The 71,585-nt window shown below is 48.7% G+C and overlaps 1 long non-coding RNA gene and 1 pseudogene across 3 annotated transcripts; one reads left to right on the top strand and one right to left on the bottom strand.

Moving 5' to 3' along the window:
* Nucleotides 1-3,080: 3,080 nt before the first annotated feature.
* Nucleotides 3,081-27,759, bottom strand: LOC108514680 (uncharacterized). 3 transcript variants are annotated; one of them, XR_001881292.1, is made up of 6 exons: nt 27,666-27,759; nt 22,117-22,199; nt 21,261-21,478; nt 7,778-8,137; nt 6,404-6,545; nt 3,081-3,260 (listed from the first exon to the last, which is right to left on the bottom strand). It is a non-coding gene; the product is annotated as an uncharacterized LOC108514680 (long non-coding RNA). The 3 variants fall into 3 exon arrangements; XR_001881294.1 differs by lacking the exon at nt 6,404-6,545; XR_001881293.1 differs by lacking the exons at nt 3,081-3,260; nt 6,404-6,545 and adding an exon at nt 7,356-7,643.
* A 32,369-nt stretch (nt 27,760-60,128) lies between these two features.
* LOC108514685 (gem-associated protein 8 pseudogene) lies at nt 60,129-60,891 on the top strand (annotated as a pseudogene).
* The last annotated feature ends 10,694 nt before the right edge of the window (nt 60,892-71,585 follow it).

Here is a 71,585-nt window from a genome sequence, read left to right on the forward strand (position 1 = left end):
GCCTTGATGCCTGGGAGACAGGGGTGGCCCACTGTCATTGGGGTGCCCTACTCCTTCACCCAAGTAATGCTAGCACTCCGCCGCTGACCGCAACTAAACCCCCAGAATATACAATGGTGCCTGCTGTATTTCCACACCAGCTTCATAAATAAACATGGACGCCTAGGAGGAATTCCCCAAAGAGAGTTAGGAAATCAGAGTTGTGTTTATATTAAGGAGCAGGGCATGCAAATACAGCAGCTGTTTCCATCCGTAAATAGGAGAGGAGAGGGATTTGGTGGCTGTTTGTGATGATCAAGTGTGGTCTAGACCAAAATAGTCAAGTGTATTTGGGTTGGGAATTAGGTAGAGACTAACATGGGGTGACTCGCTTCATGCAATGTCTTTAGCTGAATACATTGTGGACAAACTGGTCCTCCTAAAGGGCATATTATTTTACATGCACTCAGGCAGGCATCAATTAAAAGACTCCATTGGCTAATCTTTGGTCAAGGTTTGAAAACATCTGTTTCCTTGATTCATCTGGTATAGGTGACTTTTCTAATAGATGTTTTGATTGAAGAGGGAATCTAATGGACTCATTAAGTGGAAATTAATCAGCTTCCTCATGCTGGATGGTAGTAAAATGCCTTTGCACCCTTCCCCTCTTCTGGCCCACATTCTCTCTTGCGTCATCACTTAAACAAATCAACTTTTAGTTTATGTCAACTGCATCAGGAAAGGGACACAGTGTGATCTGGATGCTTGTGATTATTCTAAAGGTGAAGGCGCAACTGCCAGCTGTGTGTGTAGCCCCCACAGAGACAATGCGGTCTCAGAGTTCCTGCAAAAGCTCAACCCCCAGGGTATCTGGTGAGGCTTCAACAAACGGGGGGATAAGACAAGAAACCTGCTGTCAGCTGAAGAGGTCAGATTAGAGAACAGTAACTTCCAGAACAGTTTACAGAAGCCTGAGCTGAGCACACAATAACTTTCATTAGATCCCTGAGGATGTCTGCAACCTCCTCTGCGTCCACCCCCACAGCCTCGAAGGAATGTCTCACTCATACTGGACAAACCTTGTGATTCCCCAAAAGTGTCAAATCTTCTCCTGTGTCTTATGGGATTTCCCCCATCTGGAATGCCCCTCCTTCATTTATCTAGGGGTTCTCAATGACAGGTGATTGTGTTCTTCAAGGGACATTTGGTAATGTCTGGAGATGTTTATGGTTGTCACGACTGGTGGGGGGCGGAAGGATGGTGGTGCTGCTGGCATCCAGAGGGCAGAGGCCAGAGATGCTGCTAAACATAATACAATGTGCAGGGCAGCCCTCACAGCAAAGGATTATTCAGCCCCAAATGTCTCTAGTGCCCAGGATGAAAATCTCCGGCTAACATGCTACTTGTCCTCCAAGACTCAGCAAGAAGCAGCACTTGCTCAAGAAAGCCTTTCTGCATTCCCCCTGGGCTCCCTGGCCTAGTAGGGAGTTGGGCCCCAGGGTAAATGTTTGAGAATGGCCATAGGAATGAACATAGACTTCCAGGAGGTCTTGACTTTCTTTTCTGGACTTCCTTTCACCTGCCCAAGTCAGTTCCCGGCTAGTCAGTTCCCGGGCATGTAGAGCTCTTTGCAAAGAAGCCTCTGGCCAGTCCCTTCCAGCCTCAGTTTCCCCTCCTGTAAAAAAGGAGCACAGACCCTTACAGGGCTGACCTGATTCTGCCCCATGCTCCCTCCCCTCCAAGGTGACAGCTGCTCACTTCATAATCGCCTCAGCATCAACAGCTGAAGTGCAGAGAGAAACCGAGATTAATTCCACTCCAGCAAAACCGTGGGAGACGGAGAACCGTGTTAGAGAGATGACATGAAAGCCTCTGTTTAATTAATCCCCAGAGCAGAGCCTTCTCTGGGCTGCTGATTTGTACCCTCCAGCTGCCTCTTGTTTCTGGTCACCTCACATCCTCCTGTACCCCGCAACTGGCCTAATTGACCCAGACAGCTCCACTTCAGGAAGCAGGAGCCAGGGAGGGGTTGACTCGGGCACCAGGCTGCCATGTGACCTTGGACAAGTCTCTTTACCTTCATGGGCCTCAGTTTATCTATCTGTCCAATGGGGATAATAATGCTTAGGCTGAGTGTTATCATCTATCATGAGAAAGAGGATGCAGCTAATATTTCTGGGACCCTATTAAATGTCAGGCCTTTTATCTACATTCTCACATTATTCCTCATGCTGATTCTCCATCCTACAGAGGAGGAGACTGGGCCTTGGAGGTGTTGATGAATGCATGTGTTCCCATGGTGGTGGAACTGGGATGTGAGCAGTTTGCCCAACTCCAAGGACCATGCTCTCTCACATGACGCTGGCCTTGTGATCTATACTGTCTGTGGAAGACCTCTGGGAACTGGAGCTGCTATCCACACACAAGCCTTTCTCAGAATCATCATCACACTGCACACTGTCATCCTTCATTAACAGCTAAAGCAGATGGGGGTGATGATATCCTGGAGGAGAGGAAGGTGAAAGAGCTGTGAGCTGGAGGTGTGACTTGAGCTGGGCCTTGGACGGTGGGCCAGAGAGGAGCAAGGAGAGTGTTCCAGGCGGGGGGAAGGACAAGCCCAAAGGCACAGCAGCTGGAGTGGGTGTGGAGGATGCAGGTGCTCGTGAGATGGGCACCCCAACCAAGGTACGGACCAAATGGGAAATGATGGCCAAGGGGGTGCAGAAATGGGCTTGTTGGGGGAATAGGCTGTCCTCTCCATCCTCTGTCCATGAAATGCAGCTCTCAGATCCCTCATTCACACTCTGGGTCAATGATAAACTAGCAAAAAAAAAAAAAAAAAAAAAAAAAAAAAATTAAAAAGTAGAACCCTTGGAGATAATTAGCATTTTAATTGGGATCAGTGCTTCAGGCTAAAGGGAAGATGCTTTAATGGTAGAATTTCAGGCAGCAGCTGACAGGTCCGGTAGGATCTGGGACGCTATTACACCAAGCAGGGATCCGCCAGCCCACCCTTTTCCTTTTTCCCCACCTTTCCATTCAATTAATCTCACTGGGTACCTTCTCTACACCAGGCCTTGTGGTAGGGGTTTTACCTATAGGATCTCATTTAATTCTCAGAACTAACTCCAAGTGTTTTCCATCCCCTTCTCCTCTCAGGCTGGCCAGGGTTTGTTGAAGTAACTTGCCCCGTGTCCCACAGCTCTTACTGACAGGGCTGACATTAGTCTTCAGATCCACTCAATCTCCTGTCTGGTGCTCTTCCAATGACAACTCTTGACCTGATGGAAAGAACAAAGGGAGACTCTATCCCTACTCTCCTGGCCCCAGTTGTGTGTCTCTGTTGGTAAGAGTAGATGTGAGGCCGGGTGTGGTGGCTCAAGCCTGTAATCCCAGCATTTTGGGAGGCAGAGGTGGGCAGATCACTTAAGGTCAGGAGTTTAAGACCAGCCTGGCCAACATGGTGAAACCCCATCTTTACTAAAAATACAAAAATTAGCCCAGCGTGGTCACACTTGCCTATAATCCCAGCTACTTAGGAGGCTGAGGCAGCAGAATCACTTGAACCTGAGCGGTACAGGTTGCAGTGAGCCCAGATCATGCCACTGTACTCCAGCCTGGGCAAGAAGAGTGAAAATCCATCTAAAAAAAAAAAAAAAAAGAGTGAATGCCTGCTGGCCTGGAGATCCAAGAGGGGCTCCAAAAGTTTATTTCCAGCAAATTTAAGGTTCTCAATTTAAGGACTATATATTATTAAAAGTATTAACCATTTCATATGAAAATCATTCTAAAACGTTGCGCTTTCCTGTTCTAACAAGCAGCAATTAGGGAGTCCTGGGTGCCATTTATTTTTTCTTTAAAATATTTTTTTTTAAAAACAGAAATGAGGTCTCACTCTGTCACCCAGGCTTGAGTGCAGTGGCGCAATCACGGCTCACTGCAGCCTCAAACTCCAGGGCTCAAGCGATCTTCCTCCCTGAGCCTCTGAGAGCTGAGACCACGGGTGTGAGCACCTACACACCAGCTAACTGGGTGCTATTCTACAGTAAGGGAATCCTCTGGGTACCTAGAGTTGAAGACTACTTGGTCTTTATAGTTTTTCTATTTTGGCCTACTTGGGTGCATAAAATCCCATCGCCCACCTGCCTGATTTGTTCCACTTTTCCAGGGGAAAGAGAAGGTGAAAAAGACTTGGAGAGGGGTAAAGTAGTGAAAAACTGGGTGTGTGGGGTTACATGGAAGCAGGCTTTTAACCGTCCCCAAAACAACAGTGGGGGAAATCACACATTTGCTCATAAAACCATAAAGGAGGAGGTACTTATGCTTTTTTCCATTTGGAGCCCATCTCAAGACACCAACTACCCAGCAAGAGGCTAAGCCCTCAGCAAGAGGCCCTGCCTGAGTCCTGCCCATGCTGATCTCCTCGCTGCCCAGAGAATGCCCTTCTTGCCCAGTGCCCCCAGGCTGTCCGTCTGGTGCAGGCTCAGAGGGGCTCTTGAGAGAGGTGTTGCTTACCCCAGCTAGGGGCAGGCCTAGGCCCCAGGCTGAGCCCAGCTCCCATCCCTCCCAGGGCTTTGCCACTGGAGCCCAGTGAGAAGTAGGAGTGTAGGGGCAGGTCCAAGAACATCCCTCTCCATAGCTCCCCCGGCCTGGAGCTCCAGGACCAGCCTAGCTTGGCTCTCATTCTGTTTCTCAGACTGGTTCTGCAGCCATGGGCCCTCCCATGAGTTTCCTGCCATCTCTCCAGCAAGGACCCTGCCTCATCCAGTCCCAAGCTGTTCTGTGGTGTGGTTTGCAACTCAAGGACTGCTCCTGGGCAGTATGCTGTGTCCTTCATTGCTGCTCTGGCTGCTTTCGTTCCCTGACACCTGCATGGTGGCCTTCAGAGACTCTCCTCTCCTCATCTGCACTTCTAATGGACTTGGGGTGGCCAACCCCTTGGGATAAGCTCCTGGGGGGCAGGGGCCTAGTAAGTCTGCCTAAGCATCTCCACAGGCAGCAGAGGCTTCCCTCGGTCAGTATCGACCACCCTGGCTCGGGGAGCTCCTCACTAAGAGAACTGAGGTTTGAAATAGCAGTCCCAGCGGGGTCCTTTGATCCAGAGCCTAAGTGCAATTTATGGGAAATGTTAAATGGCCTTTTATCTTTACAACAGGAAGCTGGGTTGTGGCTGAGGGTCCCACATGTGAGGATGCCAGGCTGGTTTGGAACATAAGCCCTGCCTAGAAGATGAGACACATGGTGGGCTGAGGATCAGCAATGCTGGGAGCCAGCCTCGGCCTCAGCCTCACGTTTGCATTTGTTTATTTCTCTGTTTAGTAGGCATTTTTTTGAACTCCCCTTATGTGCAGGTCAAATGCTAAGCATATTTAGATGTGTCTAGATATAGAGACACATTTAGAATGAACGTATCTTCACAACTGCAGGCTCTGGAAGGTGAGGGCTGGGGTCTCAGCCACGATCTGAGTGAAACTGCAGAGTGGCTGCCCCTGCCTGGTGTGTCACTCGACTTCCCCCACAAGATGCTCTGAAATTCCGTGGCCCGTTGGCTCTGTTACACTCCCCAACACTGGCCACCCAAGCCACTCCTGAAACGCTCAACTCATAGTTAGGGTGGATGCTAAGCAAAAAAAAAAAAAAAAAAAAACCAAACAACACGTTTTCTCCTTTGTCCTTAAACCTCCCATCTGCCCCGGTTCCATCCTCAATGCCAGAAATGGGCCTGGTGTATTGTCCCACTCCCTGCATGGGAGAAGAGGGATGGGGAGGACAGCAGGAGAGAGCTGCATTTGAAAAGAGAAATTTTGTAAGGCCAATGCTCAATCCAAAGGGATGACCGGCCAATATTAAGCTGCTGGGCTCCACAGTTCATTTTCAGATTGAATGATGTGGAAGGAATGGTGTCCTTCCCTGCGCTCAAGTCTGCACCACCCTGAGACCTGGGCAACAGGAGCCAGGGCCACCTCTGGCCATACCGCACCTTGGCGGTAAGGGGTCCACAGGATCCATGGGTAAAGGGGGAGCCAGGGGCACCTCTGGCCACTCTGCACCCTGGGGGGAAGGAGTCCACAGGATATACAGATAAAGGGGAAGCCAGGATCATCATTGCACTGCACAGAAGTGCACTGGGGAAGGGGACCACGAATTCATGGGTAAAGGGGCCCTGCTCACTACGAGCTGATGGCTTTTCCTTCTAGATCACAAGCTGGAGTCTAGGACCCCCAAATCATGCTTCCTGGGCCTGAGTGAGTCTTCTTCTGTATCTGTCTCCCTGAGGTCTGACCACACCACCAATGACTGCAGGCCCTGGGCCCAAGGGGTAACTCGAGGGGTGGTTGTTTGTGGGGGGATGTGGATTATAGATGGGAATATCCACAGGCATGAAAGTGGGGCGGAGCCAGCATGGGCTGGGATGTCCATTTACCTTCTTGCTCCTGGCCCTGTAAATGTTAGAGGGCTCCAGTCCTGATGCAAAGTACAGGGGCATGACGAAAAGTGCCATCGTGTCTGTGCTGTCATCAATGCATATTGTGGTTATCAATTCACTGAAACAGACTCTCTCCAGCCTAAAATTAAATTTTTTGAATAAGAGTAGCTTTTTGAGATGGGGGACTTCCTCAAATATGTACTGAGGGCTGGTCCTGTGTGGGTGCCGGCCTCATGGAGCTTGCTGCTGCTCAGGAAAGATGGGTGTGAGTGAGAAACACCATTTAAAGGGAGGTGCAGGATTCTTATCAGGGGACCTTAACCAGTGTGGGTGATCAGGAAGGCTTTCCTGAGGAGGGGATGTAAGGTTAAAGATGGGGAAACTGAGGCTCAAAGGTGCTAAGTACATTAAGCTGAGTGGCTGTGGTGATTAGATGTCAACCTTACCAACTCTGGGAACGATGCCTTTTCAAGTATGAGCGGGGACACCACACACAGGCTTGTCTGTACGTAACTGTCAACAATGTATACCCATCATTAGATTTTGGCATGTCCTCTGCACATATGCACAAACACACACACACACACACACACACACACACACACACACACACACACTTGCTTCCAGTCTGAGTTTGGTGACAAGTCTGAACGGCAAAGAGACACTGGGCCCTGCCCTCAAGCCATTTGGAAGAAAACTGGAACCACCAGCCAGTTACAATGCGTACTCTGCACGGAGCTTTGAAATCTGAGGCTGGTCTCAGCCAGCCTTTTCCTGCCTTCTGGTTTTTCTCCCCTGGGTCTCCCTGGGGAACCAGGCCCTGCTGTGAGGCTGGATTTGATCAAAGTACCCACAAACCTGAGCTGAAGCCACAACTCTCCGCATTATTAAAGTGTTTAATAACTTTCCAGGACTCCTCCCTCCCAAAGACCCTGAAAGGCCTCTTGTTCCTATTCACTCTCTGCCTTTTAATGGGAGGAGAAGAGGGGCGGTGGATGGATTTGATTTCCCTCACCGAGTTCACAATCATAATCGCCATGTTGGTAATTTCCATGTTCTGGAAACCTCCTTACAGTATAACAAATGCCCTCATTACCGTGTTTGCCACCCTTAATGCAGTTTTAAACACGCTGCTCCATTTCAGTCAACCTGCTACGTGGCAAATCAGTTGCTGTTGGAGCTTCCTGTGTGCAAAACAGGTCTCCAGCCTGCTGGGATCCAGAGATTTCAATCTTATCTGGCAAGCAGAGTAATTTGAAATTTAATCATTTTTCCCCAAGTGAGAATGACTTATTATTACTTTTTAGAGAAAAGAAGAGATCTGAAAATCACTCTCCAAAATTTGGGGGTGGAGGTGGAGAGAGACTGTACCTTAGGCTATGGACTCATGGCCACATCATCAGGGATTGCTGAGTCTTCTCATCCAGGCATGGGGCAAGTTCTTGGGAGAATCCCTGTGACCCTTTCGACAGCAGGGCTGGAGCAGGCAGAGCTGCTCAGGGCAGAGTCAGTGGGGATAGGCAGGCCAGGGGGCAAAGCCTGTCCCTCTGCAGACTTTCCCCTCAGCCAGTCTTCGTTGTGCTCAGAATTCCACAGGGAAGAATTTTTTTTCTCCCTTGTTGAAGGCAATCATCTTGAAAAGATACTGCAGCATGCCAGGGTTAGTCACCAGGGTCTCGGGGATGTCATCCACTTCCCCGACTCATCAAGGAAGTCTACTTTCGCTGCAGCCTGCAACCGAGTGAGAGAAGCAAGAAGAATGCAGAAAGTTTTCGATAAAACCAAATTTTGTTTGTGGATCAGAAAGATCAGGAAGAGTTTTCCTTAGACGGGCTCCCTGCTCATTACATTCAAACCTGGTAGGGGAGAAACAAGGTTTGAATGTAATGAGCAGGAAGTTTGTCTAAGGAAAATTCTTCCTGTCATCAGCTGTGTATACTTCTAAGTGGGGGATCTGGTTCTCATCGCTGTCTGACCAAAACAGAAGTTCTTTCCTATCTGGAATGCACTCCATAATCCTTTGCATACAATTATGGATGCACTGACAGCTCATATAGGAAGAAAATTTGATAGAGCGTTTCCCAAATTTGGCACCAGTCTTAAAATTTACATTGCCTAAGAGCAATGAGTTATGAAGCTGAAAGAAAAGTTCTCCAAATGATCAATAATGTAAAACAAAATGCCATGGCCAATACCAGAAGGAAGACAGAACTGGCCTTCTGTTCTCTCTTTAAAGAAACACAAAATTATTGACATAAGAAGAGAAGAATCAAAAACTATGCAGTCAAAAATACAAGAAAAAAGTGTCTTAAAAGCGTATCAGTGAACACAATGAAATATTGTGAGGGTTTTTTTTTTTTTCCTGGATTTTGTCATGTTTGTGTTTTCACCAGCTTTTTAAAATGTGATTTGTGATGTGTTGTGATTTCTTACTGTACTACTCAGTCTCATATCTAATTTTCTCTTTGGCATTTGGCATTCTTTTTCTTAAAGAGCATCCCAACCAAACCTGGACGCAGTCTGGGCAGAGCAGCTGGGACCTGCTGAGAGGCTGGATGTGGGTGGGAGAGAAGGGTCGTCAAGGACAACTCCAAGGTTATGTCTTTCCAATATTCAGATAGTAAAAAAAGAATCCCCTTATTTATAGAACAATGGGAATAATGAGGTTTTGAAAATGAGCTTACTTGGCAAAGGAAACGGTTGGCCCCTTACGCTGGTGTCCCATTATATTGCATTTTGAATGTCACTGATCTGTGAAATCCCAGGTCAGAGCCAGGCAATGCAGTGACTGAGCAGGATTCCTGGGCAATGAGTCCTAGGAAGTGTCATTGGGCGGGAGGGCTGAGGAACAGAGTTAGGCTCTAAGAAGGGACACAGACTTGGCTGAGTCAGCTGAGCCTTGGAGGGGCCCAGGACGCAGAGCTGGGAGAGAGTAAGGACTGTTTCCCAAGGGCTGGCCCTGCCTGCATCTGGTCTCTTTTAGAATCGCCAGACTGGCTTTGTCCTAGCAGCCTGACTCACATACAGACGCTACCTGCTCACACCTTAGTCCCCCTGCCACACCTGCTCCCCTCCAGGCTCCAAACTGGTTGTGGTTCACTCGAAGGGTTTTAATTCTCAGATTGTGTCTCCATTTTGCCTGAATGCCACCTCTCTGGACTTCTCGGCATCTTTGCACACAGGCAGGGTGGTCCCTCGCTCGCCTCCAGTGCTCTTCATCATCCTAAGTCTCACCCTGGCTGGTGCTGATTCAGGTCACCACCTGGCCCAGGTCACTTGCCCCTTCTGAGCTCTAACAGATGACAGCATATGGGAAAGGCATATGAAACCCTCTGCTCCCTCCCCATAGCCTACGTGAGGTCAAGCCACGACCACCTCGGAGGACAAATTCATCCTGTTTTCAGAGGACAAATTCATCCTATTTAAAATCATCCCCAGTTCCACTGAATTCTTTTTGCTCCCCAGGTAGGTGGCAGCTGCCCAAAGATGCTTATTGACCTTCCACCAGTGCCATGCAGTAGATTAATCTGGAACAGTGGCATTGCCAATGTGGTGGTGGGGACACCACAGGTCCCTCAGCACATACCCTTGTTCAACCTCAGCAAAACAAGCCCTCCAGTCCTTGGACCCTTCCTGTACAAGGAGGAAGTAAGCTGAAATTAAACAATTAGAGATTGATAGCAAATACTTCCACGGTGCTATTTATGTACCAGGCTGTTCCAAGCACTGAAAATAAATAAACAGCTTCCTTACCCCTCACATCAACCCTGTGATATCCCATTCTGCAGAGGAACCCCAAGAATTACTCACATATACTGAAAATTTACTTCATTCTGGGCTTGCTAATAAATACTTTCCACCCAGGCTAACAGGAATCTGAGTCCCTAAATGCCGACGTATAAGAAACACACTTCTTTATTTGCATCATCTTAAATCTGAGTCTGTGGTTCATCATTCCAGTGTGGTGAGGAATTTTATCAGTTATTCTTGCTATCCCATCCCTTATCCCCACCCAACTGGGGAACTTTAGGTTCCTGCAGCTCATGTGTGTCCAGAACTGAAGGAGGGGCCTTCGAGGCCAGGCCATCAGGGACTGTTCTGGGTGAACTCCTAAGATCCCCAGGCTCCCAGCCATTCCCCACCTCTAGGCTGCATGAAGGGTATAGGGTCTTCGCTAGGCAGGCAGCTGCCAAGCAAGCGCCAGCCTCCTCGAGTCTTCCCAGGGCTACACCTTCTGGAGTCATGCCATGGTGGGGCTAGGTGAGAACACTCACTACCTGGGGACCCACGCACTGAAATCCCATCCCTGCACAGGCCAACTCCACTCTTTTTCCTCTTGAGGATCTCAAAAGCATGCCCTTCTCATTGTTCCTCACAGGGCACCTAGAGCACCTACTGTAAGGTTGGAAACACAAGTCAAGAGAAACCAGAATTAACACGTGATGATAATGTTGCACAGAGGCTTTCTCGTTCTAACCCTCGCAGCAGCCCTGCAAGGTGGACATGCTTCTTATCCCCACTTCACAGATGAGAAAACCGAGGCTTAGTGCTGCTAAATCACAGACCCCAAAGTCTTACAACTCGTTACGTGTACAGCAGGAAGTGAATCCAGGTCCGTCTTAATCACACCTCAACGACTCTTCCAGTTTCTATCTTTTGAAAACTACTGAGTCTAACACTGAAAAAAACCCCAGGAGCAGGCGTCCCCTCCCTTGCTCTGACTGGGTCATCCAACAGTGCTCCCCTCTGGGGTCTGCACTAGGCCTGCTTGGGCCATTTTCTGTCCCATTCAGCATCACAGCTTCCCCTCCCTTCCTCCTCCCAGAAAGAATTGCATCAAAGACTCAAATCCTCTGATTCCATCCAAGAAGAGGATTAGCTGGGCCCTGTCCCAAAACTCTTATGAGAAGACCCCCTCCCACATGGGGGATGACCACTCCACTAGGGAACCAAGACGTGGGGTGGGACCATGCGGGTGCTCAGGGGAAGGCAACCAGTGAGTGAGGATGGGGGTCCTTGAACAGGGAGCTAAGCCAGGGAGGCGGCAGGCAGCCCCCAGGAGCTCCCAGGCTGTGAGTGGCCCTCCCTTTTAATATTCCTTTTGTGATTGCAAAGCAGAGTTTCCATGAGTCTGGCAGCTGGAGGGGCTGGGTTTGGCAATGGAGATCCCACCACCTAATTAAATGGAAGGTGCAGGGAACAGGATAAAGAGATGGGTCCCCCCGCCATGGAGGTGGCTGCCTCCCTTCCCGTGTTACAGCTGGACTCTGCCAGGATGTTTTCAGGAGCTCAGACACCTGTTTTAATTCAGGGGCAAGCCAAGGGGATGCAGCGATGGTGAAGGAGGCTGGCCAAGATGAGGGGCTGCTCTGAGCTCAGGTTAGCAATGAGGACTTTTTCAGGGCTGGAATTGTAGGCTGAAATTTTACATTATCTGGATAAAAATGTATTTTACCAGAAGAAAAACGGAGAAACAAGCCTGCAGAAGGGAAGTGTCTCTCCCAGGTTACAGGGCACTTTCATGGCAGAGTTGGGACCCCAAGATCAGGGTCCTGTCTGTATCCCGACAGTCCTCAGTCAGTGGGGGGCAGTGGAGAGGGGATAAACTGAACGAATGTGGGTGCTGCTGGAGAAACCGAGGGGTGAGGAGAGGATGGGAGAAGGGGCTTTGAATTCAAGAGGACAAAGGGATGGCAGAGAGGCCAGGAAACCAAAGACAGGGTCGTTCCCACCACAGAGGCCTGTCATGCTTGACTTTGTGCCCTGAGGAGGGAGGTTTGAGGCAGGAGAAACCCTGGGGAGACTGTGAGGAGGCCAGTGGCTTAAAGGGATGGTCCTCAATGAGTCAGGCCGAATGCTGGTGGGCTCTGAGAACTAAGAAGCCCAGGCCCATCCCTCCCTTTCACAGGTGAGGAGATTGGGGCCCTAGGAAAGCAACCTGCCTGGGAGCCTCCATAGGGGAGGCAGGAGGTGCAGCACAGTCCCTATAGCTCCATATGGCCTGCAAGGGGGCGGGGAGCGGGGACAGGGGGCTCCCTGCTGGCTTTTTTCTGTGGAAAGGCCAGAGCTTCCTTTTCCCATCTGAACCCCTGCTTTTATTTCCTCCTCTTTGCCCCTGGTGGGGAGGGGTACTGGTTAGACAAGGTAAAGTCAGGACAGTCTCTGCATCAGCTTAATACAGCAGCAAAGTGATGATATGCAAAAAGCTTTGCATAACCAAGTTCTTCCCTGAAGCCTGTCTGAGACCTAGAAAGCTGAGACCCTCTCAGGGCAGACCATGAGGACTCCCGACCAGAGGCAGGAAGGCTGTCGCCATCCCCGGGGAGGAGACAGGAGCGAAGAGAAGTGTCCCAGGAGTGGACAAAGGGACAGGGAGACAGCCCGGAGTCACATCTATCCATGCAGAGCACCTGGCAGGTGGCTGAGACAAACTTCCCAATCAGCAGGAAAGGACCAACCAGTAACGAAGGGCACACCGTGACTGAGTGTCCTCGTGGAAACGGGACGGTTCTGCTCTGAGCTCTTATTACACACACAGGTAAATTCCAGCTGGATTACAGAAAATATAGGAGCATAGCTAGGTGATGCAAACTTACAAAATCACGAAGGAAAAAGTTAGCAAGTTTAGTTAGCTACAAATAAAGTACTTCAGCATGCTCCCCCCAAAATTATTTTTTAAAAAATGAAACATTAAAACAAAGCTAAAAGACAAGCCATTGACTTAGAAAAGAGAATTTCCCTACATTTTATATGGAAAATGTCAAAAACCTCGAAGAACTGAAAGAAATACCCACATCTCCACCAGTCGGATCATGGACGGGCAAACCGTGGTTCGTCAGCCAAATCCCGCCCACCTCCTACTTTTGTATGGTCTGCAAGCCAAGAATGATTCTTAAATGGTTTTTAAGTGGTTGAAGAAAAGAAATCTACAGAAGAATGATATTTTGTGGCATGTGAATATTACATGAAATTCAAATAGAAGTGTCCATAAATAGAATCTCATTGGAAACAGCCAGGCCCATTTGTTTATGAATTGTCTACGGCTGCTTTCATCATGCAACTGCAGAGTTGTGTGGTTGCAACAGAGACCATACAGCCTGCAAAATGTGGGAGCTATTTACTATCTGGCCTTTTAAGACATGGTTTGCCTACCCTTAACTCTGATTCTACCATTAAGATTTTACTACAATTACTTTATTACGTACTTATGCAGCTATGAAAAGAGATATTTGCAAATGAGCTATTAGCAAAAGACTACCACTCAAAAGGAAAGTCTGAACTGAGAAGAAAAAGTCTGAACTGAGAAGGAAAGTCTGAACTTCCTTGGAGGCAGCCCGGAAGGCACATGAAAAGGGCTAATGGGAGGAGTCATGGCCAATTGGCCCCTTATCTGGATTCTGTGTGCATTTGCAATTGTCTGACAGTGAGACTCTTCATTATCTCTCCTATTGTTGTTTTTCTTGGTAATGGACTGGGCCAGTTGAATGCCGCAAACATACGGATTTCCCACAGTGTGTAGTTGTATATTTGGAAGGTTGTTCGACTAGTATGGACTTTATGCTCCAGGGAGGCAGGGTCCATGCAGCACTGTTGTATGCCTGGTGCCTAGCACAGTGTTGGGCACATTTTTTACCTCCACTGATATTTGCTAAGTGAATGAATACATCAACCTCTGAAATGAGAGATGAGTCACCGTCCCTGTTTCACTAAGCTATTGCTTTTGCTTCCATGTGATGGGACTCTCTAGCACATCCTGTTGCCTGGAGCAACCAGGGGCCGCTTGACCCCCAGAGAGATAGGAGGGGAGGTGCCAACTTAATTAGTCATTTATCCTGGTAGGAGCAGTAGGGATAATCTGGAATGTTCCTTGCACCTGAGGCGCTGTCAGACAAGTAAGGACAGTGCACCATTCTCACAAGTCACCATAATGCAAAGAAGAAAGGGAAGCGCACCCTTTAAGATGAAGCGTGGGAAAGGTTTTGTGCAGGTGTTAGCTATACCATCTTGGCTTTCTAGGTAGCGCCTGTAAACAAGCTTCAAAATAGTTCCATAAAAGGAAATGTGATTGCAAACAGGTGTCTCAAAATGCATAATATGGTCTACTGTTTCTGAGTAACATTTTTTAAAAAGAATAGAAGAGCAGTCGGTTTAGGGTAGTGAAAAAGATCAGAAAAGCAGTGTAATTGGCTAATTCATGAGAGGCTGGCAAGACATCCAGGCTCCAGATGCCGATTCCTCTGCCATCTCCGAAACAGTGTGTGCTGTTCTTTCATGGCAAAGATACCTTCTCCAAGCACTGAAAATTAACTGGGGATAGGCTTGGAGGGGCTGTTTTGGTTGCATTTTATTTTTTCATTTTGGCAGGCTGGAGTGTGCTCTGCCTGCTCATCTAACATTCATTAATATGTGGGAGACGCATACATTAGGTATCTATTATTTGCTTCACCCTGTGCCGACAATCTCATTATTCATTTTTATAGGAATAGAGTAGTTTTGGGCTTCAAGGGCTGCTGGGCAGAAAGGATTTTTGACTGGCCAATCATAATAATCCCACACTCCTTGCCAGTGACTGGTTTAAGAACGGTCATGTGACCCAATTTGGGTTGATGAGACTTAAGGGCACATCTTCTGAGCTTCTGGGAAAGGTTTCTTAGGAATTTCCTTTTAGGGTGATACAAATGTTTTGGACCTTGATACAGGTGGTGCTTGCATAATATTGTGAGTGTACCAAATGCCGCCAAATTGTACACTTTAAAATGATTCCTTTTATGTCGTGTGAATTTCACTTTAAGGCAAATGAAAAATGGACATCAAGAAAGGTCCTTTGCGTGGCTGGTCTTTTACCCTTGCCATGTGAGGATGCCAACCTGGAGTTTCAGCAGCCATCTTGTGACCATGAGGACACCGGGCTGGAGACAAACATAGGTAAGCTGAGGACAGCCGAGCAGAAAGATGGAAAGATTTAGCCTTCATAGCATAGAGGAACTGGTGAACTCCCCAACCCCGGGCTAGTCTTACCTTTGAATATATTATATGAGATGTTAAATACCTGGATTATCGAAGCTGTTTGGAGTCAAGTTTTGTGTTACTGGCAGCAGAAAGCACTTCAATTATATATGGTCTGATATGTTTCCTCCACTTCAAGGGGACAGGGTCCCCATCTCTGTTCAGAACCCAATTCCTACTGCCTATCGTCATTTCTAGCACATAATAGGTGCTCAGTAAATATTTGTTGAATAAATGGGCAGGTATTTTATCTGAATTATTTCAATGAAATTTTATAATAACTCTGTGACATAGATGGTACCACTTGACTTTAAAGAAGAGGAAGCTGAATCTTAAAGAGATACAGTAACTTGCTCAAAGTCACAGAGAAAGAAATCCAAGTCTACCTGAATACAGCATTTCTCTTTGTTTTGGTCTGCCATGTGCCCTACAAGTGTAAGATCATGGAGGAAGACAGCAGCAGCTTGTGTCTGTGAAACTTATTATGGGGTTAGATAAAATACTTAGCTTTGTAAAAGTGCAGGCTCGAATGGCAGCTCCAAATGCTCACATAACTTCCATTTGTATGATGCTATAGACCTGATCATGTAATTAACATTGACCTTGTTGTGGCATTCTTGTTGCAACCCTGTAAGGAGGGTGGGAGGTGGAACTGTTCACATTTTAGAGATGAGGATGATATAGCAAGAGCAGGAGAATAAAAAAAAAAAAAAACTCTCTTCCTCCATAATTATGAGAATCCGAAGGGTTAATGGAGTGAAAGTCATCTGTGAGTTGTAAGACACCGTACCTGGTGTGTAATTACTGCTGGAGCGTTGGAGAGGAGATTTTGAGAATAAAATGCTCACAATTACAGTAATAGCCAGCAATTATTAGGTCCCTACTATATGCCAGGCTCTGCATTCAGCACTTTACGAACTAAGTGTCTTATTTAATTTCTGCAGCATTATTAAGTTGATATTGTTATTCTAGATTACACATGAGCCAACTGAAGCCCAGACTTCTACCAAAGTCAAATAGCTACATGTGGAGGAACCAAGACTTTAGTCCAGGAAGCCTGACTCCAGTCTGAATTAGTCGCTATGCTAAACTGCTCACCTGGTCCTGAGCCTTTGGCATGTACCTGTGGTCGCTGATGCAACCCACCAAGTAGGAAATTATGACCTTTCCCATCACCTCCAAGGATGACCAAAAAATGGCCCCAAAATGAGATGTGCCTCTATGGAGTGATCTGGGCCCTTGTCTTTCAGCCTGTCATTCCCCCATTATAGCTTTGCTTTTTTAATGTTAAACAGGATTCATCATAAGAATTTTCCCATTCAAAAAGGCACATGGCCACCTGTGGCGGGGGCGGTCCCTCCTTCTATTAACCAGGTACAGATTTTCCTTGACTTATGATGGGGTTATGAGGTTATGTTCCAATAAGCCCACTGCAAGCTGAAAATATTATAACTCTAAAATGTATTTAATACACCCAACCTACTGAACATCATGGCTTAGCATAGCCTACCTTAAACTTGCTCAGAACGGTTATGTTAGCCCACCATTGGACAAAGCCATCTAACACAAAGCCTATTTTATAATAAAGTGCTGAATATCTCATGTCACTTATTGAATTGAATACTGTACACTACATGAAAATTGCAACTGTTTCACACTATCATAAAGTCAAAATGTCATGCCGTTGCACCAGCAGAAGTTGGGGACCATCTGTATAAGTTATCACCTTAGTTCATAGATAACGAAGGTGTACCATGAAAGAGTTAAACCTCCCTCCCCATACATACGCAGGGCACAGAGCTGCTGTGCCGGGGGGAGGGTGCACTTAAGCAACCTAGAAAACAGCTTAGTATAAATTTGGGTACCATGTGTGTAGAAGAAGTAGATTTCCTCCTCCTGTAAATAGCTGGGAAGGTCCACATACACCTCCTACTACCAAAATGCAAAAAAAAAAAAAAAAAAAGAGAGAGAGAAAGAGAGAGAGAGATGGTCATTTTGTACCAGGGACCTGCAGAAGACACAATTGCTAAACTGGAGGACAGCTTTTGCAGCAGGTCTGAATAGTAGCAAATAGGAACAAAAGTAAACAAAGCTTCAGAAATGCAGCTGATGAAGGCCCTGCCCCTGAAGGGTGGATTTTGCACAACTTTAGAGTAAGAACTCTTATGCCATTATCAGGCCTTTCCCAGTACAGGTGAGGGAGCATCTGCTACAGTGTGGATCAGTCAGAATGCGGGCCAAGGTGAGCATGGAGAAGCAGCAGGTGATTCCCCGACAGATGACAGAAGGGGGTTCCAGGGCAGTTGGTAGGGACTCGCCTTACCAGGCTAAGTAAGGAATTTCTTCTTCACTCACGCATCCTAGGAGATGAGAGTGCTATTGACACAAGATCCCCACAGGCGCTATAGCTATATATAGTTTGTTATTTTAGATCTATACGTATGTTTAAATGGTTGGTTATAAACTCTATGCAGTTGATTCTATGGTCTACATTCAGTCCTTAACTAATTCCCTTGCTCTTTATTAAACCCCGAGCTTCAAGAATCATTGTTGTCATTATGAAGAGAGGTAATCCAGCCAGGCAGATCCTATAGCAATTACAGTTAAGGATCTGGTATCTACCCATGGAAAATATTGGTGGACACATGAGTTGCTACAAACTAGTTGGATGGCAATTAAATTTAATGGATCAAACTCTTTTATACTTCCCAGCTTGGTCATTCCTATTCTGAAAATATGTACTGATAGCCCAATATATGGTGATGTTCCATGCACATCATTGAAAATAGCAACAATCTGGAAATAAGCTAAATGTCCAACAATAGCGGAGTGCTCAGGTAAAGGAGTACATCCTCTTACTGAACTATCAAGGAGCTGCTAAGAATTCTGCTTATGAAGACTGTAATAATATGAACATGCTTACAATGTAGAGAAAAGCACTCAACATGGAATGCACATTGATTATAATTCATACAAAATTAAAATACCCTCTATACTAGAGTGAAGTCAGCATCTGAGCTGTGTTCATATAAGGGTCTAGGTATTTTTAAGCCTGCTTGATTATCTTGTGAGATGGGGTCATGATTTCCATGTGCTGGTTTCCATGAAGGTTTGGGGGAGAAGCCCCCTGAGTGTGTGCACCCCAGGGGGGTGGGGTACTGGGGAGCCTACATCACCTGCCTCCAACATTTGGATCTCCAGTCCAAATTCACAGACCAAGCCTGAAGGAGAGAGAGCTGCAGGTGAACACTGGGCACTGTTTTCAAGCGGTGGTCAGCCAGTTGTTCTGGTGTCCGGGTTACCAACTGTCATGTAGAATGGAGAACAGGCACGTTCTCAGCCTTCTTGGCAGAACCCCACATGGCAGCTTCGTGGCTGGCTGGCTGCACATCCCTTTGGCACCTGGAGGTGTTGCTGCTCTCAGCGGAGGTGACGGTGAGGCATTTTCACCCCGCCTCGACATCTGAGGTCTCAGACATGGACATCACCAGAGGCAACACTAAAACATGACAGATGCTACACAGTGTCAAACTGCCTGGCTTGTGAGCACGCATCAGACATACCCACAGAACTCCAGAAAGCATGTGTGGAGATTTGACAGGCAGGGCAGAGCCAGAGAAACAAAGTGACTGCTTGGGCTAGGGTGGCCTGCAGAAATCTGAGTGACCTGCACCCAAAAAGCCTAGAGGAAAACCTGTCGAAACACGGACAGTGGAAGAGGGAGAACAAAGGGATTCTGGGCTCCAGAGGAGACACATGACCTTAGCAGCACCCCTTAGAGATGGTAAACGGGGCGGGGGGGAGCGGGCTGTGCTGTGATGTGCGGCAAGCGTCCCTGAGTAGACTGCCATCCCCCTGCAAAGAATGACTAGTGACAAACTCATGCCTTCCTCAGTTCCCGCTGAGTTCTCAGCATGAACCAGTTACTGCCCTAGAAACAAGAAGACGTGACCCCCGGGAGCTCCCAGCCCAACACCACCACCACCCTCTCACTCTGTGCTGCAGTCACTCGGCTTTCTTCCAGCTCCCAACCACGTCAGGGACTTCGCACGTGTGGTCCCTTCTGCCAAGAACACCCTTCCTTCCCTTTCTTTTGATTCACCTGACTCACAGTTCAGGTCTCAGCCCACACCATGTCCCCTCCTCCACATGGAGCTCATCTCAACCACCAACCCCATCAGTCCCGTGGTTTTCTGTGCTCAGCACTCCCTGATTTTTCCCTTCATTGCATGTCTCAGTTTATAATTTTAGATGCAAGTCATCGGATGGGCTGACGTCTAGCTCCCCTGCTAGACTGTGAGCTTCATGGTGGGAGGGGCTGGGCGTGGGCTCAGCACTATGGCACCAGGGTCCAGCATGGGTGCCCAAGGCAGGCACTAGGCAAATATTTGCTGGCTGGCTTGCTGGATGGATGACTGGTTGGATGGATGAGTGGATGGATGGATGGATGAGTGGGTGGGTGGATAAATGGATAGGTGGGCGGATAGGTAAATGAAGTATAAAATAACATGTTATGATGGGAAACAGTGAAAAGTTTAGTTGTCAGGAAGGAAGAGTGTCCGAAACGATCCTGGAGAGGAAGGAAGAGGCAGACAGAGCAGCTGCTGGCAAGTCACGTCAAAAGCAATGATAAGTCTCTGATGAGTGCCAAGTAAAAGATGAAGGGGGTTAGTTCAGCACTGGAGGCAGAAGGGAGGTGACATCCGGGGACAGCAAGAAGGTGACATGGACTACAAGTCTCTGGTGTCTATCCATCTTCTAGACCTTCAAGCCAGCCCACCTACCTCATACCAGGCCACCTGTGACTCATGCCTGGCACTGCAGACCCCTAAGCTGCCATGCCCTTCCCAACCCCACCTTGCACCTGTGCTGATGCCAGCTCTTGACTCTGTGTTGGGCCCCGGTGCTCCCTGCGAAGCTGGCACAGGGCTCCCGGCTCTGCCGATGGGGTCTGGGCCTGGACTCCCTGTCAAAGTCTCTGGTGAATGCCCTGTCTAGGTCCCTGCCTACAGAAGCCATGGAGGCCAGGACCTAGTGGAGACTGAAGAAGAAAAACCTCTCTGCCCCTCATACTTGTGTCAGATAAGGCCCTGCCTCCTAAACACGCCCTGGGCCAGGAGCCTGGAGACCTGGCTTTCCCCCGACCTGGGCCCTCGGAGCGCCTGAAAGCACACTTGTGGGAGAACCAGAGCCAGAAGGAAGCTGTCTGAGTCTTCAGGGGTCACTGTGACAACATTTTACAGACCGGGTGGCCTAAACAGAAGAAATGAATTTTGCCACAGTGCTGGAAGCTGAAAGCCCAAGATCAAAGTGTCAGCAGGGTTGGTTTTCTCTGAGACCCCAGTCCTTGGCTTGTTGATGGCCATCTTCTCACTGTGTCTGAGACCCCGTTCCTCGGCTTGTCACTGGCCATCTTCTCACTGTGTCTTCGCTTGGTCTTTCTTCTGTGCATGTCTGTCTTCCAATTTCCTCTTCTTCTAAGGACACCAGGTTTACTGGATAAGGACCCACCCCAGTGACCTCATTTTAATTTAATGACCCCTTTAAAGACTCTATCTCCAAATACAGTTTCTGAGGAACTGGGGATTAGGGCTTCAACATATGAATGTGGAGTGTGGTGAGGGACATAATTCAACCCCTAACAGAAGCCCAGGGCTCAACTAGTAAAGCTCTTCCTACTCTCCACGGTACAGGCTGGACCCCAACTCTGACGCCGAAGGTAAAGAAGGCAACGGCAGTCTGGACAGGCTTTCCCTGGAAGCACAACAGAGGGCCTCCCCAGCCTGTCAGCCCTCCTCACTGCAACCCCTGGGGACCCCGTTCCTCCCAGTCTCCCGCTCTCAGATACCTCTGGAGGCTAATTGCTTGGCAGGAAAGTCGCAGAGGGCAAGAAAAGGCCTTGAGCAGGTTTGGAACTCCTCTGAGATAGGGCGTCTCCAGCCCAGAGCTTATCAGCACACTGCTGGGTCAGGATCCAATAATGAGAATGACATTCCCAGAGTAATTTGGTCAGAGCGTTTGCCCTTCCATTCATGCCAGCCAGACGGGACCTCTGGTTTGCTGTTTCTGAAAAACAAGAAATTCCAGTAAGGGATTAATGACTTAATTATAAATGCGGCTTGGAAACTAAAGGTTATTAAGAAGGGGAAAAGATACATGCTAATAAGAGACACGCTATTAACAACAGAATAAAGATTCATTGTTGGTGCCGCCGTAAAGTTTTCCAAGTTCGGTAATAAAAACCACCTGGCCTGCGCGAGTGCTGGCTGCCATGGTGACAGAGCCCGCGGCGCTGGAGCTATCTAATGAGGCTTGTCTCCCCACCTCTGATCATGCTCCCTTTGCGTCTTGGGCTTCCTGGTAAAACTGGCCAACAGGCCTCAAATCACCTCTGGAAGTGCTGGGCCTGTGTCCATTTGCTGGAAGAGCACAGTGAGGCTTTGGGAAGCCACCAGACATTGCCAGACCCATAGGAGGACTCGGACTTTTGGAGCACCTAAAGGCAAAGGCCCATCAGTGGGAGAACCGGCACATGGAACATGTTAGAGCTGGAAGGAAGCTGGGGATTCCAGGAAGGACCTTTAGCCGTGGCAGGTCAAAGTCAGTGTCCTCCCACCCACAGGGATGAAGACATAACCCTGAGCTCAGAATGCCACAACTGTGCCTGTGAACTTTGAGTACTGGGATGGAGTTGTTCTACTTACCAGCGATTATACTCGGTACTCTGTCCACATTGTTATTCAATCTGTGTAACCAGCTTATGAGGCATTATCATTTCTGCATTTCACTGATGAAGAAACAGAGGTTCAGAGAGATTAAGGCATGCACCCAAGGTCACAGAACTAACAAATGGCAGAGCTGGGATTCAAACTCAAGGCCAGGGCTCTTTTCACAGGAGGGTTGAGGAAGTCAAAGGAAATAAGCTTGTTTTTCCACTTAGACTAGAAGTTCCCTGAGGGCAAGGGCTGAGGTCTTCTGCCCCACCATCCTCAGACACAAAGCCCCAACCCAAGATGCTTTGCAATGACCTGGACCACAGAATTGACAAGTCAGGCTCCTCTATTAATGAACCAGCTGTGCCCACGTTTTCCCCCCAGCCCCACCTGGCAACCTGCTGTCTCACGAGATGTGCCCAGGGAACAGCCTGCCAGAGCTTCCTTGATGGCAAATTGTTCTGCTCCATCATTTGTGGGTTGATGGGGTGTAGGAGGAGTAGAGAGGGAAGGAGCAGCTCATCTCACTCACGCCGTCTCTTCTGCCCTAAGTTCAACCATTCTTGTGTGTGTGTGTAAATATATGGGCTACATGAGAAAGTTTTTACATGTATACAATGTGTAGCGATCAAGTCAGGGTGTACAGAGTGCCTATCACCCAGGTATATACATTAAGCAGAGTCATCCAACTCTGCTATCAATTGTATTTATTCCTTCTATCTTAATGTATGTTTGTACCCTTTAGCTCACTTCTCTTCATCCTCCTCACCCCTGGCCCTCCCCAAGTTCAATGGTTCTTGAATCATTGAATTGAGGTGGAGCTGGCAGGTCCTGGCAGGCAGTAACAGCAGTCCTGGGTCTCAAGAGACTGGACAGAAGGTCCTGAGGGATGGATGTGGGGCAACTGGGCGATGCACACCCCTGAGAGGATTGAAAGGCCCAGCCATGGGGGCAGGAAGCTGAAGCCAAGTCCTGCCACTGAGCTGGCCAACTCCACATGGAGTGAGCGCTCCTGCCCTGCTTACCACACACCCAGTTCCTGTCACACTGTAAATACTGGTGGAGTGGGCCAGGTATGGTGGCTCATACCTGTAATCCCAGCACTTTGGGAGACTGAGGTGGGCAGATCACGAGGTCAGGAGTTCGAGACCAGCCTGTCCAACATGGTGAAACCCCATCTCTATTAAAAATACAAAAAATAAAAATAAAAAATAGCCGCACTTGGTGGCTTGTGCCTGTAATCCCAGCTACTCAGGAGGCTGAGGCAGGAGAATTGCTTGAACCCAGGAGGCAGAGGTTGCAGTGAGCTGAGATCGTGCCACTGCACTCCAGCCTGGGTGACAGAGCAAGATTCCGTCTCGGAAAGAAAAAGAAAAAAGAAAAAAACTGTGGAGATGACAACACTTTGCAGTAATGAGTGGACATGTGTGCACGTAAAGTATCTTGCACAGTTCCCTGGCATGGGATAGACACAAAAGATGATGGGTTCCATCTCACCTCCTCCAAGTAATCCAATACTGGCCTGCTCTTTCCAAACCAAGCACCCTTACCCCTATTTTTGCTTGACCTCAGGTGTCATAATGTGTCTAATGCCTCCTCCTCCACCCTCACCCCTCTCATGCCAGAGCACATTCCTGAGGCCCTTAAAGGAACCAGTCCTGAGGCTCTGATGAACTTCAACTTGGGACCTTGCTAGACTGCCCTGGCCTTGCCCAGCCACACCCAGGGTGCAGCACCTCCTGGAGCACTGGGTAGGAGAAAGGAAGAGATGGGAAAAGCAGGAAGGAGGGTAGGGGCTTCTGGACACCACAAAGGAGCCCCTGAGAGGAAGAAACCAGTATATGGGAGCTGAAATGGGCTAGATCTGTGTCTACTCTCTACTCCTTGCCAACCTCCTTTAAACCTCAATTTTCTCATTTGCAAAATGGTGATAACTTCATTCGAAGGGCTGCTATGGAGATAAGAAAACACTTGCAAGTTCTGACACATAGTAGGTACACAACAAATGTTCCCTAACCCTACTTTTGCTATTAAGTGTGCATTTTGCTTTCAATGGCATCTGATTGAGGGGACTTGGAAATTTTGTTTTGCTTTGCTTTGTCAATGGGGATTTTTAATGAAGACACTTTTAGCAACCTGCACACTCCCATTCTAAACAGACTTCAGGTGTGACCTTGATCCCAGGAGGTTCTCAGTCCTACAAGGTGGGCCAGCACCTGTCCCCCAGGGCAGTGTCCTCTTGTCATCTGGTCAGCTTCAGACCAAAGCAGGTCAGCCCTTCCATCAGCTGCTTCCTAGGGAAGAGGGGTGCGGGCAGTGGGAGGGTTTGGGGAGGCGGGCAGCAGGATTGCAAGGGGAGAAGGCCTCCAGGGTTGGGGTGGGAGCTGGGAGGTGAAAGTGCAGGGAAGGGAACTGGGGGAGGGAGTGGGTGCATCCAAAATGGGGAAACGAATGAAGAAATCTCCATCTAATTAGACAGGCTGCAGTTTTAATCAGACAGAGTTTCCTTGGCAAAACCTGTTTGCATGTTTTCTGTCATTCAGCCAACGTGTTAATTAGGCAAATAATATTAATAATGATATTCACTTTGGGAAAGTTAGGAGAAGAGGGAAAGGTGGACGTGACAGTTTGGGGTCGGGCAGGCAGGAGCAGGGAGGGTGTTGTAATTCCCTGGCAGCCTGAGAGAGTGACAGGAAGGGGGCTGAGAGAGACGAAAGCCCTGGGCAGGGCCCCAGCCCCGTCCTACTGTCTGGGCATCTGCTCTTCTCCGAGCCTCAGTTTCCTCATCCACACAAGGCAGGAAGGATGACACAGAGCCCTTCCTCCTAAGTGGTGGGAGAATGCCCTGAGATGATGCAGGAGCCAGGAAGGCTGACTGTAGCCCTGGCCCAGAGCTAACAGGAGGGGCTCTGCACTTCCTGCACGCATCACCCACTCCCACCTGACCTGTACCTTGTCAGGGTCTGGGGTCCTCCCACGCCAGCAGGGAGCAGAGCAGGTGTGAGGTGGGAAAGTGAGGGGCGCCTGGGCCTCAGCTTCCCCAAAAGCCCTGCAGAAATCCCAGCCACCCACTGCTCCCCAACCTCAGACTGGACTCTAGCGTCCTTCCTGTCTGCTGAGCTCCAGGGACTGGGGGACAAAGAGGCTCCCCCAGGTCCCTTTTGCCTCTGCTTCACAGCCCAGCCTGTCAAGAGCCAGCTTGCTCCCCTGATCCCTCCAGCATCCCAGGTCAGAGGGGTCTCTCAGACATTTGGAGCCAGTCCCCCCTGCACAGCTCCAGACTGGGTTCCTCCTCCCTCTCCACTCACCCCACATCCCACAAAGCCAGAGGTTAAAGTCCCCTCCTCAGCTCTTCAGTCCTCTCCAGTCCCCACCCCACAGCCACCTGGAGGACACAGGCTCCAGGGCCAAGACTAGGGGAAAGGAAATGAACGATTTCACTGGGTATCGGGGCAATTCTCGGGAAAACCAAAAACTCACCAATTATGATGAATAGTATCTCCAAGCAATATTTTAAAAGGTCAAATTTAATGCAAAATATCTATTGCGTTACTTTCAATTTTTACATATATTGCATTGAAATAATACTTATCTTGATTGCCAAGTTTTGGGGCACCCCCTTACATATTGTGCCCTGGGCCAGGTGCTTCATTGATCTCACCTGAACTAGCTCTTTTCCTCAACATTGGCCCTCAAGACCCTGGCTGAGGGCAATCATGTGGCCTTTCTGAGCCTTAGTCGCCATCTCTCTGTCTGTTGGATGAGGCTGACAGGCCGCCCTGCAGGGCTGTGTGAGTTGGAGGGGATGGCGTACCATATCTAGCACAGCCCCCTGATGTGACCGAGTGTCCTGTGGCAGCGGAGTGGGGTGCCTGAAAGCCATGGGCTCCCCTGGGCTTGCTGCCTCCAGCTTGGGTGCTGCTGAGTTCTGGGCCTGAGCGAGGAGAGGGAACAGGACAAGGCTAAGGACCCCAACACCCAAGTTCCTGCCTTTACTGTGAAGAGAACCCCTCACTGAGGGAACTAAGGCTTTCCCAAGAACCCTGCCTTATAGGAGCTTAGCCGTTCCTGAGTCCCTGACACTGGGGGCCACTGTGGGTATGGGGGGCATGCCCAGAGGTCCTGCTTTTAGGAAGCAAGAGATGAGGAAAGCGGACCTCCCTCAACCCCACTCAGACACGTGGCCCATGAAGGGTGGGGGATGACAGCACGTCTGAGTGGCACTAGAGTGGGGACCACACTGGAATGCTTTGGAATACGTCATGATACAGTGGAAACAGAAACAGAAAGGGTGTCAGTGTCCAGAAACATGGGCTTAAGTACTGATTCTTTGTCTAGCAGCAAGACAAGTAGCTGGAGAGATGGTCACAGTCTATGCATGGAGGGCCCCCTTTGCCAAGTGCAGGGTTCTGGATTCCCCACTGCCTGTGGGCAGAGAGAGAAGAGACATGTTCTAGAGAGTGTTGGATGGATGCCACTGGCCACGGGCAGTGAGGCAGGTGCATGGAAGGGGATGGGGACAGCAGCAGAGAGCAAGGGCTGCCACATGGCTACTGAGAGTGATAAGAAATCAAGACAGTGTCACCACTGCTGACCTCAGGATCATATATCACAGAAGGAACCTTAGTAACCAGCCCAGGAACCTCCTTCCTCTCCATTACTTGGAGCCCCTCCATGACCTCCCAACCAATCTAAGCTTGGACACATCCTGTGATAGGGCACCCACCCTACTCATGCTGCCTGACCATCAGTCAGCTGGGGCTCCTCTTTACTTTGGATTGAAATACTTCTAGTTGCAACACCTATCAATGCTCCTCGGTCTGTCATTCTGAAATGCACAGAAGTGCAGCCTCTGGCCCTCAGGGCTCTTTAACCACCTGAAGCCAGCTGTCTTGAGTCCCTAGGTCTTCCCTCTCCAGGATCTGTGCCCCCCTCCCCCAGGCAGGCCCTCACAGACCCGATACTGCATCTGTGCATGCTGTCTCTGAGCACCTACTGTGTGCCAGGCACCAAGGCCGGGCACCTTCTACCAGGGGGACTGTCTAATCCTCCCAGCAAGCTTGAGAGATCGGGCTCATTACCCCCATTTTACAGGTGAGAAAACAAAAGCTCAGAGTCATGAAAGGCACCCAAGTTTTCTCAGGAGGTTGGTCATCAAAAACTTGAGTTGGTCACTCAAGTGCTGACATTGTGCCCTACAATCTATTCAGAAGCCATCCCAGCTTTCTGCTTGGGGAGTTAGCTCTGTTTCGAGCCGTAACATACAACAACTCAATCCTCACACAGGCCCTGTGAGGGGAGCTCTGTCATCCGGCCCGTTCTGCGAAGTCATGCAAATGAGAAAATGTACAGCTCTCCAGGGTCTGCACTTCTGCATCTGGGCAAGAAGAACCAGGCTATTCTGGCCCTTGCTGGACACCATCCACCATTCCAGAGACACAAATAACGCTGGCTTTAATGCATTTACAGTGGGGCTAGCACCCCAATAGTTAATACTTCCCACTCCCCTTGAAAGTCCCCAGCCCATCTTTGCACTTCACCTTCAGGGAGAGGCCGGTGAGCCCTTTTAACTGTAGCCAGAAAGACTTGGCTGGTGTTCCTCGTGCCCAGGGTCAGACATGCACACAGCACACCTCCCAGCCAGCCATGAATGAGGTGATTATGAGCTAATAACCTTTGATTCCAGAACCCCAAGTGAGCACTGACCGAGGTAACCCAAAGGCAGCTCTTGAGGAAGGCATAGAAACAGTGCCTTACCTTCCCTTTGCAGCCACAAAGGAGGCATTCTCTTTCGAATGGCCCTGCACCCCAGCTTTTCCCCTTGCCCGCTGCCTTCAACCAGGCAGCTGGAATGCAGTCCTAGATGGCAGAGGGTGCAGAGGGTCGGGCTGGAGTCTTGCGTGTTGCAGAAAAGGAGAGAAGCCAAGAAATGGGATGGAATGTGCCTAAGGTCTCTTGAAAGTTTGGGGCAAGAAGGCCCATGTCAAAAACCCAGTCTCAGCCTCTCAGCCTCCCCTTGTCATCTCTCAGAGTCTGCAGAAGGGTTTTGTTTAGGGGTCCAGACCCCTGGGCAAGCCACCAGCCAGCCCATTACAGGCTCTCCCAGGCACTGGAATTCTGTTCCCTAAATAATGTTATTATCTAGACAGCAGCTCCAATAGCAGAGGGGTGCAAAGCTACTGCACTTCCTCCTTGGCCATCCAAGGCAGGTGAGGAAAGCACAACGTGGGCAAATAGGGAGGTGGAGGACAGACCCACAAAGGAGACCCACAGGGGGGCGGCAGCATTAACTTGTTATGTAAATACCGTATTCAATTATTCCTCCTCCTCCAACAGGAGTCAGCTAATCACTCATGCCTGGCTGGTTCATGAATATTAAACCCAGCTGTCTTGCCAGTGCATTTCAGTGGTCTCGAGGGGACAGAAAGGAAAAGTGAGGCCCCGAAGCCCTGCTTTAGTGGGCTCTGGAACCTCAAGGGGAAGCCTTGGGCGCCTCATGTTCACATGCGCAGCGTAGGGATTGAACAGTCAGTCCACAGAGCCACTGAGCCACCCTACCACTGCAGAGACACTGAGCTAGACTCAGGCTGACTGGGTGACCTGAGGAAAATGACTCAACTTCTCTGGGCCCCAGTTACCTCTTCTATAAATGGGATAGCGATAGTTACCTGATGGGTGGTTGTGATTTGTGAACCATTATACATATAAAATGCACCTATACCATGCATACAGTTAGGAACTCCTGTTCGAATCCTCTCTGCATGGTGCAGAACCCACACCTGCTCCCAGGGAACTCAATGCTTGGTTTCTAGGGTCATCTATAAAGGGGGAAAGAGCCCAAGGCCCAGAGGGAGGGCAGGGCAGGTGAGGGGTGGAGGCTGAGCTGAGAGAGGGCCCATGGCCTGGGGTAGGTGTAGAGGACATCCAGGGAGAGGTGGGCTTGGCATGCACCATAAAGATTACATTTTTTCATTCATTCACTCAGTCAATACATGTTTATTGGGCACCTACTCTGTGCCAGGCGCTTGGAAACTAGCAGTGCACAAAACACACCAAAGACCATGCCCTGGTGAAGTGTGTGATGGTAGCTTTAAGATAGCCACAAATCCTTTGACACTCCTCCCATTGAGAGGTGGGGTCTACTCTGTTCCCCTTGAATCCGGGCTGGTCTTCGCGACTTGTGTGGCCAATAGAATAAGGAAGAAGTGATGTTCCGAAGCTAGGTCCCTTGTAGCTTCTGCCTGTGCCTCTGAAAACACTGGCTGTAGGAGCCCTGGGCCTCCATGGATAAAGCCTGACTCCAGGTGTGCTGGAGAGGCCACGTGTAGGTGCTGTAGTCCAGCTGAGCCCCGGCCTTCCTGCTGTCCTCATCAAAGCAGCAGACAGGTCGGTGAGGCCATCCTGAACGTCCCAGCCCGGCCACTGGCCGAGCGCCACAGAGCAACCTCCACTAACAGCACGTGGAACAGAAAAGCCACTAGCTGGGATGTACCTGGATTCCTCACTCACAGCATTGTGAGAAACAATGAAATGCTGGCTGTTTTAAGCTGCTCAATTTCTAGGAAGTATGTTACCTTGCAAGAGATTAGAAGAATATTGTCATAGAGGGAGGGAGACTGACAGACCACAAACTATCAAACAAGTAATTAGTATATCCGGAGGCGATCAATGCTACACAGGAAAAAAACAAACGTGGGGGGGATAAGGAGTGTGTGTGTGTAGGGGGAGGGTGTGCGCATGCACACATGTCGCCACAGCAGTTACTAAATAGGATGTGCTCAGGGAAGCACTTGTTGATGAGAAAAACATCCAAGCAAAGACACGAGGAGGTGAAAAATGACCTATTTGGAAGACAAGATTTCCAGGCAGAAAACCGCCAGTGCAAAGGCTCTGAGCTTGGGAACCTGCGTGGATCATACCAGAAACCACACAGGGCCCAGCAGGGCTGGATGGGGTGGAGGAAGCAGCAGCCCAGGTCACCCCAGCAGCCTCTCCTCCTCAGCAGCAATGCTGCATGTGGTCTCATCACTCTGGTTTTGGTCTCCTAATGCTGCTATGAGAGTCTTAATCGCCTTACTTCAGGTTTCCATGCTACAGATTGAGAAACTGAGGTCCAGAAAATGATGAGCTTAAAGGGCACCTCCTTGGTGGGGAGAAGCTGGTGAGAAGCCATTCTGTGACTCTGTGATCAGGATTTCCACCCTTTCCCTTCCCCTTCCCTTCCCTCCCTTCCCTTTCCTCCCCCTTCTTCTCTTTCTCCCCTCCCTGCTCCCCTCCTCTCCTTCCCTCCCCTTCTTCCCCTCCCTTTCCCCTCCCCTCCCCCTTCGCTTCCTTCCCTTCCTCTTCCTTCCTTTTCCTTCCCTTCCCCTTCCTCTTCCCTTTTTTCCCCCCTTCCCCTTTCCTTTTCCTTCCCCTTTCCCTTCTCCCTTCCCTCCCACTCCCTTCCCCTCGCCTCTTCCCTCCCCTCCTATTTCCCTTCCCCCAACCTTTCTCCCGAAATAGCTCATCCCTCACCCTACTCTCTAGTGCCACCGTTCTCCAATAAGGACCTGCCCTGCCTCTGGCTTCTCAGCCTCCCCCACAACACTGACTGCAAAAGTGCTGCCCCAGATGGATCCTCCAGGGAGGTTCCTGAGGGTCCAGCATGAGCACCCCACCCCCATCCTCCCCTCCTCTGCTCCCTCCCTGAACCACAGGGTAGACTATGACCTGTACAGGCATCTGATCCGCTCAAGAAGTTGAGGATGTGGGGGATAAGAAGTCAGATGCCGTGGTCTGAATGTTTGTGTCCCCCCAATATACATATGTTGAAACCTAATTCCCAATGTGGTAGATGAAGAGGTGGGAACTTTGGGCCTGATTAGGTCGTGAGGGCAGAGTTCTCATGAATGGGATTAGTGCCCTTACAAAAGAGATCCCAGACCAGGAAGCAGGCCCTCACCAGACACCAGGTAGGCTGGGACCATGACCTTGGACTTCTAGGCCTACAGAACCGTGAGCAATGAATTTCTATTGTTTATAAGCCACCCAGTTGATGGTATTTTTGTTACAGCAGCCCAGATGGACTAAGACATCAGAGAAAGGAACTCGCAGAGGCTGAGCATCTACCAGAGAGGGCAGGGAACACCCCGAGGGAGGCAACACTCCTCATTGCTGGCACTTAACGGGCACTCACTGTGGGCCAGGCCATGCTGGCCGCTCTCTTTCATTTCCATCCCTCTGAGGAAAGCCCTGTTATGTTCCCATTTCACAGAGGAGGAAACTGAGGCACAGAGAGGTTCAATACCCTGCCCCAGTCTTCCAGGGAGAAGGCAGAGGGCAGGCACCATGGGACGTATTTCACAGCTGAGCATCCTGAAGCAGTTTCCTAATATTAAATATGCATTTCAACTCCAACCTGAGGCCTTCCAGAAATGCTGGGATTTCTGTCACCAATGCAGATGGCAGAAGAAGAGGCAACAGAAAATTGTTTCAGAACTCTTCACATTATGCCATGAAAGGGACCTCCTCCTCATTCACAGGGAGCCCAGTGTCAGGAGCAAACACAAGCGAGCAGGATATACGCTTGCAGGACGGTGTGGTTAATGACATAAGAGATGAATGGGATGGTATGGGTCCTCTGGGAGCCCTCTCACAACAAGCTCACAATGGGAGAGGAAGAAAGCATCTGGCCATTGTGGTTAAGATCAGCATTGTTAATAATTTATCATTATTAAGGATGATAATAACATAGCTGACATTTATTGAACCCTTCTCTTGCTCCAGACTTTCAACACATAGCCCGTTAACTCCTCATGTAAACCAAGAAGTGGTTATGTCCACTTTATGAAGGAGAGCATTGTATCTCAGAGCGGTTAAGTAACCTGCCCAGAGTCACAGAGCGACTAAGTAGACTCGAACACAGCTCTCTGCAATTCCAAGGCCCATGCTCTTAACCACTGACTGTGTTATATATGGAACAGTTAACAAAGTGCGGCATGGCCACTTGCAGAAGGGAGTCTGCATTTAGCTGTACATGAGCCATTAGGGATATGATCTAATGTTGGAATTTCTGGCATCAACACTTAGAAGTCACAACTTACAGTTATAGAAGGCTCCCGTTTTATTTGTACACAGTCTCATTGGAGTCTCACAAGAGGCCCTTGAAATTGATATCACTGTTTTCATTTTTACAAGTAGGAAAATCAAGGGCCATGGCTACTTAAACAAGCATCTCAAAGAGAATCAGCTGTGACGTTGGGACCTGACCCCCAGCCACCTACCTACAGCCCAGGGTTCTGCCTGTGGGCCCAGCTCTCTGGCCAGGTGTGCTTCTGTGCCCCACCCGCAGCCCCTGCTGCAGGGCCTCATCCTCCTTTAACAAAGTTCTTTCTGGATGCAGCCACAGCCTGGGAGCAGCATACCCCCAGGGAGGGCAGCCCCTGCTTAAACATAGCCTGTGGTCCTGCTTTCTACATGGTGGAAAACTCGGCCCTCGTGAAGAGTTCTGCTCTGGGAATGCAAGTGCTCTTTAAAGCCAGGGGCTCAATGCAGGTTATGTTCTAACCTGAGAGCTGGACAGCTTGGCAATCTTGGGATGGAGGACTCACGTTTGTCTTATACTCTTGCATTGCTGCACTTGGAAACTGTGGAAATGCCTGACAACATGATTTGTTCATCTTCTTAAGAGAAAAAGAATGAACAAAGGTTATGATGTGATACTTCAAAGAATAGCCCCAAACTGATAAACCTCATCAATCATGAAGGAAAATAAAAAGGAAATAATAAAAAAATACTTTTGGCCGGGCGCAGTGGCTCACGCCTGTAATCCCAGCACTTTGGGAGGCCCAGGAGGGCGGATCACGAGGTCAGGAGATCAAGACCATCCTGGCTAACATGGTGAAACCCCGTCTCTATTAAAAATACAAAAAATTAGCCGGGCGAGGTGGCGGACTCCTGTGGTCCCAGCTGCTAAGAAGGCTGAGGAAGGAGAACGGCGTGAGCCTGGGAGGCGGAGCTTGCAGTGAGCCGAGATGGCGCCACTGCACTCCAGCCTGGGCAACAGAGCAAGACTCTGTCTGAAAAAGAAAAAAGAAAAAAAAAAAGCCAATATGTTTGGCAAAGAGTTAAAAGAGAGATAATACCCAAGGTTGGCAGAGGTTATGTATGTAAAAACAGCTACTCACAAAATATGGGTGGGAGAATAAGTTGGAAATACCAATTTTGAAGGCCAAATTGGCAATGCCATACAGGCTAAACGTAAAATACGCCTTTTCATCCACCATTCTACTTTTAGGAATGTACCCCACACCTATGCAAGTGCATTGAGACATCTGTGCAAAGATGTTTGTTGCAGTGGCGTTTTGTGGCTATGAAAAATGAGACAATGCCTAAATGTTGGCCTATGGGAATTAATTCAATGGAGTATTATACAGTTGTGAAAAAGAAATGGTCATCACCAAGTAGAGGCCTAAAATGAGGATAAGATATACTGTTCATTGGGGAGAAAATATTACAAAATAGTATGTATGGTATAACTATACTTTTATTTTAAACATATTTATTCTTAGTTATTTGTATGCCAATTTCAAACTAGAGCTTGAGCACAACAGGTTGTTAACTACTGTGACTTGGGGGGAGGGTCACAGGCATGAAGAGCTTTCTACTTTCTATGCTGCTGTGCTTGAAAATGTTTACTATGCCTCCTTTTGTATTTGTAAGCAGGAGAAAACTGTATGATACATAAGTCATGAGAAGAAAAAGAAGGAGGAGGAGGAGAGGAAGGAGGCGGGAAGTGGGGAGGAGAAGGAAGTTTTGTGAAGCCAGAGCAGTGGAAAGGCATTCTTCAGGGGAAGAAGAGTGGTTCTCCAAGTCATCCCACGCCCTCATATACAAATCTCTGAGGATTGCTGGGTCAGGAAACCTGCGTTGTAACCCAATCTCCCGTCATTGTCAGGCACTCTGAGGTTGGAAAACCACTGCCTCTGAGATTATCAAGCCTACACCCTTTGTTTTAAAATGGGGAAACTAAGGCACAGAGCGGCTGAGCTACTTGCCCACAGTCACATAGCCAGTTTGAAGCAGAGCTAAGTGACAGGCCAGTTCTTTGTCCCCTGGAGTATCCAGGGCTCTTTATCTTTCCATCTTTCCACCCTAAAAGAAGGCCTGGTCAGGCTAGGGGGCCTTGGGGACACTCAAGACTCCCCAAGCAACAAGGCCAGTCATCTGCAGTCCCCCTGCTTGCCATCGCTGCAGCTTACTGCCCTTCAAGCAAACACTGAGGATGGAGCTTTTAGGCCACAGACTTAAGTGCTTATCTCTCTCTCTGGCTTCTCTTAAATCAATTACCTTAAATCAATTTAGAATCTACTTTGGCAGAAATATTAGCTGGTCAATTCTTATCATCTCCATCAATGTAGTGTTTCCTCAGTCAGGTCAGGGTTCTCCTGGCCCTTTCCTCCCAGGGGCTGAGCTAACACTGATGAAAGTGATGGCTGTGGGGTTTACCACCCACACATAGCTAAAGGCCAGCCACCCTCTGCTGTGCCCCCTCCACACCACAGGGCCTCTGCCAGGCTGCCAGCCTGAGTCTTGAAGCCACAGGTAATGTCTGCTCTGCTGGGACCCTCGGGGGCTGGGAGATGCCACAGAATCCCTGGTCTTGTCTGTTTACACACAACATCCAACCACCTCTCCTGCCCTGCTCCTATAGCTCAGTGTTGCTATGAATACGGCTGTGGCCAGGAGGAGGATGCATCTCTCAAGCCTATCTGTGGGGTCAGGTCTATCATTTCTAGCTTCCTTTGGTGCACAGCGGGTTAGAGGGGTGGGGTGAGGCTCTGCCTTGCTCTGAGAACCAATACCTGCAGCTCCGTCAATTGCTTCTCAGCATCTCTCTCTCTCTCTCTCATTGTTTTCTACTCTGCATCCAAGACTCCTCCCTTCCCTGCCCTATATCTAGAGAGTCCCCATTGCCTCTCAGGTGGAGATCAAAGGGAACTAGCAGGCATCTCCTCCAAATGTACCAAATGTACTGTTTATGCCCTTTGAAGCTCAAAAGGCCAAGAGCTGTCCCTGTTACTCACTGGGTCTGCAGGCACGTGCCTCACAGCTGACCACAGCAAGATGAGGTACATGGACAAAAGGAGAAGTTGGGAACACAAATGGACCAAGGCTTTGCAGAGGCACCTTCCTCCTGCCTCCAAGATGCTCCTGACCCACACTGGCCTCCTGCAGGAGTTCCCCCTCCTCTCTGCCTGTCTAAATTCCCTAGGGCCAGACCAAGGGCCATCTCCTCTAGGAGCTCCTGGATGGCTCTGAGGATCCCCTCTTCAGAGTGCCTGGAGTTCTGGCATTCTCAACAGATGCAAGTCTGCAATACATTCACCTTCTTAAGTTCTGCCAGGGTGTCTGATGTACGTGAGCACGTGCGCATGCACGCATGTGTGTGTGCATCTTTGCACACCAACACACACGCCTACTTGCACTCACGTGCTTGCTTGTGTTTCATCTGCCCCACTGGACTGCAGACTCAAAACTTCCTTATTGGGCTAGGCATGGTGGCTCACGTCTATAATCGCAGCACTTTGGGAGGCCAAGGAGGGCAGATCACCTGAGATCAGGAGTTTGAGATCAGCCTGGCCAACATGGTGAAACCCCATCTCTACTAAAAATACAAAAATTAGCTGGGCGTGGTGGTCCATGCCTGTAGTCCCAGCTACTTGGGAGGCTGAGGCTTGAACCTAAGAGGCGGAGGTTGCAGTGAGCCGAGATAACGCCATTGCCCTCCAGCTTGGGCGGCAGAGCGAGACTCTGTCTCAAAAAAAAAAAAAACAAACAAACAAACAAAAAAACAAACTTCCTTATTGCTCCAGACCCTAGCATACTGCTGTTATTGTTGGTTGGGATATAATGGAAACGCCCAGCTGAGACCTGAGGCCAGAGTTGGGCCACCAACCCTGAGTCACTGCACTATTCTGAGGGAGTTAGTCTCCTTTCTGGCCTCAGTTTCCTTCTCTGCAAAATTAGGAAGGTAGACCCTGTGTTCTGCAAGATCCCTCCAGGGGACATAATTCATCTAAACATAGCACCAGAACTGTGACTCATCCTGAATCCCCATTTTCCCCAGTCCCTGACTCTGTGCTGGGCAATTGGGAATTCAATAAATATTTAGCTGATTGATGTAAGCAAAGCACACAAGTCACTGAAAGGGACGTTAAACTTCTAAGAAACACTGAAACCGTCCACAGTATCTCTCTACTGTGAATTCTCTCAGAGGGCAGAAAGCATAAGTAAAGTAGGCAGCCGATTTTTTTTTCCCTTTAAAGTCAAAGACCCATAAATCATGCATGTGCAAATTCATTTCATAATTAACATCACTGGGTATATGTCTGTGAAAGTCGTGCTTCAGCTGGGTGAGATGTTCTGCTAATTAAAGGCTTATTTTGTGATGGGAATCATTTTGTGGAAGCTACTTCACTCGCACTAGTTTAAATTTTTTTTTTTTGATGACCCATAGGCTCTGCAAAGTGAGTCAACTGATAGTGCTGTACAGCTCACGGCTTATTAGATAGTAACGCCACGTGCACCACAGAGCCTCCATTTTCAGACGCAGCCAGGGGCAAGTGTGTTCTTGGAGTCACAAAGAACACATGCAGAGAGAGCCTCCGAGCTGGCAAGGGAACCAGCAGGTGGTTTGAGATAACTGAGGCCTGGAGAGGGAAAGGGATTGCCCAGGGCCTCCCAGCAGACTGGCAGAACCCCGTTCGAGGATCCGATTTCTCGGCAATCCCTAGACCTTTGTCCACTCTCCCTGGCCCCCACATTGCACATGCTTGTGCACACGCCAAGTGGCCCTGGTGGTCTCAGGAGCTCTGGCTTCGATCACTGTGCTAGCCTGGCGATGCAGAAGTGCTCAGTAGGTAAGCCTGCTCACCGCTTTGCTGAGCACCCCCTGGAAGCAAGAAAATTGGAAAGAGACAGCTGGGATGGAGTCTTAACTATTTTAATAATGTTCCGTACCATGGCTGTTGCCGGGAGATTAGCAGGGAAATGTAACGGTGTGTAATTTTTCCTAAGAATTCCATTAACAAAATCAAATGGGCAGACGGAGGCGGGAGTGGTGGGGCAGGGGGATGAAAAGCTTTCTGGAGGCTTCCTTGGGAGGGAGTTTCTAGACTCAGAATTGTAGCAGAAGCTCTTTGGTGTGAATTTCAGACTCCTTCCGGCCTTCTCTCATCTTTCCTAATCTTGCCTATCATCTATATGGGGCAGGCAAGGCAGGGTGAAGAGAACAGGGAGACCTGAGTTCAAATTCCATTCTATCTCTTCCTCACTGTGTGCCCCTGGGCAAGTGGCTTAACCTCAGTGAGCATCAGCTTCCTCACTGCATCTAAGAAGAGCCACGCAGGGCTATTCTGAGGATCAGAGATGATGCATTATAAAGTATGAACAGAAAACCTGATGCAAAGTGGCCCTGGGTAAATTGCCTATCATTGGTTAACTCTTCAATTGTCCCCTCTCTGGCCTATCCAGACCTGTACGATTCACTTCTCATGCCACTGTTTCTATATCTGGAGCATTCTCTCTGCATGCTGGGCCAGGGCCATACGCCAAGAACAAAGCAGGAGAAGGAAAAACATGGTCTCCACCCTCCAGGTGCTTACTGGGAGTTGGGGACATCAGACACTGCCATCCACTCCTTTCCAGTCAGGCAGCAGACTCAAAAGAGTGTGCTCCCAGCCAGTACTATGCCAATCAATCTCAAAAGCACAGGGAGAAAGGAACTCTGGCACCCATTTTACAGATGAGGAAACTAAGGCTCTGACAGGTTATCATTTACATTAGGTCACACAGCTAGTCAGTAGCAAAGTTTAAAATTGAGTCCGAGTGTCCAGATTTGAAAGTCCCAATTATTTCTCCAATATCTGTGTATTACCTGTGTCTGTCCCCTCCAGGTTCACAATACAATATCTGTGTATTTCACAATACAATATCTGTGTATTACCTATGTCTGTCTTCTCCTGATTATTTTCTAATTTTCTACTTGGTTAGGTCTTGCACTATCAATTAGACCATAAGTTCCTTGAAGGCAGTAGTTTTTTGCACTTTCTTTTTTTTTTTTTTTTTTGAGACGGAGTCTCGCTCTGTCGCCCGGGCTGGAGTGCAGTGGCCGGATCTCAGCTCACTGCAAGCTCCGCCTCCCGGGTTTACGCCATTCTCCTGCCTCAGCCTCCCGAGTAACTGGGACTACAGGCGCCCGCCACCTCGCCCGCCTAGTTTTTTTGTATTTTTTTTTTAGTAGAGACGGGGTTTCACCGTGTTAGCCAGGATGGTCTCGATCTCCTGACCTCGTGATCCGCCCGTCTCGGCCTCCCAAAGTGCTGGGATTACAGGCTTGAGCCACCGCGCCCGGCCGTTTTTTGCACTTTCTATCCTCCATGAAGCTAGTACACACACAGTAGGAGCTCAAGTAAGGCTTATAGAATCAAATAGACAAAAACCCTTCCAGACACAGTTTCCTTAATAAATCCAGACTTTCTTGGAATTGTCCCTTTCCCTCATCCTGCAGTCTTTACACACACACACACACACACAACCGTGCACACACACCACACACACACAGAGCTTGCAAAATCGAATAACAACCAGTTTAAAAACATACTAAAAACAGAAAATTTATGTAGCATGACCCAAATTGAATTATACATTACAGCACTATAATTGATTTTTTAGAAGAGAGATTAAATTTATTTTATGCCTCACTAACTAACAGCTAGATTTACCTAATTGCTTGGAGTGCAGAGTTAGTATGATTCATTAAACTCCATACATGCTTGGGTACACTGCGCACTGAGTAAAGCTTCCCTGCTCGCAGCAATTAACGAGGAGAAACCCGAGGCCGCACCAGTAATTGACGAGAACAATGCAGCCTGAAGTTTGCTGTGGGTGTTTTATTAAGTTCTTTGAGCAAAATGCAGATACTGTGCATTCTGGTAAAGCACCTCCAACAGATCAGAGACAACTAATTCTCATTCTCTCTCTCTCTGTCTCTCTGTCTCTCTGTCTCTCTCTCTCTCTCTCTCTCTCTCTCTCCCTCTCCCTCAACTCTGCTGTGATGCGGAGGGGAAGAAGAAAAGGGGAGAAAAAGCAAAATGTACGTCTTATCTTGGTTTAATTACATCAATCATAACAGTTATTTAAAAAACCTCACCAGCATCCGACAGCATGCAGGCAAAGTCAGTCAGCCGAACAAAGAGTGAGTTTGGGTGGAATCAGTAATTATATACACATTATCAAAAAGGTAGCAATTTAGGAAAACTGAAAAAAATATGCTAATTTCTGATAGCAAGAGAAAATTAGAACTCTCTGAACCATTTATTTATTAATTATTATTAATAATGAAGAACATTTCCAAGTGGCATACATTCAAATAATAAGTGTGATTTCCTTTATCGGTGCCCATGCCTGTCTGGATGTGTGTATGGGTTTTGAAGACATCACACACACAAACAGCACTTCCCCCTCATACAAAGCCACACAAGGATTTTTTTTACACTGGCTCCCAGGGCCAGTAAGATGTATGTTTTGACGGGTCTGTCTATAAAATAGATTACATTGTTCTGCCCGTATAATACCTTAAGTTGTAGGTTTTTGCAGTTATGGAAACAGAGAAAGAAAAGCTCTCACATCCCCTTACCAAATCTCTAGGCTCCTGTGCCTGTATTTTGGGGTGAAGCAATTTGCTTTGCTCTGGGAGAGGGATTTAAGATATAAAAACGTCAGTCGCAGCTTGCATTTTCCAGGAATGGACAATATAAGTGGGGAGGTAAGACGTATTAGCTGCCATGAAACAGGCCTTCCCTTTCTCTGGACTCCTCCCCAAGATATGCAAGTGGCATCCTGCAGCCCTGCTAAAGCTGGTTGGGCCAGGAGTGGACACGTGACCTAAGCTGGACCAATCACAGTCTCTCTTGTGCAGATTTGAAACTGAAATGAGAGCTACAGAGATTGGTGGCTATTTCGAGTCCGGGTATACCAGGACTGGACACTCCGGAGAGACGTCCCACCAACTCCATCTTCTGAGGTCTCCAAAGCTACGTAGATCCAGAGGTTCTGCTCTGCTTCTATTCTGTAGATGCCCAGGATTCCTTCTCTGAGTCCTCCCTCTGCCTTAGGTCACCCTGAGTCCATTTCCATTATTTGCACCCAAAGAGCACTACTTGACACCCAGTGCTAAGGAAAGAACACAAGGCACTGTGAAGGCTGGTGCTTCAGGCACTACTGCTTGTACCATCCCTGGTGGAAGATTCAGGAATTCTGGGATGTTTGGAGCTGACCAGGACCTTACAGGGCCTGTACTCCAGAGGTCTGCAAACTGAGTTCCCAGGGGCAGCCCTTGTGAGAGTCCAAGGGGATGCCACACTGAGGTCCTGTGCCCTCCTAGCATTTGGCGGTATATAGTTTCTGCTCCTGGTGAGTTTCAAAGCATTCTGCCGCTGCACACACCCCACCTTTGAAAACCAGTGCTCTCGCCCAACCTGTCATTTTACAGACTAACCGAGTATAAAGGGGTTTTAAGTTACTTGTTCAAGGCCACAGAGCTGAATCGATGTAGAAATGACCTGAACCCAAGTTTCTGGATATTGCAGTGTTTCCACTGCATCATGACATATTCCAAAGCATCCCAATGTGGTCCCCACTCTAGGGCCACTCACATGTGCTCTCATCCTTCACCCTTCATGGGACATGTGTCTGACTGGGGTTGGAGGAGGTTCACTTTCCTCATTTCTTGCTTTCCAAGGGCAGGACCTCAGGGGATGCCCCCCATGCCCAGAGTGCAGCCCAGTGTCAAGGGCTCCGGAATGGCTAAGTTCCTACAAGGCAGGGTTCTTGGGAAAGCCTTAGTTCCTTCAGTGAAGGGTTCTCCTCACATTAAAGGCAGGAGTTTGGGGTGCTGGGGTCCCTAGCCTTGCCTCGTCTCCTTGCCTCACTCAGACCCAGACCCCAGCAGCACCCAGACTGGAAGCAGCAAGCCCAGGGAGGCCATGGCCTGTAGGCACCCTGCTCTGCTGCCACAGGACACTTGGTCACAACAGGGGCTGTTCTAGACATGGTGCACCATCCCCTCCAACCCATACAGCCCTGCGGGGCAGCCTGTCAGCCTCATCTGACAGACAGAGAGATGGAGACTGAGACTCAGAAAGGCCACATGATTGTCCTGAGTCAGAGACCTACAAAGCGGCAGAAGCCAGGTTTGAGTCCATGTCCATCAGATGGAGCTCGAAGGCTGTCACCTACGACAACCCATGGACTCAGGCCAGAGGCTCCTGGAAGTTGGTGTTCTGGAGGCCTGGACTTGGTCCATGTCCAAACCCAGATGCCTGTGAAGCATCTTAGGTCGGAGCCCTGTGTCTGAGGACCATGGCGGGAGAAGACCTGGCCCCTGTCTTCAATGAGCCTCTAGTCTAAGTGGGAAAACAAGCTTGATGCCCTGGGGGTTTTTCTGCCCCTGCTTCCTGCCTGCTAACCACCCTTCCCCACCAGTCCTAGGTGACCACAAGCCCTCCTAGCCCGCAAGCTGGTTCCTGGACATGGTCCCAAAGAAGAAGCCTTGTCTATGGACATGTGTGTGAAGGAAGCTTCTGAGAGAAGAGATGCTTTCCCAAGTCAGATCCACGCATCCATTCAGTAAGCATATATGGAGCCCAGGGTGTCAACCTTGCGCCGGGCAGCCATCAGGGATGCAGAGACACACACAGCCCTGTGCCTGAGGAAGTGCCCAGTGCAGGGGCCATGACTGGTCAGTGAGGGTCTTGTAGGCCAGGACCAAGGTCTGAATAGAGCAGCATCTGAATAGCCCTGAGTTTGGGACCAGAGACCTAGTCTGGTGCCTTCTTTTCTATTATCTTTGGACACATCTCTTTCTGGACCTCATTTTCCACATCTGCAAACAGAAAGGTAGAATGAGGTAAGAATCAGGTCTAGCTCAAAAACAGCTAAGATGTGCAGACTTCCTACTATAGGCAACTGCAAGCCATTAACAGCTTTTGAGAGGAGAGATTCCCTCACTTTCCCACCATCAGTGGGAGGGTCAGCCTAGGGCCACCCCATTTGGTCACGTGGTTACTAAACCAACCCCATTTCCTCCTTTCTGCCTCCCTCCCAGGTGGGCCATGTCTAGGGCTGAGACTGGATTGTTGGTCCACCTCGGGCATCAGGAAAGCTGACCAGCACATTCCTAAACCACTACAGCCTCAGGTTCACACAAACAGAGCTAACAGTGGCTTGGCCTCCCTGCCTGACCTTTTACCTCCGCTCTCGCTCTCGGATGAAGGCATGTGTGCTTGTATTTCCCAAGGCTCAGCCCTGCACAGCGGGGAGCCCAGCTGGATCCTTGATGCCACAGAGAGGACCAATTGGATCACACAGCCGGTGTGGAATGCTCTCAGCTGCCATTTCCTCCTCTCAGCTTGGGCACAACGAGGATAAAAATGACTATTTCACAGGGCTTTTGTGAAGATTAAATAACATATATCTCATAACGTGTAAATTACTAGCTATTTTTGACATTAGTAGTGGGTTTTTTTTTCCCCACAACTGTTACTTTCAACCCAGAAAGGTTCTAGAAAGGTTGTCAAGCATACCCACTATGCAGCAGTGGGATCGGAGGGTCAGGGTTTTCTCCACATTCTAGTCATTTCTCCAGAAGGACATGAGGCTCATCTTCTGCTGTTATTACCCACATTTTTGTTTTTGTTTTCTGTTTGTTTGTTCGTTTTTGAGACAGAGTCTCATTCTGTTGCCCAGACTGGAATGCAGTGGTGTGATCTAGGCTCACTGCATCCCAGGTTCTCTGCCTCCCAGGTTCAAGTGATTCTCCTGCCTCAGCCTCCTGGGTAGCTGGGATTACAGGCTCCCACCAGCACGCCTGGCTAACTTTTGTATTTTTAGTAGAGATGGAGTTTCTCCATGTTGGCCAGACTGGTCTCGAACTCCTAACCTCAGGCGATCTGTCTGCCTCAGCCTCCCAGAGTGCTGGGATTATAGGTATGAGCCACCGCACCTGGCCTGTTACCCAAGTTTTATCAGGGAAACATAAAGGTCTTCTTAGCCAAGGGCTCAGCATATATAATCATTGCTTCTAGAACAGAAATCAGATTAAGACCGCTGAATTCTGTATTTTAATATAATTGACCCAATTCTTAGTTACAGTGATACTATTTAAGCCAAACTGGGGGTCTCTCAACCTTCTTTAGAGGATGGAGGGGCTTCCTTCTTCATGCCCTGGTTCTCCAGGGGCTCCCACCCTCGCCAGAAGCTTTTTTAGTTCATTCCCATAGAATCTTGAGGCTTACTATGCAGATAAGCACAAGCAAATCCTCCTGGAAAAACTGTAGGTAACAGAAATTAATATTTAGTCCTTTGGGCAGAAGGAACATTCTAGAAGTTTCTAGTATGAACATCAGCTGTGATCCAGACTAAAACATCAAAGAAGCAAGCAGACAGAACCAGACAAAAAGCACAGATAAGACAGTGACAACTTTCATCTGTGTAGAGCCACATAGCTCCTAGGAAATTCACTTTCTATTTCATCCCCAGAGCAACCCTGTGAAGCAGGTGAGGGCCCATCCAAGGCCACCCCAGCTAGCCAGTGGCCCAGCGGTTCTGATGTTGACCTCCACAGGCTTCCCCTGCAGTGACATTGCATTCAGGCAGAGTAGGGCAGAATATGGCAGGCAGAAGGGACCTCAAAAGCTGTATGATTGACTCTGGGCTTCAATGAGAAATCATCCAACTATCAAAGCCTTTGTGCTAGAGCACACCTGGAAAGCTGCCCTGAATCAGGAGCTTTTCTATGAGAACTCAAACCATGGCTCCCTGCACCTTAACATCACCAGCACAAAGATTTGTTGGCGGCATAAACAAACCTGAATCACTGGTGAGTAGGGAAAATTTAAGGCATAAATTCCATGCTTCCTGCTCACAGGCTTGGCATAATTGAAATCCATTAGCTGTCAAAGAGGAGCTAGCTAAGAGTTGACGTAACATTTAAAGAAAGTCTCAGGAATCTCTTCATTTTGTCCTTCAGTCCTCGGTGGAGCCATGGCAAGAAAGATGTCTAAATTGGCCCTATTTATATCTTCCTAAAGGCAGTTTCTCCATTCTGCAGGAGCTCCAGCCTCGGAAGTAATGGTTCGGGGAGAAACTGGTGGAGGGGTTTGATGATTGCACGGAAACTTAGGAAGGTCTTTTGATAAGGAAAGCAGAGAGGGGGCAGAAGTGAACAGCTATCAAAAGGGGCTTTACTGAACTTTGACTAGCTAATGAATGCGTTTAATGGGAACAGAGTTGGGTGTCAATGCAACATAATGACAATTTCATATAGTTGGCTAGATTTTTGTGGCTTTCGAGGAGGAAAGAAAGAAGGACCTGCGTGAGCAGTTAATCACTCCATCTTTAGCCAAACTTCACTTAAAATTTCACCGTGTTCTCTAAACTGTGCCAAGGGATGGTGTCATGCGCTTCATTGAATCACTTGCAGCCAAATCTAAAACAAGCAGGAGACTCAGTCTTTCTTCCTTTTGTTTTGACTCTGAATTTCTGGTTACATGTGATTTGGAGCAGTGGTTGGGCAGCAGCTAGTCAGCCGTTGGGTGCTTATTACATGCCTGGCCTCATTCTAAGTGTGCCTACGACAGAGAAATGCTTCATGGATGGGGAAATTAAGGCTCAGAGGGATTAGGAGACTTGCCCAAAGTGGTCGTTAGAGCAAAGCAGGGCTCTAAACTCTCTCCAGTTTGACTCCACTATCCATTCTCTTCACTAACGAGCCCAGATAGCAGATCCCAGAGAACACACAGTAGGCCACTTATCAACCTTCTTAGTATGTGCTCTGCTCCCTTCCCTTGTTAGCTGTGGTCTGGGCATGCCTGGGAGGCTGCTGAAGAGATGCCATTACCTTGCCCACTTTCACTTACATTGCCATATAGAATCCCCTCAACCTCAGTGTAGGACCTTGGTGAAAACCCACTCTACAGGTGAGAAAACTGAGATCCAGAGGGCTCAAGGAATACCTAGCCATCCAATGGAACGACTGAATGAGGAAACCAGTTCCCAGTTCATACAGTTGGCTGGCATTCGCTCTAGATTTGATTTGGCTATAGAATCCAACACACCTGCCTTTTTTTTTTTTTTGAGATGGAGTCTTGCTCTGTCACCAGGCTGGAGTTCAGTGGCACAATCTTGGCTCACTGCAACCTCTGCCTCCCAGGTTCAAGCTATTCCCCTGCCTCAGCCTCCTGAGTAGCTGGGACTACAGGCACCCGCCACCACACTCGGCTAATTTTTTGTATTTTAGTGGAGATGGGGTTTCACCATGTTTGCCAGGATGGTTTCGATCTCCTGACCTTGTGACCTGCCTGCCTTGGCCTCCCAAAGTGCTGGGATTAGAGGTGTGAGCCACCGCTCCTGGCCCACACATGCTCTTTCTTTTCTGCCCTGTGGACTCTTGAGAAAAAACAACTCTGTTTATTATTTACTTTTGTTAGATGGTGAAATGGAGGTCCAGCAGATAAAGAGGCCTGTTCTAGGTTTCTAAGATAATGGGTATTTAACTAACGTGAAGCTTTCTAAGTAGATGCAATACAAATTAACAATGATTGACCACAGGTGTAATCACTTCCTCTCTCTCACCCTGCCAGGAATTCATGATACAAGTTTAAATAAAACATGTAGTGTTGGAGAAGCGTGCATGTTTTCCCTCCCTTCCTCCCTCCCTCCCTCCCTCTCTTCCTTCCTTCCTTCCTTCCTTCCTTCCTTCTTGCCTTCCTCCCTTCTTGCCTTCCTTCCTTCCTTCTTCCATGGTCTGAATGTTTTTGTCTCCCTAAAATTCATGTGTTGAAATCCTAACCCCCAAGTTGATGGTATTAGGAGGTGGTATTTAAAAGGTGATTAGGTTATGAAGGTGGAGCCCTAGTGAATGGGATTAGTGCCCTGATAAAAGGGACAGCAGAGATACCCTCATCCATTCCATCATGTGAGGATATAGCAAAGAGGCACTATCTGTGAGCCAGAAGCAGGTCCTTACCAAACACCAATCCACCTGGAACTCGGGATTTTCAGCCTCCAGACTGTGAGAAATAAATTTCTGTTGTTGATAAGCTATCCTGTTTAGTTATTTTGTTATAGCACCCTAAAAGGGCTAACAATCAACCTTTCTTCCCTCCCTCCTTCCCTCCCTCACTCCTCTCTCCTTCCTTCTTTTACTTCTTTTCTTTTCCTTTCTTTGCAGAAGCCACAAAAGAGATTATTTATTGTCCCAAAGCTCAGATACAGTAAATAGTTTGCTTTTCAGGGTTTGTGCTGGGATTTGAACCCAGGTTGGCTTGACCCTGTCCCATAATGTGATTTTCCAAACTGGATTTCTCTATCCATTTCCCTGTTTGCTGTGTGCCTCTGCTGGCTTTTCCATCCCTATGGCAGCTCCCCATCTCTGTCATACCTGGAATTCCCAGCCCTCACTGGCCAACCCACCCATGCTCTCTGTCACAAAGGTGGAGCCCAACTTTCCACCCAAATGGAATTCCAAATTGATTTAAAAACCAGATTCCCCACGTGGAACCAATAGTGTTACATGCTGTCTGGTTTCACTCATGAGCTAAGTGTTACTTAAGAGTTGTGCTCCAATCCTAGTCTGGTTTTATTGAGGACATTCTCAAGCTAAAGAATTTCAAAAGGAAACCAGCTATGCAGCCAGGGACCCCTTGAACCTGTTGCTTGGCGTCTTCCCTCAAGCCAAGCCGATACTCAGAGCAGAGCTTCCTCCTGCAGTGAACACCTCCTCCGTGGGATGGGGGATGTAAGGAAGGGAACAGCAAGACGGAAACTGAGGAAGAGGGAGAAAGACCTGCCCTTGGTTGAAGATGAGACACATGAAATCCTAGTGGCCTCATGAGGTGTCAACTCTCTCAGGCCTACAGGGGCACAACATCAGGGTTTGTGGCCCACATGCCCACTGCACCAGCCACATCCGCTGCTCTGGACCCAGCAGGTCAGTTCCTACCATGGCCCCACTGCACTACCTTTTGCAAAGGTTTAGAGTGAGGAGAAGGGAGACCAACCCCATTTTTTCCTGAATGGAAGCATCAACTCCAAAAGTGAAAGAGTCAACAGGCTCTCTCATGAGTACATTAAAAATATACACATCAGGAAATTAAATCAAGCCAGACGATGAGAAAGTCTTGGAGAGGAAGGGTGTTCTCTGTCCTTCAGAACATTTGCTTGTTCTAGTGGAGGGAAAATCAGTGAGTGTTGACAGAGACACCCTAGACAGCATTGTATAGGCCACACTGCCACCACAAGAAAGCAGGGGCTTTTCTGAGCAAGGCGGCAGGGGTTGACAGACATGGGGACCTGGCTTCAAAGCTGCCTGAATGTATTTCCTTCTGGCCTGCAGGCTGGAAGGTACACAGGTGCAGGCTCACTTCCTGCGGCCTGTGTAGAATTGAGGGGCCTTAGCTTTGCTTCCGAGCTCCCCATCCTCCATTCCCTACAAAATTTCTAGAAATGGAAAATAGTTTCCTACTGACAGCTAAGAGCCTCTCTGCTATCCAGGTCCCTCTCCGAGCAAGTCTGGTCCCACCTCCCAGAATTGGTCCTCAAGCTGCTGCCTGAGAGAGCTCTGCTACCTCCAGTCCTGTCTCTCCTTCAAGAATTAGCCAGGCCCCTTCTGCCTCCATCAGGCACCCACTGACTGTTTCTGACACCTGGCCTTGCCCTCTCTGCACTTTCTCAGCTCAGCACATCACGCGGGAAATGTTCCTGAGACTGTGGATCTATGTGAGTTGTGACTCCCTTGCAAGACCGTAGACCTTTGAAAGCAGGGATCAAGTCCACATTTGTGTATATTCTTGATGCCAAGGTCAGGGCCCCCTCAGTTGAGAGACTCTACATTTATTTAAACTCCCTAATATAGTCAGAGTAACTTTCTTGGCAGTCTGGTTGAATTACCCAAACACTTTCTAAATTCCACTCTTCCATAACCTTCTTTATGACTCTGGTATTATGTTTCCCATTTTATAGGTGAGCAAACTAAGACTTGGAGAGTCAAGAGTTGCTCACCAATGCCTGACAAGGAAGAGGCAGCTCTCAGCCTTGAACCTCGTCCTGTCATGCACATCCAGTGCATTCTCCGTCAGCAGCCTCCAGACCCCACGTGCACACACACCCGGCTGGGTTTAGATGGCGTTCAAATATTCACCACGCCCTCCACGGCCCACTCTGGAGGAACTAGGGCTCTGTCCAAGGAGCAAAGCTGGGGAGGGTTGTGAGCAGGTCTTCAGGATGGGAAGTCAGAGCCCCAGTCAGCCTCCTCCTGGCTCGACATTGGGTCAAGCAGCTAGTCACGGAGCCACGCCTGCATCCCTTTTGGTCCCTTGCCGAGCTCTGGACACACCTGGGTTCTTGCTGTGGTCTGCCATTTCTAGAGGGAATTGTCCAGAAACTCACAAGAGAGCAATAAAACCCTCTAACTTCTACATTTCCACATGTCCAGATGGGCTATCATGGGGTTCCCAGCATCCCAGTCTCAGTCAAGTAACAGAAAACCAAGAGATTCTCACTCTGCAAGGCCTGGATTTTCATAGAGATGACCCAGGACTCTGTCCAGAGGCTCTTCCTCACTGTCTACCAGGCTGCTGCGAGCCTCAATGTACAGAGGAGGAACATGGGCTTTGGAGACACTCACTGGACAAACACAGATAGAGCACCTACTGTGTGCTGGGAAGGTGTTAGGTCTGGGGATATGGGAAAGGGAAAGACATTGAGATGCAGTGGGGCAGGCGAAGTCACCAGGCAATTATAATCAAATGAGGATGCCTGGCAATGCAAGAGTGTAGAGGAGGGGGAGCTGTCAGCCTGGGGATCCTGGAAGGCTCCTTGCAGGAAGCAAGGCCTGAGTGGAAAAGGCCGGAGAGCTGAATCTGCAAATGCCTGGGGGCCAGACAGAGCTGATTTAGAGGGGCCTGAAAACAATTTCACTTGATGGAGCAGAGGATACTGGGTATACATGTGGGGAGGGAGGGGTAAACTAAGAGCTGAAGCCACAACCAGGCAAAGCCAGGTGCCAGTCATTACTTGCCCTGTGACCTGAGCAAGCTCCTTTATCTCTTTGAGGGTCAGGTAGCTCAGTTCTACAATAAAGACAATAATTCCTACCTTCCAGGCTTAGTGTGACCATGCAACATGACCACCGCCTAAGTGCCCATCTGGTGCTGGGCTGGGCCTTCCCCACACCTGCCCAAGGGCAGGCATGGCGCCCCACCCTGCAGGCCAGTCCGGTCTAAGCACAACCCCAAATCATGTGGTAGAGGAGGGCAGGAGGGCCGGAATTCATTCCACCGCTCAGAGTCTGGGATGAATACTAGAGCCCTAAGCGTCCCCAGCCATCCTCCTTGCATGCTGCCCATCTCCAGGAGGACACGATTCGTGGGGGAGGGGTGTCCTTGAGGCTCCCCATATTTTGCAGATAACAGAGGACTCCCAGGGATGGCCCCTGGGCTGTGACCAAAGTGGTCTGCCAGAGGAAGGTGTTGAAATCAAATTCTTACTCTCAAAGTTACCCAGAAGCAGGTAAACATTTTGTGGACAGGACACAGACTACTCCCCTTCTCAAGGATGTTGAGAATGGTGGTTGTTTTTTTCATAGCTCAGTTTCTAGCACTGCCCACCCCTGCCTGTACCCCGTCTTGCGACTTCATCTTCATTGTGCCTCATATCTAGCATGTCAGTTTTATCTGCCTCTGATGTTGTCCCTCCCTGACACCCCAAAGTCACTGCTCTCGTCCTTGGCTTCCACTGTCCTCCCTGGACTCTTGCCTCCCAGCCGACCTCTTGAGCACTGTCTCCAACCTTAGCAGCGTCCTCTGTAGGGTGCCAGGTGATACCACCAGCCTAAGTGGGGAGCTGGGCTTTTGAGAAATACAAACCCAGGCTCCACTGCTGGAAACTCTTAAGCTAACACAGGGGCATGAAGTAATTTGGGGCTGGAGTATGGGACTGCAGAGTAAACTGAGGGATCCTGCAGTTTAGAACCAAACCACAAATAGTATTGAGGCCAGGCTATGGAGTACAGTCCTGACTGCCCAGGCCATTGGTTGTGACCCTGCTTCCTAGAACCCCGGGTTTCCATACAATAACCAGGGAAGCTGCAGGGAAAGAGGCAGGAAGCCAGGACGAGGGGCGGGGCTGCAGGGAAAGAGGCGGGGATATACGGTGAGGGGCAGGGCTGCAGGGTGGGGACAGGGCTATGGGGAAAGAGGCGGGGCTGCAGGGCAAGGGGAGGGGCCGTAGGATGAGGAGCAGGGCCACAGCGTTCAGGACACCCCCTCCTTTGCAACTGGCATAGCTCCACTCATGTCTGTTTTCCATGCTGTGGGCATGAGGAGGCAGGGCACATGAAGATGACATACTAGTAAAAGGAGCGTTTGAAAGCTGTCAAAATGCATTAGGGCAGTGTTGAAGGATTCTGAGCAGGGGAGGAGGTTACTTTGACCTGATTTGGGGAATAAGAGGTGGAAGATGGATTGGAGAGACCAGGACACTGTTAGGAGCCTACCTGTTCCTAACCAGGCTGGGGCTGGGAGTGTAGAGGAGCGAAGAGGTGGAGATGACACTTTCTGGAGACAGAATAAGAAGTTGGCACTTGAGAATGCATGGGGTGCAGATCTTCCCTCCTCTGCTAAGTGACTTGAAGGTAGGAACTGGGAACCTTCCACCTTTCTGACCCTCATGGTATCTGTCACAGTCAGAGCCTTATAAGGCCCAGGTGCTTTCTAGGTACCGGCTGGGTGAATGAACAAGGGACCAGGTCCTGCAATGCCACAATAAAAGCTCTGTGGAACTTGGAATGAGGGTCCTGACCTCATTCAGAGGCTGCATGCCAGTGAGGGTTAGGGCACAAACTCTGCAGCCAGGGGTTCAATCCTGACCCCTCTCCCTGCCAGCTGCATGACCCTGGGCAAGTCACTAAGCCTCAGGTTGGCTCAATTTCTTCACTGGTAAAGTGGGAATAATAAGAGTATGTATTTCATAGAATTGTTGTGAGGACTGCATGCATGTAAAGAAAGTGCTTAGGACAGTGCCTGGCAGCACAGGTATGTTACGTACTTAATAAAGGTAGTGATCATTGGGAGAAGAAATATGGCCTGGATTCTCGAGCCAGCCTGCCTGGAATCAAACCTGGCACTGCTGTTTGGTAGCTGTGTGTCCAGAGGCAAACTTCTTAGCCTCTCTGGGTCTCAGTTTGCTTCCTTGTCAGAGAGGGTAATAATAATTTTACCTGTTTCCAGAACTGATATTCAGTTGCTGTGTGCAACAATGCAGCCATACTTGCAGCTACAATATTCAAATATGTTCATACCAGCTGTTAACAGCCAGCTCATCTCCAGAGGGCCACCCATTGCCCTCTCAGGCCTTTCCTGAAAGCTAGCAATGGCAACATTTACAACTAGGATGAAAGGGCTGTTCTTCTAAGGGGTTTATCACTGGATAAAAGAATTCCAAAACACTTTAAGAAATGACAGAATCCTTTTTTGGAGTAAACCATTCTTTTATTCATTCATTCATTCAATAAATATTTATTCTCTGACCCCAGATGTCAGAGCTAAAGAAAAATAAGCTTTGGTCCTTGCCCTCAGAAGGCTCACAATATAGTGGGAAAAAAATAATCAGAAAGTAAGGGGCTGAGTAACAGAATAAACAGGGCCTGGGGACTCTCTCAAGGTGACAATGACAGAGGACAAATTTAACTGGCAGACCAAGATGGGACACTTATTTGTCCAGCAGTGGCCTCTCTACTTTATACTCACTCTTCGTATGTAGGGTTGCCAGATTTAGCAAATAAAAATAGAAGATGCTCAATTAAATGTGAATTTCAGATAAACAACAAAGGAACTTTTCAGTGTCTAAGTATGTCCCAACATAAATGCATGGAACTTACACTAAAAAAAAATTTTTTCCTTGTTTATCTGAAATTCACATTTAAGCTGGCATCCTGTATTTTATCTGGCAACCCTATACACGAGTTTGTTTCCTGGAGAGAACAAGAAGAAAAAGCTAGAACGGGGAGGGAGAAGAGACTGAAGGGGCCTGGAGGGAAGTGGGGAGGAAAGGCAGAGGAGTCAGGGGAGGGAAGGGAGAGATGGGAGGCAGGGCTGAAGGGAGACAGATGCACCCTCATTGCAGCTGCTTCTCCCTCCCTCAATTGCCTCCCCAGTGATGTGCCAGGGAGGCGTGCGGGCATGGCTTGGGAACCTGAGTGTGCTCTCTGAAATGTCAGCAGAAATAAACCTGGCTAATCCTCTGCAATGGCCCATCACATTAATATCCCTGAAATTCCAAGCGGATTAAAATAACCGTGAGCATGACACCATTTGGAAGGCTGGGGATTTACTTGGAAGCAGTGGCCCATTGGCGAGCATTCCTCTAATTGCTGCTTCGTATAAATAGAGTGTTCTTTAATATCGCCACCAGCCCTGGCTGACAGATTTAGATCGGAGCTGTCTAAGTCATTAGTGCCCAGGCTGTGGTAAACCAAGGCTCCGTTAGGGCTGTAAATGGGATTCTCACGGGCCGATCAATCTTACCAAAGCCGCCAGTGTTGCCTGTTGATCTGCAAGGTCCTGAGTGGCTACAGCTTCCCAGAAATGTGCTTGCATCTGTCAGAATTGTAAGTGGCTGGCAGCTGACACAAAGGTCATATTTGCTGTTAGTGTGGAAATAGAATCTCCCCAGTACAAGAAATGCTACTTAGCAGTATATCAATTGCAGGCGGGTCATTAAAAGAGGTGTGTGTGTGTGTGTGTGTGTGTGTGTGTGTGTGTGTGTGTGTATGTTACAACCTGCGTTGCCTAGAACCTGTATCCTTTGTAGGTCTACCCCTGGGCTCAAAAGCAGGTGCTCTGTTGAATAAAATTAAATAACAACTAGTTCATGATGAACTTCTCAGCGTTATCATCATAAGGCAGTTTTTCCTTCTGTCATCTAACAAGTATTTATTGTGTTCATGCTGTTCCAGCCACTGTTCTAAGCACTCTATAACGACTTAGTGAAGGCTCTCTCACTTGCTGGCTGTGTCGTTTGAACGTGTGATTGGCCTCTCTGAGCCTCAGGTTTTCCATCTTTAAAATGAGGATAGTAATACCTGCTTTGGCTGGGCGCGGTGGCTCACCCTTCAGCTGGCCTGTAATCCCAGCACTTTGGGAGGCCAAGACGGGTGGATCATGAGGTCAGGCGTTCAATACCAGCCTGGTCAACATAGTGAAACGCCGACTCTATAAAAATACAACAAATTAGCTGGGTGTAGTGGTGGGCCCCTGTAATCCCATCTACTCAGGAGGCTAAGACTAGAGAAGCGCTTGAATCTGGGAGGCAAAGATTGCGGTGAGCCGAGATCGTGCCACTGCACTCCAGGCTGGGCAACAGTGTGAGACTCCATCTCAAAAAAATAAATAAATAAAAAGTAACACCTGCTTCAGAGAGTGTTGGGAAGCTCTGATGAAATAAAGTTCCTAAGATGCTAGAGCTGGTGATACTCAGTGTGCCCCAGCCAGCAATGGTAACGAAAACTTACATCAAATGGTAGCATCTGAGAGGTTGGTAGAGGAGACGAGGGAGCCAGGAAAGGATTGGCGAGACTCAGAGGTAGTAAACAAGTTGTGGGCACCCTGTGAGGAGTAGCTAAAGGTCTAGATGACTGTGTCTACTCAGGCTCCATCTGAGGGCAGATCTGATTTGGGGAGGGGATCTCACAGTAATGGCAGGTTCCAGGACAGGGTCTGTGCATGCTTGACGCTATGTTATGCTCTATTCAAGTAGCCCCAGGGAAGCCAGGTCCTGCTCCACCCAAAGAGAGGGGACAGATAAGGGACAGGCACAGGAGCTTCTAGCAGCATCAGACTTGGGCAAGGCAAAACCACTGGGGAACCCAGGTTGTCTCTTGGATTTTTTCCTGGCCCATCTCACCAACTGGAAGGCTCATCAGCTCTGCAGCAAACCTGGGATGCTTGTTTTGGAGTTGATTCTCTGTAGGTGAATTGGATGTGGGTTAAGCCAAGCGATTCTTGGACAAGTTGGCTTATAAGATGGAATTGCATGAAGCACCATGGCGAGGAGTCCGTTTTCTGTGTTGTGACAGAATTCCACCCAGAATCCACTGAAAGGTCATCTAGGGAGGTTGCTTTTGCAAGACTCAGCAAGGGGGTTGCTCCATTCCAGCCATTGGCACATTCCTCATGACTGCTTGGTTCCTTGTGTCAACACAACACGTTACACGTTTATAAGTCTGTTTCGTCTCGTGGCTTGTAGGAGTCTCACATCAGCACGCATCAGCTCTCTGGGTGGCCGCTTGACCCAACACAAAGAACTCAAACTTTGGAATCCCTCAGCCCTAGAATCACACCCGCCTTCACCATCTGTTTCACTCAGTAGTCCAAAATTCTAAACCCCACCTTTTTATGCATTTTAACAGCTCTGAAATCAGAATGTGTCTTGCAGTCAGTGACATCTTGCTGTTATAATTGGCAGTTCTATTATACACACACACACACACACACACACACACACACACACACATATATATATATATATATATTTTGAGACAGTCACTCTCTGTTGCCCAGGTTGGAGTGCAGTGGCAGGATCTCGGCTCACTGCAAGCTCCACCTCCCGGGTTCATGCCATTCTCCTGCCTTAGCCTCCCAAGTAGCTGGGACTACAGGTGCCCACCACCACGCCAGGCTAATTTTTTGCATTTTTAGTAGAGATGCGGTTTCACCATGTTAGCCAGAATGGTCTTGACCTCCTGACCTTGTGATCTGCCCACCTTGGCCTTCCAAAGTGCTGAGATTACAGGCGTGAGCCACCGCACCCGGCCCCTTTTTTCTTTTCTTTTTTTTTTTTTGAGACAGAGTTTCGCTCTGTCGCCCAGGCTGGAGTGCAGTGGCATGATCTCAGCTCACTGCAAGCTCTGCCTCCTGGGTTTACGCCATTCTCCTGCCTCAGCCTCCCGAGTAGCTGGGACTACGGGCGCCTGCCACCTTGCCCGGCTAGTTTTTTGTATTTTTTAGTAGAGATGGGGTTTCACTGTGTTAGCCAGGATGGTCTCAATCTCCTGACCTCCTGATCTGCCTGCCTCGGCCTCCCAAAGTGCTGGGATTACAGGCTTGAGCCACCGCACCCGGCCGCGGCCCCTTTTTTCTATTTTTGTTGTTTGTAAAATAATTGTGTGTCTTACAATCTACTGAGTCTTAGGGTTGATGAAATAATTATGTGTCTGAGCTTTGGCAGGTTTTTTCTGCTGAAGCTGTTTCCACATCTGTAAACCGAAGCTGACTGCACCTCCGCACCAGGGCTGTCATGGAGATGAAATAAGATCTAATTGGAAGTGGAAAGTACTCGAATGTGGCAGACACTGGATGCATGAAAGCTGCCACCACTGTCAGTAGGGCAGCAAAGGTGACCTCATTTTACAGATGAGGAAACTAAGCCCCAAGGGGAGGCTTGACCGAAGTCCCACAGACATAGGCAGAGATTTAAGATTTTCAAAAGACTCTCATCTGCGTCGTCTCCTCCAGTGTTTACGATCACCAAGCCAGGAACGAGCGTGACTCCCCGAGGGTGCAACCCAGGAGGCCCAGCCTCAGGAGGGACAGGGGCTGCTTCTGGGCACTCAGTGGCTGGTGGGCTTGGGCCCAGAGGCAACCAGCAGTGCCAGCCCTATTTTACAGGAAAGCACTGCCAACATGCTGCCAATCATTTTAACTTTGACGTAGGATGTAGGTAAGGAAAATCAGGTGTTTGCAACCTTTCTAAAGAAAATATTGTGGACTAGTTTTAACTCTATGTATAAACTACAGTTTATATTATATCAGAATGAATGTCACAGGCTACATTCAGATTTTTTTTTTAAAGAAAAATCTAATTTCTCCCTTGATCCCCTATTCCACTTTTAGCAGGACAGCCATTCAAGTTGATTCAAGGCTTTCCCCTTCTCACAATTTTCCCCTTAAATATGTGAATTACACATATTTAATGTGTAATTCACATTAAAATATGTAAATGTACCTTCTCCCAGAGGGTACATTCAGTTGAGGTGGAGAAAACATCACATCAAGGCATCTGGGGGCGCACACCTGGCTCTCTGCCGTCACCTGTCCACCCCGGCCGCCACTGGACTGGCCATTGCCCAGCTAGTCCTGGCGGGGCCCTGTGGACGGTGGATCCAACCTGGCTCTCTGCCGTCACCTGTCCCACCCGGCCGCCACTGGACGGCCAGTGCCCACTATCCCTTGGCGTGCCCCTGTGGACTGGGGGAGTTCCCACACCTGGCCCTCTCTCCGTCAACCCTGTCATCCCGCGCCACTGGACTGGCCATTGCCCAGCTAGCCCTTGGGCGTGGCCCTTTGGACTGGTGGGAAGTCACACCTGGTCTCTTGCCGTCACCTGTCCACGGCGCACTGGACTGGCCATTGCCCAGCTAAGTATCTGGCGTGGCCTTGTGGACTGGTGGGGCAGTCACACGGCTCTCTGCGTTGTGCGGCGCCACTGGTACTGGCCATTGCCCATGCCTAGTCTTCGCGGCTGGCCCTTGTGGAGGTGGGAGTCACATGGTCTGCGTCTGTCACGGCCGCACTGGATGGCCATTGCCCAGCTAGTCTTTGGCGGCAGCCGCCCCTTGTGGAGTGGTAGGGAGTCCTCATTCCTGCCCTTGGTCCACACTTGCATCTGCTCTCACATCCCACCACCCCAGGCTCAAGGCCCTCCAGGTTTTCTGGCTGTCAGGACCATCAGATACACTCAGAAACATTCTGTTGTTTGCTACACAATACTAGGGGGATGAGGGCTTGTGATGCAGCCTGGACCCCCAGGAGGTTACTTTCTGCCTGTCTATTGGTCCCTCACGATGCTGAATGCTGGGACTTTTCTATGGAGCTTCCAGCCTCCCCACGGAGTAGGGACGCCATCTCTCTTCTCTCTGATCCCCTAAACTATTGGAGATTCTATCATCCCCTCAACTTCAGAGCTTCAGGGCATGGAATGTGTAGGCAGGACCATTCCCAGGGATTCATGCCAGCCTTTAACTCTCTTTCCTTCTAAGGACTTTTTTTTTCTTTGCTCAGGGAGTCATTAATGTAGACTTGGTAGGTGGGAAAAAGTAGCTTAACAAACCATACACTAGTCCTCCTGAGTTCTGTGTGTCAGGATTTGGATTCTCAAAAGGCAAGATTTTGAGACTCTCAAGCTATTGTCTTTGCCATGGGTGTCAAAAGCTGCATATTTGTTTCTCTCGCACTCCGCATTTCTGCTGTAGTTACTCTACCATGAGGCTAGTGAGTAAAGAATGAAAGGAGGGTAGGAATCCCCAAGGAGAGCAGTAGATGTGAATGTTTCAAATAGTTCATATCCTTCTATCATGGAGCAGGAACTCTGCAAGGTCCATGTTGCTGATTAAATAAAGATTTTAAACACTTTTGTAAAAGAGTACCCTTGGCTGCATGATCTGAACTACAAGACAGGAGATGGGCTTTGTAACCTCACTCTGCCCCAACCAAATGGGGCTTCCTTCCTGTGCGAGTCATTGGGAGAGATGGGCTCCAGGCTTCAGCTGCAGAAGCCATAAAAGCCTTCCACCTGTTCTCCCAGACCCTAACAGCCAGGGCGGGGAACGCAGTCTGTGCTCAGCCAATCACCTATCCCCACTGGGAAGAACACAGAGAGTCATGGGTCCATTTCTGATGCATCATGGGCCCTAGCTGAAGTGGGCTAATCAGATTTCGTGGCACGATCTGGCTATGCTCTCAGCCCACTTTCCCTTGGCTTCTGTTTGTTTTCTGGACCTGGTTCTCCAGCCTTCTAGTGGGTTCAGTGGCTTTCCCATATCCTTCCATCAAATCTCATTCTCCCTAGGTATCCAGCATTGGCATCTATGTCGTGCAGCCAAGAGCTCTGACTGGTGATCATGAGTAACTCGGTTCTCTACTGACCTTGATGTCCCTCTCAAGGAGGTATTTAAGCCAGATGAACTCCAGGATCTTACAATCTACCTTATGCTTTAAGTGCTCTGGGGCTGAAATGCATAGCCCAGTTGTCCAGTTCACCCATCCACGCCCGATGCTCCACCATTCTCTAGGTGGCCCCTATCTACATTTCAGGGACTAGTCACCCTCTGCACAGTCAGCCTCACACCCCATTCCATCCAGTATGCGAATGATCCACCCACAACGAGTTCCATGATCATTCAATCAACCAGGCTCCTTTATTACAGGACTTCTCAGATCCTTTAATATGCTAATGTACTTTGTGATCCTCTAAGAGAGGACTATAATACACATAAATCATTTCCCAAATACATTTCATTGTATACGTGTTGCCTTGCTGCCTTTTTCAAGAACTAGAACATAATGGAACACTGCTGTAGAAAAAAGATACCAAATGTCACATGAGGAAAGACAATATCTGGCATGACTTCCAAAACATACACACACACGAACTTGCATATGCAGGAATTCTCTGGTCCAGCTTGACTGCATTATAACTTTTTTTTTTTTTTTTTGGCCACCATTTAGCTTCCTGGATGCACAGGGATAACCAGTGTTAAGTGCCTTCACCTGGGGTTCTATGTCCAGGGCAACAGTCAGTGGTGACTCAGGGTTTGGTATTTCCACACTCCACGGCGGCTGCTCTGTGCTCCGTGTCACTCAAGATATAGCAAGTGCCACAAGAGCCCTGGATGAGCAGCTGTGATGTGTGCAGTGTGCAATCCCCTGCCCCACAGAATTCCTGGTGGAGGAGAACAAACAAGCCAAGTGTGACAACAAGCAGGACACACTGGTGTCCCTGCCCAGTGGGGCCTGAGTGCCCACTGTCCAGCCTCTCAGGCAGCCATGGTTTGGCCTCTAGGGAGAGTTTGGAAGCTTCCCTGACACCTGCCCCCAGGTCACAGAAAGCCTCAAACATACCACAGTCCCTTTTCTGTTCTCCCATAGACATGCCATTCAGGAACATGTCAAAACATTTTGAAACAATTTCTGCCCTCAAGTTGTACACCCTGTCTGGAGAGAACAGCTTCCTCAAGTGTGCATCTTATTGCATCCAGAGGGATTTCCTTGAGAAGCTCTAAGGAGAACTCCTCAGACCTCTGTCACAGGGCTGGCTGGAGATGCCGGCACCCAGATCCCTCCAGGAGTGCTTGGTTGTGACTCCATGGACTCCATGGGGACGTGAGCATGGTCCCCTTTAACCGCTTTGCCTTCCAAACTATAAATATTAAGGAATATATCTTCCTTATTATATTTGGTCTCTTTTTTTCACTGATCATACTTGTATCAGTGAGGACTCATTCTACTTCAGTTAACTTATAATCTGACCCAAATGTGTTTAAACATAAAAGAAAATTTATTAGTTCCTATTTCTAAAAGATCAAATGGTAGGGCCAGCTTCAGGCAAGGCTGGATCAGGGGTTCTGTGCTGTCTCCAGTATATGACCTCTCTCCAGTCCTCAGCTTTATTCTCAAGCTCAAGGTACCATCCAAGGCTCATTTCATAAACCTGAAGCTTCAAGTCTAGCAGGGAGACTTGAGCCTGCTTTCCACAAAAGTCCTGACCTTCATTCTGATTGTACCAGCCTCTGGTAACATGCCCACCCCAACTAATTGCTGTGGCCTTGGAAATGAGAAGTGATGATTGGCTTAGGTCAGGGTCATGTGCTCTACCTCCGGAACCGCCACCCAAGCCACCTGGGCTGGGAGAGGGCTTGACCCCAAGTCTAATCAGGAGCTGTTGTTAGACAATGAAGAAATGAATGTGAGGGAGGGGTAAGCAATAACTGTGCTAACTACTGATTCACAAGACATCTAGCTCAAAACAGTGAGTGACCAGGAAATCTTTAAAACTTCTCACTAAGGAAGGAAAACTAGGCCCTTGCTTGGTCACCACGCAGGATCTGCAAGCTGCGAACCCACGAGTTTCGGCACCCACTTGGACTTTCACAATCAGAGATGGCAGCGGTGAAGGCATCAACACTGAAAGCCGCCAGGCCTTGGTATTCTCATCCGGTATATGCAAGATGCTGGCAACATTATCATCAAGCAATGGCTTGGATGCAAAGCCACCACAAAGGCCTACAGGAAGGCCGTGGAATCCTGTTTCAGTCTTCCATGGTACTTCCCTCCTGCACTTCTTCCCCAAAGCTGGTAATGCTAACTAGGTTGAGTATCCTTCATCCTTCTATGGCCATCGTGTGGCCTAGCAGGACTCCCCCTGCAGTTCTTTACATTTCAGAGGGTCTGGGCAGCATCCACATGACAGCAGTAGAGTCCAGGCATCCACAAGAGAAGACCAAGCTTTGTCCAAAGAGGAAGAGATGGAGATTGAGTTAGATGCAGAGGTAGAATGTGACCTGAGCAATATGGAAATCACCGAAGAGCTCTGCCAGTACTCTGCAGAGACCGAGAGGTACAGAGAAGAACGACAGTGGTGACAGCAGCTGGACGCAGAGTGCCTGGACAGCTACGTGAATGCTGACCATGACCTGTACTGCAACTCCTGCCAGTCGGTAGAGGTTCCAACTGAGAGGCCTAGTGAGCAGCGTCCCAGGCCAAGATGAAACGTCTGTATGGAGACTGCGCCACCAAGATCCAGGCCATGGAGGCTGCAGTACAGTTGAGCTTTGACAAGCACTGTGACCAAAAGCAGCCCAAGTACTGGCCGGTCATCCCCCTGAAGTTCTGAGCTCAGGATACAGGGCCCCCAGCTTCTCCCTCTTCCTTTTGGGTACATGTTCTTCCTCTCTCCTTCCATACATTTCTCAGGGAAAGGGAACTTTGTACTGAGGTACAGGCATGTTCACCACAGTCCCAGTGGGCCTGTCACGGGGTGGATGTACTATGCCAGCCACTTGAAAGTCGGCAGACATGTTCTGTTGCCGACATGATAAATTTTCTCCTGACATAAAATGATAATTTTGTATATATTATACAGTTTTTTTTTTATGTTGTCGGTAACAGTTCATTAAGGTTCTTGCCTAGAAAAACAAAACAAAACAAAACAAAACTTCTCACAAGAATGTCAGGAATGTAGACAAAGGGGCAAATACCCAGCAATCTCATCTGCCTACCCCCAAAACTCTCCATTAGAGGCCTACTTGGAAAAGAAGTAGGGCTTCACATCTATGCTCCCATCTGGGCTGTCCGTGTGTCTGAACCACCAGAAACAAGCCCAGCTACTCCTCTCTGCCTCTTAAGAGTTGTCCTTTGAAGCAGAAATCTTGTTACCTCTCTCCATCACAGCGCTCCTCGTCCTTTGCACCATCTGTCTATAACCAAGTCAGAAACTACAGATTACAGAAGATGGAAAGGCAGGGGCAGGTGGGCAATGCATTGTGGGAAGTATCCTTCTCACCAGCCGGCTGGAGCTGGAGCAAAGGGAGAAGCCATGACAACCAGAGTATGCTGGGAAGACACCCTTGCCCCACAGCAGCTTAGTGTCAGAGGCTCAGGTGGTGGTTAAGGCCCCCAAGTCAGCACAGCCCAGACAAACCAGGAGCCAGAGGCTGATTGGGAGCCCTCACACCTGCCCCAAGCTGCAGACCTGAGAAGAGCATGTGCCCATCTTTCCAGGGAGCTCAATAAAAGAGGATACACCATTCACTTGAAAAAGGAGCAGAAAGTCTTAGGGAGATAATATATATTTCATTTTAAAATGAAGCAACAAGGTAATATAAAAAGGGAGATAGGTGAGAAATGGGAGAATTACAAAGTAACTAAAATCTTAATATTTAAATTAAAAACCACTTTGGAAGTAAGTCATAAAAAATAGACTTGATGACCCAGAAAAACAAATTAGCAAGGTAGAGAAAAAATTGGCCACCTCTCTTGGGATACAAAGGGAAAGGAGAAAGAAGTGATAATTATGAGAAAAAAGATGAGAGACAGGAAAAAGAGTTGAGATAAAAATGCTGGAACTTATTTCTTGAGCAGACTGGTGAAATAGACAAATCTCTGGCAAGGCTAATCAAAAAGAAAGAGAGTGGCATGATGGTGAAAAGGACATGGGGGATGTATCTGGAGACACAGCAGTCCTCAGTGTGTGAAGAGAGTCGGGGAACTCCGTGAGCTGAATTGTGACTACGTTTTTCTCAGTCCAGCTTCACCTGCTTTGGGATTGCTATCTGTTCCAAGACATCAGTCTGAATCTGGCACTTGGTACCTGCAAGGCTCAGTTTTTGGTTTTGTTGTGAATTTTATCTTTATCTGCAACTTTGTGGAGATATAGTGAGATGTTGAGAGTGGCTGCGTTGGCTGGGGTGGGGGTTCTAAAGCCTGATACAAGGTACCAGGAGTTGGGGAATTGGGGCACTGCGAAGACACTGGGTGGGCTTATTGGGCCAAAGGGAGTGAGCAGGCTGCAAAGACAACTGTTTTGATTTTGCCAAGGGCAGGCAGCACCACCAGCCAATTAAGAGAAACAGCCCATGAAGAAATGGTTTTGCTCAGCGGAGTAGCACATTCAGGACAACCCTGGAAAATAAAGATTTATCACCCCAGAAACCCCCACAGTTCTGATAGGGTTGGGTTCAGCCAGCAGATGCGTCCACCCAGTTAGGGAGGGGTGGAGGATGGCCGCTACTGGAGGGGCCGCCCAGCTGGTCTGCAGTGGCTTGGGAGCTTGGGCTTCTGCACATTCCCCATCCCTCCCTCGCCTGGGCGTCACCCAGAGCTCAGCCTTGCATGGTCCTTCCAAGGAAGCTTGCTGAGTGCTGGAGTTCAGCACCACTTCCCCAGCCGCCTCCCACACTCACCCACACATCTGCTGGAGAGGGGCAGAGAGCACTGATTTTGGAGTCAGAGGTCTTAAAGTTCTGACCTTGATGTGCTAGGTGACTGTCAGCGTTCCTGACATCTCAGGGTATCAGCCCCTGTGGAAGTGGCATCCCTGGGCTTGGCTCCAGCCCCCAGGAGCACTGTGACATCCGAATGAGACATCCAGTGGAAAAACACTCTTGAAAGGATAAAGCTGTGTCCAGTAATCAAGATTGGGAAGATTCTAAGCATATTGAGAGTGAAAAGAGAGAACCTGAGGGAGAATATGCTGGAATGGGAGGGTCGTCTTGTCAGAAAGCTAGCATTCTGTTTCTAAGAAAAAAAAAAAAGGTCTTTTGAGGCATCTCAGTGAGAAGGGAAGATTGCAGACCTGTACTCAAGTCTTCACTCTGACACCAGCTCTGGGACCACCCTCAAGCCCCTCTCTCTCTGCCTGACTCTACTCCGTGTGATGTGTGTCAGCTTTGAAGTGATTGCACACAAGACTTGAAAAGAAATTCCCAAAGTTTCATCTGTGTGTGTGTATATATATACAATTTCATGTATATACTTAATTATATACAAACGTATACAATTTCATATTTATACCATATACAAAATGTGCATGTGCGTGCACACGCACATACGTGTGTGTGCATATATATACACATACATGTAAATACATATAGTAAAGGAAAAGGGGACAATTTTCCAGCAGGCTGAAAATGGTGACCTATTAAAGGAGGTCAGAGTGAAATGGAAATACTCCTTTGGCTGTGCATTTTCTAACACAGTCTGTTTTCTGATTTATTTTATCAATCCTGAAGAATATTTCCTATAGGCAAGAAGCAGCTCCGGGCTGTACACTTACTGGAGCCAGATGTCATAGAAAGGAACCTGAATCCAAAGGCAGAAAATTCAGGATCAAATGCCACTTGCTGTGTGTAGCAATTGTGTACCTGCTCGGGACCTCGGTTTCCCCTTCTGCAAAATAGGGATGGATGAAAAGATTCCCATCGCCTATGTCTTAGTCTGGGCTGCTGTAACAAAGTGCCATAGAGTAGGTGGCTTATAAAATCAGCATTTATTTCTGACAGTGCTGGAGGCCTGATGTCTGAAATCGGGTTGCTGGCATAGCAAGTTTCTGGCATGGCAGCTCTCTTCCGGGTTGCAGACTGCTGCGGTCACATGGCAGAAAGAGAACTAGAGAGCCCTCTGTGGTCCCCTTTACAAAGGCACCAATCCCATTCTTGAAGGCCCCGCCCTCATGACCTAATTATCTCCCGATGGCCCTGCCTTCCAGTACCATCACAGTGAGATAAGGATTTCAGCATATGAATTTCAGGGGGATGCACACATGGAGTCCCCAACACCACATCACCATTCTTTAACAAACAGGTCTAATGGGACAATTTGGAGGAAGGAAATCTTTTGTAAGAAAATAATAATCACTTTGTTTTTAGGTATACTGCATGCATATATTTAACTTTTCACAAGTCTATTAATGTGCTCATACGGATGTGAACTCATCTTAGTTCTCACTTTTTCTCTTTTTGCTCGGCTCCTGCCCTATGGGAGATCTTTAAGGACCTCTCTAGCTCTGGTGGTCCATGTTTCTGAAGCAGGAAAACTTCAAGGGAAAGGTAAAAGGACAACAAATGTGCAGGGGGCCACAGGGGTGCCTGGAGCTGGGATGGGGGCGTGCCAGGCTCCATGTGGAGGGATCCTCACACTTGCTCCAGGAGCAGAGACAGTGGGTTTTTCCTCTGCCTCCCTGACTCTGAGAGTCTCGCTATCTAATTCTAGGGCAGGTCCCAGCTCAGCTCTAGAAGCTGAGCCATATCTGAGTTGGGTCTCCAAATTCCCTGTCTTTCATGGAATCTGGGCATCAGAGAAACCACCGGAATCATTTGACTCAGCCAATGATACTTGTCTGTATTGGTTGTTCAATCTCCCAATAAAACTCTCAAAGGAAAACTGTCCCTCCCCTCTTCCTGTAGGGAGTGGGGGCTGGTGTACTCCCAGAATTTCAGGCCAGCTGGCCCATTTCCTTCCATCTTAGGAACCTCTGGAAGGTAGGATGTTCACATTCTCGCCCAATTTTTAGTCATCATTCAGTCAGGAACTACTTCATCCAGGGAAGAGAAAGCAAAAACAAGCACAGAAAGGTCAGTCTCGATGAGCAAGCAATTCACAGAAGTCACAGGAGTAGCCAAGAAACACGAAAAAAAAAACCTTACAACTATAGTAAAAAGCAAACAAGTGCAAAGTAAAACAACAATGATATGGCCTTGACAAAGATGAAAAGGGAGGAAGAGAAGGAGGATGTCATATTGTGTGTCAACAAGGCTGTAGGGAAGTGGGCGCTCCCTGGACACCCTGAGGATTTGCTGTGATGAAGCCGTGCACGCCTTTGGGGAAGCTCCATCTCACTGATCTCTCTTTCTCTCTCTGCAGCCCAGACTCAGAGAGTCAGTTTTCACTCACAGCAAGATCCAGCCAGGCCTGGGACCAGAATTTGCCCAATGGGGGCTCACTTTTCCTGGCCAATTCCTACTCACACAGCTCCTTGTAGCCAGTCTGAAGCCAGCTGCCATGGCACCAGCCCTGCCCAGGCCTGCCATCCCAGGGTGCTGCTGGCCTGCCGAGCCTGGTCAGCCTCTCCACACTGCTTGTCTGCATGTAGCCTCACAAGAAGGCCACCCCTCCCCTCTACCTTCCCACCAGATAGAAGCAGCCACTGATATAAACGTGAGGACAGAGGTGATGCATGAACACATATTTCTGAGAAGGAGGCCCGGAAACAGCCTCTTGCTCATACCTGGCTCAGATGTGTGCTTAATTCACCTTTTCTCTCTCTCTTTTCTTGCAGAGAGAAAGAGTGGTGTAGCCTAAGGGAGGGAACTCAGGATCAGGTCTTATTCTACCCAAGCTGCAGTGTCTCTGCTTTCTCGATCCAGGTGAGTGAGTGCAAGTGAGAAGGAGACGAGCTGCCCCAGCCCACTCTCTGGCTTTGTGGATCCCTCCCATTCAATTCTTCAGACCTTTCAGAGCTGACCTGCACCCTTGGTCTCGATGCTATAGGAGTAGCTCATAGGGATTCAAAGTGATCCTGTTGGGGTTGCCTGCAGGAGCAATTTCAGGTGGGAGGAAATCAGCTGTGAGTTCATTTCTGCCTGTAGGGTGGACATTAGGGGATATAGGACAGGCACTACCTCAAGGAGCCCTAGACTGGTTTTATGCAGACCCGTAAGCCTCCATGGATTCCTTCGAGGCTGAGGTATTGAGGGCCTTGGATTCCAAGTTCCTCTCACTCACCACCAAGGCAGGCTGAAAAGCAGATGGTTGAGGCCAGGCCTAGGAGTCAAGAAGGAATAGGTTAGGTCAGGAATGAGGGATGCCAGGGTCGGGGGTCAAGGCAGGACAGACACCCCAACACCAAGGAAGCCATCAGGGCAGCAGTACAGAGCTCCAGCCACGGGCAGAACCTGATGCTGAAGTCATTCCTGCCTCAGCCAGGAAGCATCTCACATCTTCCCTGTCCCCAGGCTGGGGACTGCCTGTAACTGCCTGCTTGGAGGAAGTGAGCCACAGCAAAATGTTGTTGAAAATCCTAGCAGCTACATGTATGAAGCATCTACTGTGTGCTGTCTCTGCACTAGACGTTTTATGTATGTTATCTCTTTTCATTTTAGTCTTGCAAACTACTCTGTGAGGTCTGAATATTGTCCTTGTTTTACAGAGAGGCAATAAAAGCTGAAAGAGGTACAACAGCTTGCCTGGGGCTGTGTAGTTCTCCGCAGCAGGACCTGGATGTGAACTTAGGCCAGCCTGGTTCCAGAGCCCAGAGCCCCAGCTCTTACTTCCCCTACTGACAGCCTCCTTGGGATAGAGATGGGACAGGGTCTCCATCCGGCCAATTCTCTTTCCCTCCCCTATTCTCAGCCCCTTTCTACCCAGGCATTTCCATCATACCATTGCTCCCATTGAAAGTTCACCTGCTGCTGGGTACAGTGGCTCACACCTGTAATCCCAGCACTTTGGGAGGTGGGCTGATCACCTGAGATTGGGAGTTCAAGACCAGCCTGACCAAAATGGAGAAACCTCATCTCTACTAAAAATACAAAAAAAAAAAAAAAAAACCCCAAAAAACAAAAAAACTGGGAGTGGTGGTGCATGCCTATAATCCTAACTACTCGGGAGGCTGAGGCAGGAGAATCGCTTGAACCCGGGAGGTGGAGGGCGTGGTGAGTCGATATTGTGCCATTGCATTCCAGCCTGGACAACAAGAGTAAGACTGTAAGACTCCATCTCAAAAAAAAAAAAAAAAAAAAAAAGAAAGAAAGTTCACCTGCTCAACTCCATGCTCCCATTGGCAGCAGTTATCCAACTAGACTGAAAACTACCTTCTTCCACCTCTTCTCACAACAATGCTATGTGGGAGCCAGTAGGCGTGTTTCCCCATTACACAGGTGCAGAAACTGTGGGTTCAGGGAAATGAAACAACTGGCCACCAGTACCCTGTCATCAGGACGGGACTTCAAAGCCAGGCCCCTAAATCCAGCATCCCTCTAGGTCTCTTCACAGTACTGCCTGTGAATTTAGACGCATCTGTGCCTCTAACAGATCTTTAAACTTCTTCTGTAGCTCACCGTGTCCAGCTTGCCAAGGACTGCCTGCAGAAGAGGGCTGTATTGCCAAGGCCTGTCAAGATTCTGGGGCCCCACTGGGGGTCCTCCTCAGCAGCTAGGGGAGGGACATCTTGCCCACCTTCTTCAGTACCCGAGGCAGTGAGGATGCTGTACAGGTTCAGGAGACCACAGAGCTAGCAGGGTGTGGGTTGTGTTGCATCCCTGAGTGGTGTGTATTTCTTTAGGTCTCCGCTTGGGAGGGCTCCTCTGATTGGAAGGCTCAGGGAGGAGCCCTCTGTCTGCTGCGGCTGAACCAGGCAGGCCCCAGTGGTACTGAGCAAGGGAGACTGTCCCAGAGAAAATGTGATACAGAAACCACACAGAGGACTCTCCTAAGAAATGCCACAAGCCACCTGGTGGGACATTCATTCCTTTCCAAGAATTTGGCTTCTGTTCTCTAATGTTTTTCGTCTTAGGAGTCAGGTAGAACAGGTTAACTTGATTACTTGTTTGCTTCAAGCAGCTTTGACAAATGAGAAATAAATAAGGTCCAAATAAATAAAATAATATTTATTTTATGATATTGAGGTGTCAATAATATTGAAGTTCAAATAAATAAAATAATATTCATTAGGAAAGAGCTGGAGTGACCGCAGAGTCTCCTGACACCCAGGACGGGCCCCTCCTGCTCACGTGGTGACCCACCACTCTCCCTCAGTCTGGTTACTTATTGGGAAGTCTCCATTGGCACGGAGTAGACCAAAAAATTGGCTGTGCCTCCACTCCTGTGAATGTTTGATTTGCACACCCTCAGCTTTAACCCAGAGCCCTGGGCTTCTGGAAAGGGTGGGGTTGGAGGCATTCCAAGACCTTGACCTGGAAGGAATTCCAGGAGACTAGGTTGCTTCTTTCAACCCCACCAGCAGCCTGAGCAGGTCTGCCTGAGCCACATACTTGCTCAGACCTCACTACTAGCTAGGGTCCCCTTTCCTTCTTTTCCTTCCTCTCCCTCTCACTCTCCATCATGAAGTTTTCAAGGGCTGGGGCGGCCGCATTCCACAGCATTGAAATCACAGCTCCATTTCATTCAGGCAGATGGCATTTTTGCCTGAATCAAAAGTGAGAGCTTGAAAGGATCTTATTGATGGTTTCAACCACCTCCCTCTTTTAATAGATGAAAAAAATGAAGGCACGGGGGAGGCAGCTCTCCAGGGTCACTCGGTGGGTCAGTGAAGGCGCCGTGCTAAGCACCCAGGGCCCGGACCCTTAGGCACTGCTTGTCCCAATGAGCTCCCATCCCACTGTCCACTCCTAACCACAGACGCCCATGCTGGAAGGAACCCCAGGAAGTGTGTGGCCAGGGCAAGGGTTGGGGACAAGCCTGAATGCCCACTGGGGACACAAGGTCACACCAAAGAAAAGGACAGCCAGGACTTGGGGGATGACTGCCACACAGATCATTGCTGAGCACGCACAGGATTTCTGGACATTCTTTTTTTTTTTTTTCTTTTTTAAGAACAGCCAGAAAATACATTGATAATGTAAAATATTTCCATTTTAAATATAGAAAGAATTCAAATTTAAAAAGAAAACACCTGAGACTAATGTGTGGCCTCTGATGAAGTCCAATCATCCCTTTTTACAGACAAGAAAACTGAGGCACAGGGTAGTGGTCTGTAACAGGCCACAAAGAGGCAAAACCCAGGGCAGTGCAGTCATTTCTGGAGAATGCCACTTCGGGGCCAGCTGTCCTGTCGGCACTCATTATGAGATGGCATCCCATGAGAACGTGTCCTCGTGCAGCCGGCCCCAGCCCCTCCTCAGGCCTTGTGTGACTCTCCTCGGGGGACCTTAGCCTTGCCCTTCCATTACGTTCTCTCTGTGGCCCACATTCCAAAAATCTCTGTAAGTGTTTTTTTTATCCCAACATGTCCTTTTAAGACTCCAAAGTGGGCCAGAACATTCCGAGACCCTGCTGGAGGCTGGGAAAGGCGGCAGACACCCCTGCCCTCTGCCAAGCCCTTCCCACATGCCATTCCCCTTGCCACTGGACATTCTGCCCTTTGCAGCCCAGCTCCAAACAGCACAGCTGACACCCCAGGAAAATCTCATAAAGCCAAATTAGGAACATGTCAGCGAAAGGGGAAAATGAGATCCTCGTCAGCCTGCCACCTTCCCTGGCTGGCTAAATCCATCAGCAGACCATCAGCCAACAGCCCTCCCTGACCCCTCCTGCACCTGAGATGGGGCGGAGGGCAGTCAGTGAGGAGATGACACATAGCCTTGTAAAACCATTGGAGAAAATCAAGTGCTAAGATGAGCACAGCAGATAGTAAGGGCTCAGTGAGTTCCAAGCAAAGGGGGACCAAAATATATAATGGCTCATTAGGGAAATGGGCCTGGAGCTAGTCTCTTAAGAATAGGCAGAATTTGGGTGGAGGGAGAGATGTGGAGAGGGCCTTTAAGGTGTCAGGCAGAGTAAGCAAAGGCACAGAGGTGGGACAGAGCATGACATAGCTGGAGGTGAGTGGTGGTTCTGTCGCACCAGCCAACCCAACTCCCGGGGAAGGCCCTGATTATTCTGAACTTTGCTTCCTCATCTGCAGACAGGGGCTTGGGCTACAGGAGTTCAACATTTTCTTTCCTCTTGAGCAGAAGTGCTGTGCTTTGTCTCCCAGCACCTAAGCTATGCTTCAAAAATGAACTCTTTGTGAATGAATGAATGAATGAATGAATGAATGAATGATTTAACATAGCTATCAGCCTTATAAGAAGAGCATGAGAACTGATACCTGAATAAAGTAATTTCACAATTTATATTTTTCAGTGTATTTCCCCATTGCCATTTGTGGCACCCCCATAACAACCTTGGTAGACAGAAACCATGGGTTTCATTAATTCCATGTGCCAAGTAAGGAAACCAGGGGTGGGAACATGTTGGGAGGAGCAGCAACTTACCTGAATGGTGAGTTTGGGTGAAAGAGTTCTACCGCTCTGAGTTCCCCGCAGGGGATCTGTCTGCCTGCTAAGACATGCCCTGGGCCCAGCCTCTTAGGGTGGGCCTGCAGTCAGCCTGTTGGCTCTACTTCAGGGTGGAAAAGCCTAAGCCTAGCTGACTCAGAAGATATGCTGAGCCCATCCTCCCAGGGACCCGAGCATCCCTGTCCGAATAGCATGTGTCAGAGGTGCTGATATTTTGATCTTCATCTGAACGACCTCTCCAGCAATCTCCCAATTTGTTCTAAACTAAGTGGGAGAAGTACCAAAGTACTGTTTATCCTTTCCCCAAAACCCCAACAGAGATGTTAAGCAACTTGCTCCGACAATCCAATACTTTACCTGGAGTCACCTAGCGGTCAACCTCTTACCCTTTTCAGCTGGAGGAACCTTGTCAGAGAGAGATATTTAAACAACAATGGTTTAAACCAACAATGGCTTAAAGCCTGCAGGATTCATCAGAACTATTAATATTCTTGTGTGCTCTGTGAATCTCCAAATGGAGATAGATAAATATGCTTCATTTCCCAGTCTTGTTTGACCACAGATTTTTTTCTCTCTCTCATAGGTCCATATGAAGGTCTAGTGTTCTACTGGTCCATATTTTTGGATGTGTTGCCACAGATAGCCAATTGTTTCTTGAGAGGTGCAGTGCAAAGAGACAAAAGACTTAGCTTCACCGCAAAAGGGATTGGGTGGCCTTGGACAAATCCCCAAGCCTCAGTTTCTATGCCTTTCAAACAGGGATCATACGTTGATCTCGTAACTTTGATGTAAGGATAAAATGAAATAACAGATATCCACAGCAGATCCTTCCCAGCAGTAAAAGTCATCACACAGGTGTATGATCTTGTACCCAAAAAGGTGTACCAGATGTGGGATTTACAAGAAAAGATCAATGGACAAGTAACTCTTTATTTGACCAAAGAACTCTCTGAGTTGCGAAAGGACTAACAAGGTTTTTTAAAGTTGCAAACCCCTGTTGACCTCTCTCCCC

Source organism: Rhinopithecus bieti, unplaced genomic scaffold, assembly GCF_001698545.2.
Source record: "Rhinopithecus bieti isolate Rb0 unplaced genomic scaffold, ASM169854v2 scaffold_31548, whole genome shotgun sequence".
NCBI lineage: Eukaryota > Metazoa > Chordata > Mammalia > Primates > Cercopithecidae > Rhinopithecus > Rhinopithecus bieti.